The sequence below is a fragment of the Triticum aestivum genome, chromosome 3B (assembly GCF_018294505.1).
Source record: "Triticum aestivum cultivar Chinese Spring chromosome 3B, IWGSC CS RefSeq v2.1, whole genome shotgun sequence".
Lineage (NCBI taxonomy): Eukaryota > Viridiplantae > Streptophyta > Magnoliopsida > Poales > Poaceae > Triticum > Triticum aestivum.
Window position 1 is genome coordinate 186,645,752 of NC_057801.1, and position 72,089 is coordinate 186,717,840.

The 72,089-nt window shown below is 43.4% G+C and overlaps 1 long non-coding RNA gene across 7 annotated transcripts; it reads right to left on the bottom strand.

Annotated features, from left to right (window-relative positions):
- Positions 1–25,828: 25,828 nt before the first annotated feature.
- Positions 25,829–38,337, bottom strand: LOC123069286 (uncharacterized). 7 transcript variants are annotated; one of them, XR_006432427.1, is made up of 8 exons: positions 37,751–38,337; positions 37,335–37,481; positions 37,060–37,204; positions 36,730–36,886; positions 35,624–35,898; positions 29,905–30,133; positions 28,759–28,934; positions 25,829–28,656 (listed from the first exon to the last, which is right to left on the bottom strand). It is a non-coding gene; the product is annotated as an uncharacterized lncRNA (long non-coding RNA). The 7 variants fall into 7 exon arrangements; XR_006432424.1 differs by having other exon boundaries at positions 25,829–27,553; positions 27,715–28,656; positions 28,759–30,133; XR_006432423.1 differs by having other exon boundaries at positions 28,759–30,133; positions 37,335–37,471.
- Positions 38,338–72,089: the final 33,752 nt, after the last annotated feature.

Sequence of the window (72,089 nt, forward strand, 5' to 3'; positions counted from 1 at the left end):
TGGGTAAAACTCAACAAGATGAGCTTGAAATGCTTGAGAGAAATCTGAGGAAATCCAAAGGATTACTGGCCGAGACAGGAATGCTAGAAGCCTAAAAGGGCATCAAACCCTATGTGATGTTCTCAAGAAGTCATTACTGCACAAAAATCCTCGAAAGGAAGGATTGGGTTTCGAAAGTGAACTCAACATTGATGGAACTTACTGGACTCCTGAGCAATATCCTCGTACGAGTTGGGTTCTTGCTACTAGCTCGAACCTGCAATTCTGTCAGCATATGATTCTCCCATTCCCGCCATTTCTGATGAGGCTGATGCCTCTTAATTACAAACTATTCAAGCAACAGAATGGTAAGGTTTTTGCTCGATATGTTGGCACTAACTGCAGGTCAAGTTCACCCATAAGGCAAATCTAGGTGAAGAAGTGCATTATTGAAAATTTATCCGTCACTACTAACATAGCTGTGCAGGATAACTCTCGCTGAGGAAATGGATATCACTCGCAGTCTACATTAGAATCCTTCTTGAATGATTGTCATTCTAACATGCATCAGAAGGAGTACATGTGTACCTCTTTAAATCATTACATTCATATCTCTAGAAATAACTTCAATGCATATTCATATGACTATCATCAAAGGCACAAGTGTCCTGTAGGCCTCGCCGAAGGAATACTCCTATTCAGGAAAGCAAATGAGATCCTCTCTACCCACACAAGTGTGGGTTGTGAAGAACTAATGCTCTCTTGCAGGGAATTCTATGAGGGATATCTCAAGTTTATTAAAAATCCTGAGATCATTTATCGTTGGTGTTATGTTCACTGTGTTCTTGATCATCGTGTTTGTGTTTATCGTCTTCTGCTTGCTTTTGTTCATGTTCGTGTTTTGTTTTTCGTTCAGTTCTTTCTCGTTCTTTCCCTGTTTTCTGTCAAAAACATGCAACTTGATCTGAAGAAGATTTAAACCCGACGTCCTTGGTCGCGAATGGAATTAACTTCGAACATTTCATCTATTTTGGCGCTTGCGCTTCCTGAAAACCTTTTGCATTCTGTTCAGTTACCGAGATTTTCGCAGGAAATGGCTGACACGGGCCCACGATCTCGTGATCGTGATCTCGTCCATTGAATGTGAAACGTCCCATGCTTTTCAGCAATGGATACCGGAGGAAGCGGCTTCACCCTTGGTCTATATAAACCCCCCTCCAGGTGTCTTCCTCCTTTGTTCGTTCTCTATTCAACCGCAAACCCCTCCTCTCTCTCTCTCTAATCGAGCCTGAGCTAGAAGCAGCATCGACGTCGTGCCTCGCCGTGCAACTTCGGTGAAGCACTACCGCCGTTGGTCGCACCAGTGCGGTACATCTTGTCACCCGCACTGCCGTAGGTGATCTTTCCTACCAAGTTAGGGCACTGAGATATGGAGCTAGACCTATCGTTCCTCTGTTCTAGGGTTGTTCTTACCAACACAATTTCTTCTGTTTTATTTTCTTGCGGTAGATCTTTAGGGCTCTCTAAGTCATGGCTTGTACGGTTTGCAGCTTTTCCCTCATACCAGTCTTTGGAGATCTAGAGTTCATGTGTATCTGTAATGCCCCGGATTCGACGCGCCAGGTGTCTGCCAGTTATTCATCGTCATTGCCATGTCATTTGCTTGCGTGTTGGATTTTATCATGTCATCATGTGCATTGCATTGCCTACGTGTTCGATTCATGCATCCAAGCTTTTTCCCCGTTGTCCGTTTTGCAATCCGGCACTCCTATGTCCTCTGGCGTCCCCCTTTTTGTCTCTTGTTGTGAGTGTGTGTTAAACATTCTCGGAATGGACCGAGTCTTTCCAAGTGGCCTTGGTACACCACCGGTAGACCGCCTGTCAAGTTTCGTGTCATTTGGAGGTCGTCTGATACTCCAACGGTTCACCGCGTAGCCCGAAAACCCCCTTTTCTCTTGCAGCACAGCAACCCTCCAAATCAGCCCACTAACCCAGCAAACTCCCCTGCATGCTCTCGGTCGCTCGATCACGATCGTGTGGGCGAAAACCGCTCCTCAATTGGACTCTCCTAGCTCCCAGAATCTATAAATAGGCCTCCCCCGTCCAGATTCGCGGATGAACCCTAGCCCTCTTCCTCCTCCCACAGCCGGACATGTCTGTCTCGTCGCCGGACATGTCCACCGCCGCTCCATATCACCCGGACCAATCAGGTCGCGCCACCTCACCCAGCGGCCGCTCCCGGCCAACGGGAGAGTGCCATGTCAGCCCGCCTCTCTCACCTTTGCCGCCACGGCCCGCGGAGCCCAAGGAGGGCCCGCGCGAGCCCGCCGCCGCCCAACGCCTCCGCCTCCGGGCCCGAGCGCCCACCCGCACGCCGCCCCGACTCCTCCCGCCGATGACCGGAGCCTCCGCGCCCCGCCTCCGGTCGACGCCCCGCCGCCCGGTGCCCTACCGCCGTCCGCCTCCCTCCGCGCCGCCAGGGACCGGCGCCGCCTCGCCTCCCGTCGCGGCACCTCGCCGGCCGGTGCAGCTCTGGCCGAGCTCGCCGCCCCCGCGCCCTTCCCCGGCCTCCTTCGTGGCCCTCCGTGCCTCCCCGCGCCGCCTCTGGCTCGACTCCAGCGGAATCTGCGGCGATCCTCGAGCTCCGCTTCCGATCTGGATCTGAAGGTTGACCCCGAAATTTCCCTAAGTCCCGAATTATTTTGCATTTTGGTCCCCTGTTCATAGCATCATAACTCTTTGCATACTGCTTCGTTTTGTGCGTGCGATATATCAAAATGTTCATCAGGAGATGCTCTTAATTTCATTCCATTGTGTCATGCTTGTTTGAGATCATCTTGATGCCCGAATCATCGTTGCAAGAGTGCTATATGATGTTAATCTGCTGAAACTGTTATAACTTGGTGATTTGTCATTTTTGTTGCATTTGATGTGTGTATCCTATGAGCATGAGCTCTACATGTGTTTTGAATTATGTCATGCCATCTTTAAATGGGTGCAATCAATGTATTTTTGTGAGTCTTGTACTGAGTGCATCGAGCTTGTTAAGTAGGGTACTTGCTATTACTCTTTTGCTAGGCTGAATCTATTATTTCTGTTGCTATCTAAATCTGCTGCTACAAGTCATTATATGCATAATCTAGAGATGTTCACTAAGGATGATTTGATATAGATATCATTCTCTATCCATCCATGCCCCTGGTTGCATTTATAGCATGATGTAGCTTGTTGTAATCTTGCTCTCAAGTTGCTAGATAATGTTGATGTCAGCCTGTTAACATTAAGTTCAGTTTTGCCATGAGCTTTGCTAGTGATCCATGTACCCTATGAACTTGCTCTTGCCATGCTTAGCTTCATAAATTCGTCATCCTACTCTTGGTTTTCTTTTCATGCCATGGAATACTCTGTGGTGAGTGGTACAAGCTCACCAACATGCCTACTTATCGTTGTTCCTGTCATGCTTGAATCTGTCATATCATTTGCCATGTTTACATGGGTGCCATCATATATTCTGAACCTTTTTGGCTCATGGTCAGTAAAGGACGTTTTTTCTATGCATTTATTAGTTGCATGACATGCCTTAAGTCTCTATGATATGTTCCTGTAGAATGTTGTTTGATAGCTCTAAACATTGCAACCTGATGTTATTTCTGCAAAGTTTGAAACTGTTATTATTTGCAATCTTGCCATGTCTTTTTGAGCATGTTCTAGTGATTTATGGAGATAACTCAGTGTTCATATTTTGTTATGGTTTACCTGTAAATGATGTCCATGCCTTTTGTTCTCGTCTTAGGGTGTTGTAGCATGTTGTTTTGATGCTTGCAAGATGCCTAGTTGCTGTTTTGGACAGCTTGTCCTTTAAACGTGTAAGCGTGTATGTGTTGAACCGTTGCTCCGTTTTGAGTGTGCTCTATATGAAACTTGCTTGATTTTGCATGTAGCTTCATATTATCATGTTGCATCCATGTTTTGATAGTGTTTGCTTGATGTTTGTACGCATTTTGCTTCAATGCCATGTTTGACTTGTTTTGCTCATATCTTCTAGGCCGTAGCTCCGAATTAAATGAACTTTATATGTAACTTGACTAGAATCTCGTGTAGATCATCTTGGTGCATCTTAACTTGCTGTTTAACAACTTGAACACAAGGTTTATTCAGATCTGGAACAATTTCGAAATTTGCATATGAGGACTTACCGGAATTGTTATATGTTGTTTCTGGCCTCATTTAAACTTGCCTTGATGTGTTGCTCTTGTTTGCATCATCTCTTGCCATGAGTAACTTCATGTAGCCTTGTCATGCATCATACTTGGTTGAGCATCATGCCTTGTTCATGTGTTGTGTGTTTATCTTGTTGTTTGCTTCTTTCCGTTTGTGCTCCTTCTCGTTAGTTCCTGTTTCGTTGCGATCGTGAGGATTCGTTTGTCTACGCTTGGTTCGTCTTCGTGGCTTCATCTTCTTCATGGAATCGTTCTTCCTCCTTGCGGGATTTCAGGCAAGATGACCGTTACCCTGGATCTCACTACTATCATTGCTATGCTAGTTGCTTCGTTCTACCGCTATGATGCGCTACCTATCACTTGTTCTTCAAGCTTTCCAAATTGCCATGAACCTCTAACCTTTGTCACCATTCCTAGCAAATCGTTGCTTGGCTATATTACTGCTTTTGCTCAGCCCCTCTTATAGTGTTGTTAGTTGTAGGTGAAGTTGAAGATTGCTCTATGGTGGACAGGATTATGTTGGCAATGCATCTATATACTTGGTAAAGGGTGGAAGACTCGACCTTATGCCTGGTGTTTTGTTCCATTCTTGCCACCCTAGTTTCCGTCATATCGGTATTATGTTCCCAGATTTTGCGTCTCTAACGCGGTTGGGTGATTTATGGGACCCCCTTGACAGTTAGCTTTGAATAAAACTCCTCCAGCAAGGCCCAACCTTGGTTTTACCATTTGCCTCACCACCACCTACTTTTCCCTTGGGAGTCGCTCTCTCGAGGGTCATCTTGATTTTAGCCCCCCCGGGCCAGTGTGTCTCTAAGTGCTGGTCCGAACTGGGCAGACTGCGGGGCCACCTTGAGGCAACTCGAGGGCTGGTTTTACTCGTAGGCTGACCTATCCGGTGTTGCCCTGAGAATGAGATATGTGCAGCTCCTATCGGGATTGTCGGCACATCGGGCGGCTTTGCTCGTCTTGTTTTACCATTGTCGAAATGTCTTGTAAACCGGGATTCCGAGTCTGATCGGGTCTTCCTGGGAGAAGGAATATCCTTCGTTGATCGCGAGAGCTTATCATGGGCTAAGTTGGGACACCCCTGTAGGGTATAAACTTTCGAAAGCCATGCCCGCGGTTATGCGGTAGATGGGAATTTGTTAATGTCCGGTTATAGATAACTTGACACCAGATCTGAATTAAAACGCATCAACCGTGTGTGTAGCCATGATGGTCTCTTTTTGGCGGAGTCCGGGAAGTGAACACGGTTTTCGGTTATGTTGGACGTAAGTAGGACTTTAGGATCACTTCTTGATCATTGCTAGCTTCACGACCGTTCCATTTGCTCTCTTCTCATTCTTATTTGCGTATGTTAGCCACCATATATGCTTAGTTGCTGCTGCAACCTCACCACTTTACCCCTTCCTTACCCTTTAAGCTTTGCTAGTCTTGATACCCATGGTAATGGGATTGCTGAGCCCTCGTGGATCACACATTACTACAACAACAGTTGCGGGTACAGGTTATGCGATGATCTTGACGCGAGAGCAATGTTTGCTTGTTTTGGAGTTGTTCTTCTTCTTCGTCTTCGATCAGGGGATAGGTTCCAGGTCGGCGGCCTGGGCTAGCAGGGTGGATGTCGTTTGAGTTTTTGTTTGTGTTTCATCCGTAGTCGGATGGTGTTCTTATGTAAGATGATGTTGTATTCGTGTGGCATTGTATGCTTTTTGTATGTATCCCCATCTATTATGTATTGTTGATGTAATGATATCCACCTTGCAAAAGCGTTTCAATATGCGGTTCTATCCTTGGTGGGACCTTCGAGTCTCTTTAGGATAGTATCGCATATTGGGAGTGACAAGTTGGTATCAGAGCCTCGACCGACCCTAGGAGCCCCCTTGATTGATCGTGTAGTTTGGCGGTTGTTGAGTCTAGAAGAATTTTTTTTTCTGACTCTAGTTATATCGGAGAGTAGGAATTATTTTTACTCCTCAGTCCCTTCGTCGCTCTGATGAGGAATCTTGACGTAGGTGTTTTGAATTACTCCTCTTCCCCTTCAAATTTTTCTTTAGGATCACGCAGTTGGTTTTCCGATCGTTGGCTCTCAGATCTTTTCATCCGGTGCATTTCTCGTCAAGTTGACTCGAGCCACTTCATCTTTGAGTTCAATCCTCAGTTGTTTTCTTTTTCCCACCCGCCCACCCCTTTTTCTTCTCGGAGCCGGAGTCCGTAATCGAGTATCCATTCTACTCATGCGAAGCCTTTGCACTCTTTCAACCGGTGTTTTCTCTTCAACATATTCGTCTCTTCCCCCTTCCAAGTTGCCTTTGTCTTCCCGCCCTCCCACCCTCTTCTTCCCTGAGTATGAGTCTGTTTCGAGCATCAATTTCATTCGTACCGAGCCTCTTTAGTCTTCCCTCAATTATTTCAACCTGTGAATTCTCGTCTCGTTCGTCATTCTTCATCTTTTTTTCTTTTCCGGTGGACTCAATTCAAGTTTTTTTTCGGGTTGATCACATTCTTTTCCTTGGATCAAGTGTTTTCCCTGCTCGTTCGTCTCTCGGCAGTTTATCCTTCCGGAGTGCTCAGGACATCTCAGGAGATTCGTCAGTGTTCCAATTAATTCGAGGTTGTCACCTCATTCAAATATTTCAATTGTTCCGGTGCTTCATCTATCTGTTCATCATCCCTTTCCAACGGTGTTTTTCTCTCTAGTGGGCCCTAACCCAGATGTCTTTTTCCAGGATCTTACCTGACTCTTCTAATTCCCCTGGAGTTATTCTCAATTCTTTTCAAGTGTGACGTAAGAATGGATCCCATCACTCACATGCCTTCTCCAAGTTCGCTTTCTAATTCTTTTCATTGTTGGCTCAACCTTTTTGGTTTTCATTCTCCCGGAGTATCTCAGTAATTTTGGTGGTGTTTCCCGTTGTCATTTGAAGATCGAAGAAGAGTTTTTCCTCTAAATCTTGTCTGTTCCCTCGAAGTTTCGTGGTTCTAGCTTCATGTTATCCTCGCAAATTATTCCATTTGTCAGATATTCTTTTCATCCATCCGGAGTATTTCAGGAGTTGTTTTTTTTCGTCTCGATCATCCGGAGGCCATCATTCCAGTTATCATTCTCTATTTATCCCGGTGCTTTGTTCAAGTGTTCTTTAATCAGCTCATGATCTCTTTGTTCTTTTGCATCTAAATCCCCTCTAGCTTATCTGTTCTTCTAATTCTTCCTGGTGATTCTTTATCTTTCATTAGTCATTTTCGAATTCTTACGGTGGTTCGTTCAAGATTCGTTTTCCTTGATTATTATTTTAATTCATTCATTCTTTCCAATCCTTCTGGTGGTTCATGAAGACTTTCTCAAGTTTTGTGCCACATTCCCCTTAATTATTTTTCAACAAGAATAAGTAATATGCAAAATCCATTGCTTGCCATCAATTTAATTTGATGAAGGATAAGCATACAATAAATCTTATTCTTATTTAATACAAGTGATTAATCCCTTTCTTCGGAGTTTGTTCTTGATGAATAAATTCTAGTTCCAAGTGTTTTCATCTTTTCTTTTCCGGAGTTCAAATTTCCTCGGCCATTTCGTCGGAACCTCCATCTAAATCACCACAAGGATTTAATCTTATTCTTTTCATCTTTCATTCTATCTCATCATCCTTTTTGTCAAGGGAGTTCTTCATGGTGGTTCTTCATGATTTAATTCATTCTTCAAGAATTCATCAAGACTTTGTTGGAGGAGTTCAAGTTTCTTTATTCTCGCGTCTCGAAGTGTATTTAATTCTCCGTATTCTTTTGAAGTGGAGTTTTTCATTTCTTCGTTATTCCCAGATATTCAAGCATTTGCTTGTGGCATAATTTCACCTCAAGTTTTGAGTTGTTTTTGATAAGTCCACAACAAGCTTATTTTTTCATTGTTGATTTTCTCAACAGCTCCTTTCAACCCTTCCTTGTAAATTCTTTTCATTCCTTTCTTTCAATTCTTTCCGGAGGTTTTGTGTCATGTCTTCATCAAGTATCATTCCATCCTCTCAAGCTCGTGTTCTATTCCTCCATGTTTCAGCCAGAGTGCTGCCTAAATCCTTTCAGCCTTATTCGTTTCTTATCTCGTTCTAACCGGAGTGGTTTCATAGTCTATCTGATTCCGTGAGCTTTAGATTCTCGTCATTCTCGTCGTTCCTCTCTTCTTCTCGAGTGCTCTCGATTCTTTGCTTTTTCTCTTGAGTTCTTGTTTCACCTCATGCCTTTTCCCTTCCATCTCGGTCCTAAGATCTTGGGACGAGATCTCTTGTTAGTGGAGGAGTGTTGTAACGCCCCGGATTCGATGCGCCAGGTGTCTGCCAATTATTCGTCATCATTGCCATGTCATTTGCTTGCGTGTTGCATTTTATCATGTCATCATGTGCACTGCATTGTACGTGTTCTACTCATGCATCCGAGCTTTTTCCCCGTTGTCCGTTTTGCAATCCGACACTCCTATGTCCTCCGGCGTCCCCCTTTTTGTCTCTTGTTGTGAGTGGGTGTTAAACGATCTCGGAATGGACCGAGTCTTGCCAAGTGGCCTTGGTACACCACCGGTAGACCGCCTGTCAAGTTTCGTGTTATTTGGAGGTCGTTTGGTACTCCAACGGTTCACCGCGTAGCCCAAAAACCCCCTTTTCTCTTGCAGCCCAGCAACCCTCCAAATCGGCCCACTAACCCAGCAAACTCCCCTCCATGCTCTCGGTCGCTCGATCACGTTCGTGTGGGCGAAAACCGCTCCTCATTTGGACTCTCCTAGTTCCCAGAATCTATAAATAGGCCTCCCCGTCCAGATTCGCGCATGAACCCTAGCCCTCTTCCTCCTCCCGCAGCCGGACATGTCCGTCCCGTCGCCGGACATGTCCACCGCCGCTCCACATCACCCGGACCAATCAGGTCGCGCCACCTCACCCAGCGGCCGCTCTCGGCCAACGGGAGAGCGCCACGTCAGCCCGCCTCTCTCTTCTCTGCCGCTGCGGCCCGCGGAGCCCAGGGAGTGCCCGCGCGAGCCCGCCCAGCACCGCCGCCTCCGGGCCCGAGCACCCGCCCGCGCACCGCCCTAGCTCCTCCTGCTGGTGACCGGAGCCGCCGCGCCCCGCCTCTGGTCGCCGCCCCGCCGCCCGGCGCCCGCCGCCCGGCGCCCTGCCACCGTCCGCCTCCCTCCGCGCCGCCAGGGACCGGCGCCGCCTCGCCTCCCACCGCGACACCTCGCCGGCCGGTGCAGCTCCGGCCGAGCTCGCCGTCCCCGCGACCTTCCCCGGCATCCTCCGTGGCCCTCCGTGCCTCCCCGCGCCGCCTCTGCCTCGACTCCGGCGGAATCTCCGGTGATCCTCGAGCTCCGCGTCGGATCTGGATCTGAAGGTTGACCCCGAAATTTCCCTAAGTCCCGAATTATTTTGCATTTTGGTCCCCTGTTCATAGCATCATAACTCTTTGCATACTGCTCCGTTTTGTGCGTGCGATATATCAAAATGTTCATTAGGAGATGCTCTTAATTTTATTCCATTGTGTCATGCTTGTTTGAGATCATCTTGATGCCCGAATCATCGTTGCAAGAGTGCTATATGATGTTAATCTGCTGAAACTGTTATAACTTGGTGATTTGTCATTTTTGTTGCATTTGATGTGTGTATCCTATGAGCATGAGCTCTACATGTGTTTTGAATTATGTCATGCCATCTTTAAATGGGTGCAATCAATGTATTTTTGTGAGTCTTGTACTGAGTGCATCGAGCTTGTTAAGTAGGGTACTTGCTATTACTCTTTTGCTAGGCTGAATCTATTATTTCGTGATGCTATGTAAATCTGCTGCTACAAGTCATTATATGCATAATGTAGAGATGTTCACTAAGGATGATTTGATATAGATATCATTCTCTATCCATCCATGCCCCTGGTTGCATTTATAGCATGATGTAGCTTGTTGTAATCTTGCTCTCAAGTCGCTAAATAATGTTGCTGTCAGCCTGTTAACATTAAGTTCAGTTTTGCCATGAGCTTTGCTAGTGATCCATGTACCCTATGAACTTGCTCTTGACATTCTTAGCTTAATAAATATGTCATCTTACTGTTGGTTTCCTTTTCATGCCATTTAATACTCTGTGGTGAGTGGTACAAGCTCACCAACATGCCTACTTATCGTTGTTCCTGTCATGCTTGAATCTACAGTTAATTCGGTGTCAGATTTTCAGAAGCATACACTATACTAGTACTAGTATTATTGTTCGACTTCCCGAAGAGGCGAACAGCCAAGCGCAAAGTTTACTAGTACTAGTACTACTACTATAGAGGTATGTACTATACTATACTAGGAACCATATGGAGGAGCGTATGCACTCTTATTATATTTTTAAAACGTGATAAAGCAATCTTCAACACATTTAGTTCTCTTGGAGGGTTCTCGCATGTGATAATGGAAGTTGATTGCATGGAACACTTGTCACAATTCTCGCTTAATTCTGGCTCAGATCCTTTTACAAATAGAAGCGCTCGATAATATTTCCTCTTTTTTTGTTATTCAGCATGTAAACAGGTCAGCAAACCTTGCGGCGCATCTTTGTGCGAATCATGCTTACTGCACTTTGAATGTGGCCGAGAGCTGGCTTGATTGAACAGCTCGCTTCCTTCTTCTTTTTTTGTGGGGTACCTCGCTTCCTAGTGACCAGTCTCTTGGCTGATCGTCCTAAAAATGCTTATATATGAATAAAGTTCTCTCATTTACCCGCAAAAAAGATTAAGCCATATTAACCAGAAAGGAGGGAGTATGGACTAGCACTACTTTTTGGTGTGTCCCGTCAACTCGCAGAACGAGAAGCTTGCAAGACAAGGTGAAGCTCGCTTACGCCTTTTGACTAATGCGACCTACCCTCGCCCAGGCGGTAGACATGTAGCAGTTCATTCGATGTCAGATTGCCACATGCATACACTATAGTACCCAACATGAGGAGTGCCATCATTGTTCGACTTCACAAAGAGGTGAAGAGCCAAGCGCAAGGTTTATAGTTGTACGAGTAGTACTACTACTAGAACCGCATGGTGGAGCGTATGTACTCTTATTTTTATTTAATCTCTGATAAAGTACGGATTTATTCGGGAGAAGGGCAGAAAACGGCAGCCCAATGGTAGTGTTAAAGAACATCGAACATGTAATGATGATATCGATCAACCATGCTCGAATATATCTTGGTCTCCGTGTGAGCCCGCCTGTTTGTTCTCTCTCCTCGTCTCTCTCAAGGAATTTCGGGTTGGCCATTTTGCCGTCAATTGAGATCGGTTTGCTCAGGGCCGGTCCTGAGATTTTGGGGGCCCAGGGCGAAACTCAAGCCCGGGGCCCTTAACATAAACATTATAGCAGTAATATTTACAGGGCCGGTCCTGATATTTCAGGGGCTCGGAGCGAAACGACGACCTAAGGCCTCTAAATATGAACATCATAATAGAGAATAAAAAATCAAGTTCGAAAAGCTTGTCTAGGCATGCACACTCAAGTTTCAATTTTTTCCTTGTACAACATTATATTCATAATATGTCGTACGAATCACTAATGTTTTCTATATGAAAATTGTTTGGACACTATCCTCCATTGATCTTTAAATCCATTTTGTATTCGTCTACAATAATATCCACTTCTTTGTTACTTTAACTATGGTCCTAACTAATCCAATAAAATTGACCACTTACATTTGGATTTAATTATATAGCCTGTTGGGCTATGTTTTCACATCTCGTTGATGACTTCTCAAAAAATAAACTGAAAGTAATATCACATTGCATGAACACACAACCACCATCTATCGTTGGGCAATTTATAATTCGACCAAAACGTGGAAAGCAAAAATCTATGAAGCTTTGCTTGTCTTAAGGAGTTTATTATTTACCTGGATGCAGCACATGTAGTACCTGTCCCCCTACGACCATACTAAGCTCTGAAGCCATCCACAGATCCACGAGCTTTCTCGTCAGGCTCCGAGGCCTGATGGGGATGCACAAGGCGAGCAACGCTTTCACCATGTCAATCTGAGGTTCAAGCTATCATCATACCGAAGTCGTGCCCAGCCAGGGACATCTCCTTCTGGCTGAGGTACTTGATTAGTGCGACAAGATCCTGGAAGAACAACAATGCGATGTACTATTCCGGCCTGCCGGAGTAACTGACTACAGCCAGCACGCATCTGTCACCCGCCATGGGTTTATCACAACTCCGGGAACCCAGCAGCAGCCGATGGAAATTTTGGTAGATCGTGCAATCAGTCGCCGCTGTCACGGGCGGAAATCACGGTGTGATATAGGATATGCGTTGGGACATAATGGATCTCGTGGGATCGACAACCGTTCGTCCGTGATGTGCGCTTCTAAAAGAAGACAGGGCACATCGGGGGGCCCTCGGTGTCCTGGGGCCCGGGGCGGCCGCCCCGTTCGCCCCCTCCAGGGTCGGGCCTAGGTTTGCTCACACTCCGGTCCCACATGTCAGTGATATGCTAAGAGAAAGTGCATTGACCGACTGGCCATACGCGTACTTGGTTTTGCACGTTCAGGCCATGCTTGGAATGGTTGTATTTCAATACGGAGGTGTATAACTTACACCTGTAAGTTACTAGCCTCTGTGCAAATTCCAGCCGGAATTGAAACGACGGGCACAGGTGTGTATTTTTTACAAGTGTATTCAAAAGAGAAACGGTGATCCAAACAGGGCCTCATACTACTCCTCCCTCCGTCACAGTTTACAGGGCGCGCTTCATTCTGATGCATTTCTCTCCATGCATTTCCACCACTAGAGAGACTTTAGAGCGTATTGATGGTTGCTTCTTCCGAGCAACTTATAGTGGGAAAGGTGGGGCTTATGATTTGACTGCTCATTACTACTCACTATTAGTGCGGTGCAACAACCGGGCTGAGTCTCCCATGCGGCTGTGCACTACTCCCTCCGTTCTTAAATATACTATGGAGTATTTGTCTTTCTTGAGATTTCAACGAGTGACTACATACGAAACAAACTGAGTGAATCTACACTCTAAAATATGTCCATTTGAAATTTGTAAAAAGATAATTATTTAGGAACGGAGGAAGTATAATTTTGTGCATGGCACATGGACCCGGATGCTGAAGAGGCTTCTGGCAATGCTATATAGATTCCAACATTTGTTTACATAATTGACGTACTATACAAATAATTTTCCAGTGACATGAAATTGTACAATGCTCTGAGCTTTAATCTTTTGTTTTGTGTGTCTTGCCATCGATGCTCTTTTGGAAACAATAAAAAACTAACTTCCTTGCTAACGCATCTCAATGATTAGCATTGTTGAGGAAATTGTTAACTGATAGCTGCTCGGTTGGCTGGTGAGTAGGGGATTAATCGGCTAATCGGCAAGTTAATCGGACATTTAATCAATTAATCGGATGATTTATCGGTTTATAGGCTACTCGGTAACCCTAGAAGTAGGGATTAATCGGCAACTTAACTGGTTAATCGGATGAATTCTTGAACAGGGATGATTAGCAGATCAGAGCTAATATTTACATCACAACTGAAGACAAAGTTGTGAGAAGGTGTTAAATTAAAATTGATCCATGCTTTCATTGGCAGCAACTTCCCCCCAGCTCTGTCTAAATCAACAAGGCATGTTGGGAAAAAAAGTAGCTGCCTGGAGCATGCAACATTCCGATCATTTTGTGTAGTTTCACTAAAATAGAGCTGAGCGTCCCTGTTCCATAGATATTAAGTGTGATTATGATAACAGCTGATGAAACAATAAACACACAAATAGAAGCCGATCACCTTTGCAGTCTCTTTTAAGACTAACTAGTTGGAGAAGATTAAGCAAATAGTTGGAGAAGATTAGGCTCGGAGTTGGATGAGGAGGATAGAGCAAAACCAATCTACCTTTGTGCAGTCGCACTGAAATGTAGACGTTGCCCATGTGACATTTTAGTACAACTGCGCAAAACACTCTTAAGAAAAAAGTGATTTGTGCAGTTCACCAAAAGGTCGCAATAGCAACGAGGTGAAATGGATAGCCCTGTTTGCAAAAAAGAGGTAGAAAGGAAACAATTACTGGCCAATAACAGTTGATGACACATGCAACAAAAAAAAGAAGCATATTCCATGTCCTAAGGGAAGATAACAACTCGGTTGTGTGTGTCTAAAACGGTGTGAGGACAAGATTGCAATATGGATAGTACGCCAGACAAGCTATGTTTTTGGCAAAGAACTATGTTAGATCCACATGCAAGATTTTCCACATGCAGTGACGTGGGAAGACGGGCAGTGGAGCAATGCCGAAGTGGATACCTGGGGGTCATCAGGATGTAACTAGGTGAGCGGCGGCGGGCAGGATATGTCCATACTGCGGTAGCGAGCAGGTGGCGTAGGCCCTACCGCGCCGGAGCTTGGTCAGAGAAAACAGCGGGTGTCGCAGATCGAGACGTGCTGCCTCGGCGTCGTCGAACAGAGAAACAATGCACATCCTCCCTTTCCACTGGCGGACGGGATGCGGCCGGATCAGTGACCAATGGTGAGAGAGAGAGAGGCCACCGCCGCCTTGTGTGAGATACTCTGAAGAGAGACAAACCCAGCCAGGTAGGCTCCATTGTATATAGTGGAGCGGACTACCTTTTTCTCCATAAAAATTGTTTTCTATTATGTGTACGTGCCATTGAGCGATATAACTTTATTTAAAATAACGCGCCAACGCATCAAGTCGAACTTTGTTTCGTGCACGCGTGGTACACGACCTCCGTAGGTAAACAACCGCTACACACATTCAAATTAGCATGTGGGCTGCCATTTCGTACAGAAATGAGCTCCTTCGTGTACCCGCGCGGGTGTGGCTGGGCACGAAGCGTGAGTACGTGCACCTATTCTGTTCGTGTACGTACACCACCTATGTGGGGTTGTGTGAGAGAGATACAAACGTAGAGAGAGATATAGTGTGTGGGTTCGTGAGTGTTTTTTTGGGGGGTGTCAATCAAAAAATGTAACATATGCAATGTGTGTGAAAATAGAGTCCTGGATATATCATATATATAGAGGGGGTGATCACGAGAAGAGAGTGGAGGTATCATCGGCTTGAGGTATCCATAGAATCGAAGAGAGTGATGATGATGTGTGTGTGTGTGTGCGCGCGCGCGATCGATAAAGAGTGCCATCGAATTTGTGTGTGCCCATGTCAATGATATAGGGTGGATGGCCTACTGGAACGTGAGAGGGGACAGGTGCATTTTGTCTCTGTGGCATGGATACCTAGCTACAGCGCTCGACTATCGGGGTGTGGTGGGGGGAGGCCTTATTAACTATAGAGGTACAATGGCTGGTATATGTGTGGAGGAGGATATAGGCCTACCTTATGTATTAAGGGAGATCAATCGGCATCCATGCATATGTGTAGGAGAGGAATAAGGTTGGGAGAGAGACAGAGCTAGAGTGTTGGAGGGGGTGGTAGTGGAGCTGCTAACAAATGGTGAGAGAGGCTTGTTAGACAAACGGAGGGCACGCCTGCAATATCAATAAGAGAGGGGATGGCTGCCTGTCTGTGCGCGTGTGTGTGAGAGACGGGTCAGGAGGCATGCACGAATGATGAGGGGGGACGATATGGCTGTGGTAAGCAGATATAACTACATAGGAAGATCAATCGTCCTTTGTCATAGAAAGGAGAGACATAACATGTGAGGTACGTCGATCGATGGGTGGGGGGAATAGTTAAAGTCAACCTAGGTATATGTAGGGAGATCGATCGGTATACATGCATGTATGTGTTAGAAGCAAATAAGGCCAGGGGAGAAGGATAGAGAGAGAGGGATGCATCTAAGAGGTGGTGCGAGAGGCATACTATATCGAGGGGGAGGAGTGTGCGAGTACGAGATCGATGAAAAGAGTTGTGGGAGTGAGGCATGGACGGTGAGAAGAGAAGAGGGGAAGCTTGTGTTTGTGGTAGGCACACCTAGCTAGAGAGGCATATCGATCGATGTGTGTCGTAAAGAAGGAGCTGGGGGGCCTACACACACCATGGGTGAACAACCTAAAGTGACAAGACGAATTTGTGCGATGGAGCTAGAATGCTGAGGGAGGGTGAGAGGGATGCGGGCGTGTGCATGCACGAGAAATTAGCGCTAGCTACAAAGATAAGAGGATTGTGTGGGTGTAAAAGACGGTTAGAGATCATAATTCATTATAAAAAGCGAATTCGGATATTTGAAGAATTTATCATAGTGTTTTAAACCGACGCATGCGTGAATATATATAGCGGTGATACCCATGGTGTGGTTATGAACATGTTATACTACATATAATATATTTTATCTCTACTCTTATAAAAAACAGAGTTGTTCATGATGGTGTTCCTGCCATCCTGCAATATAGGTCGTCTGATTTATATCTGACGAATAGGAAGGAAACTATGGCAATTTTGAAAAAAAATACCCACACCCTTCTCCATATTTGCAAATACCCCTTGATCATGTTGATGTTCCCTGGAATGCATGGGCATCTTGCTAGTACTACATATAATATATAGAACATTGATTATAATTTGGGCTAATGTGTGGCTTTTGCAGCTCAGGGCTAAATACTTGTCATAGTGTAGGGGGCGGGGCACTATACTTTGTGTGATAAACACGGTGTACGTATGGAACATGGTTTAGATTACCAATATATAGTTAGTACATCAAATGTACTATTATTTGGAATCAACATTAAGTGTATTCAAAAGATTGAATTCGAGTTCATATAGTACACATAGTTCATATCTATCTCTATAGTAATCATGTGGTGTGTTGTTAAGGTAATACATGAATGATGGTTGAAGTTGGCAACAATCATGATTGTAGATTCTTACTGAAAACAAATTCAAATTCAGTTTGAATTGCAGCGGTAGTATAAACATTTGGAATGCACTAAAATGTTGGCATGAGTAGGTTACATGCATTATACAGCCAGCAAAAAAAATTAATTGGACATAACATGGATTCATACTCTCTCTTTGTGTAGCTTTGAATAACATTTGTATAGTAAAACGGGACAAGACTCTCTCTTTGTGTGGTGTGAATAGTTTTATTTTTTTCATTTTTTTCACTGAGGGAAGTGCGAATTGACTTGGTACGTACAAGTACAATATTACACATTAGGCTTGTCCCTAAAATTCAACCCGCACCTTGTTATATCCCGAAAATTCTGACAGCGTGCTCCGAAAACTAGCGCCTTCACAACCCGCGCCTTGCTATCCCAAAATTACAACGCGCGCGAAAACTCCCTCCAGCTGCCAAATCCCGACACGCGAAATACCCCTTCTAACCCTGAGCCGAAAGGCCGCTGGTTCAAATCGGTGGGGGTACTTTTGTAACACAACCTACATTTTGGACAAGCGCGTCCCTAAGTCATGGTTCCCCCTCCCACCGCCTCCTTTTCGCCATTCGAAATCCCAGGCCGCCATGACCTCTCCGCTCCAGCCGCGAAACCCCACCCTCCTCCGTCTGCCACCTCACCTCTGCCCAGCCAGAGCCTCTTCCCCGACGACGTCGTCCACCGCAATAGCTCGACGTCCCTCATCCACCTCCCCGGATGAGGGTCCGTCGTCCATCTCGTCGTCCTGCCGGTTCAGCCGCCCCGTCCTTGCTACCTCTTGAGCATGTGTTCGTTTTTCCTTGAAGAGGAAAGGGTGATGCAGCAAAGTAGCGTAAGTATTTCCCTTCAGTTTTTGAGAACCAAGGTATCAATCTAGTAGGAGACTACACGCAAATTGCCTAGTACCTGCACAATCAAGAACCTTGCAACCAACACGATAAAGGGGTTGTCAATCCCTTCACGGTCACTCGCATAATTGAGATCTGATAAAGATAATAAAGTAAATATTTTTGGTATTTTTGTTGTATAGATTGGAAAGTAAAGATTGCAAAATAGTAAACAAGATGTGATGTAAATAAAAAAGATGTAATATAATAGAAAAGATATCTGGGGGCCATAGGTTTCACTAGTGGCTTCTCTCAAGATAGCATAAATTACGCTGGGTGAACAAATTACTGCCGAACAATTGATAGAAAAGCGCATAATTATGAGAATACCTGGGCAATCATCATGAACATAGGCATCACGTTCGTGTCAAGTAGATCAAAACGATTCTGCATCTACTACTATTACTCCACACATCGACCGCTATCCAGCATGCATCTAGAGTATTAAGTTCATAAGAACAGAGTAACGCATTAAGCAAGATGACATGATGTAGAGGGATAAACTGAAGAAATACATATAAATCCCATATTTTTATCCTCGATGGCAACAATACAATATTTGCCTTGCTGCCCCTGCTGTCACCGGGAAAGGATACCGCAAGATTGAACCCAAAGCTAAGCACTTCTCCTATTGCAAGAAAGATCAATCTAGTAGGCCAAACTAAACCGATAATTCAAAGAGACTTGCAAAATTATCAAATCATGCATATAAGAATTTAGAGAAGAACCAATTATTATTCATAGATAAACTTGATCATAAATCCACAAGTCATCAGATCTCGGCAAACACACCGCAAAAAGTATTACATCGAATAGATCTCCAAAAACATCAAGGAGAACTTTGTATTGAGAATCAAAGAGAGAGAAGAAGCCATCTAGCTAATAACTATGGACCCGAAGGTCTGTGGTAAACTACTCACACATCATCGGACAGGCTATGGTGTTGATGTAGAAGCCCTCCGTGATCGATTCCCCCTCCGGCGGAGCGCCGGAAAAGGCCCCAAGATGGGATCTCACAGGTACAGAAGGTTGCGGCAGTGGAACATTGGTTTCGTGGCTCCCCTGGATGTTTTCAGGGTATAAGAGTATATATAGGCGAAAAAAGTAGGTCGGTGGAGCTACGAGGGGCCCACGAGGGTGGGGCCGCACCTACCCCCTGGGGGCGCCCTCCTACCTCGTGGCTGCCTTGCTGCGTCTCTAACTTCCACTCCAAGTCTCCTGGATTACATTTGTTCCAAGAAATATCCCCACGAAGGTTTCGTTCTGTTTGGATTCCGTTTGATATTCCTTTTCTGCGAAACACTGAAATAGGCAAAAAACCACTGGGCCTCCAGTTAATAGGTTAGTCCCAAAAATAATATAAAAGAACATATTAAAGCCCATTAAACATCCAAAACTGATAATATAATAGCATGGAACAATAAAAAAATTATAGATACGTTGGAGACGTATCAAGCATCCCCAAGCTTAATTCCTGCTCATCCTCGAGTAGGTAAATGATAAAAACATAATTTTTGATGTAATTTTCTTTATTGTGGCATGAATGTTCAGATTCGAAAGACCAAAGTTTAATATTGACATGGAAATAATGATACTTCAAGCATACTAACCAAGCAATTATGTCTTCTCAAAATAACATAACCAAAGAAAGCTCATCCCTACAAAATCATATAGTTTGGCTATGCTTCCATCTTCGTCACATAAAATGCTCCAATCATGTACAACCCCGGTTTCAGCCAAGCAATTGTTTCATACTTTAGTTTTTTCAAACTTTTTCAACTTTCATGCAGTATATGAGCGCGAGCCATAGACATAGCACTATCGGTGGAATCGAGTGGCGGTTGTGGAGAAGACAAAAAGGAGAAGATAGTCTCACATCAACTAGGCGTATCAGCGGGCTATGGAGATGCCCATCAATAGATATCAATGTGAATGAGTAGGGATTGCCATGCAACAGATGCACTAGAGCTATAAGTATATGAAAGCTCTACAAAAGAAACTAGTGGGTGTGCATCTAACTTGCTTGCTCACGAAGACCTAGGGCAATTTAGAGGAAGCCCATCATTGGAATATACAAGCCAAGTTCTATAACAAAAAATTCCCACTAGTATATGAAAGTGACAACATAAGAGACTCTCTATCATGAAGATCATGGTTCTACTTTGAAGCACAAGTGCGGGAAAAGGATAGTAACATTGTCCCTTCTCTCTTTTTGGTGGGCTTCTTTGGCCTCTTTTATTTTTTTATTTTTCGTCTGAAGTCTCATCCCGACTTGTGGGGGAATCATAGTCTCCATCATCCTTTTCTCACATGGGACAATGCTCTAATAATGAAGATCATCACACTTTTATTTACTTACAACTCAAGAATTACAACTCGATACTTAGAACAAAATATGACTCCATGTGAATGCCTCCGGCGGTGTACCGGGATGTGCAATGAATCAAGAGTGACATGTATGAAAAAATTATGAATGGTGGCTTTGCCACAAATACGATGTCAACTACATGATCATGCAAAGCAATATGACAATGATGAAGCATGTCATAATAAACGGAATGGTGGAAAGTTGCATGGAAATATATCTCGGAATGGCTATGGAAATTCCATAATAGGTAGGTATGGTGGCTATTTTGAGGAAGGTAAATGATGGGTTTATGGTACCGGCGAAAGTTGCGCGGCACAAGAGAGGCTAGCAATGGTGGAAGGGTGAGAGTGTGTATAATCCATGGACTCAACATTAGTCATAAAGAACTCGCATACTTATTGCAAAAATCTACAAGTCATCAAAACCAAGCACTACGCGCATGCTCCTAGGGGAAGGGTTGGTAGGAGTTAACCATCGCGCGGTCCCGACCTCCACACATAAGGAAGGCAATCAACGAAACACCTCATGCTTAAAATTTGTCACACAACATTTACCATACATGCATGCTACGAGACTTGCAAACCTCAACACAAGTATTTTTCAATTTCACAATTACTCAACTAGCACGACTCTAATATCACCATCTTCATATCTCAAAACAATCATGAAATATTCAATGCACTCTATATGAAAGTTTTTATTATACCCATCTTGGATGCACATCATATTAGGACTAATTTTATAACCAAAGCAAATTACCATGCTATTCTAAAAGACTCTCAAAATAATATAAGTGAAGCATGAGAGATCAATAATTTCTATAAAATAAAACCACCACCGTGCTCTAAAAATATATAAGTGAAGTACTAGAGCAAAATTATCTAGCTCAAAAGATATAAGTGAAGCACATAGAGTATTCTAATAAATTCCTATTCATGTGTGTCTCTCCAAAAGGTGTGTACAGAAAGAATGATTGTGGTAAACTAAAAGGCAAAGACTCAAATCAAACAAGACTCTCCAAGCAAAACACATATCATGTGGTGAATAAAAATATAGCCTCAAGTAAAGTTACCGATAGATGAAGACGGAAGAGGGGATGCCTTCCGTGGAATCCCCAAGCTTAGGCTTTTGGTTGTCCTTGAATTTACTTGGCACTCCTTATTCGAAAGTCCATCAAATCTTTACCCAAAACTTGAAAACTTCACAACACAGAACTTAAACAAAAAATCTTGTGAGCTCCGTTAGTATAAGAAAACAAACCACCACATTAAGGTACTGTAATGAACTCATTCTTTATTTATATTGGTGTTAAACCTACTGTATTACAACTTCTCTATGATTTATACCCCCCGATACTACTCATAAATTCATCAAAATAAGCAAACAACACACGAAAAACAGAATCTGTCAAAAATAGAACATTCTGTAGCAATCTGTAACTTGCGAATACTTATGTCCCTCCAAAAATCCTGAGAAATTAGGAAGTTTTAAGAAATTTGTTTATTAATCTTCTGAAAAAAGAATCAACTGAAAATCATGTTCCTATGATTTACGAAAACTAATCTCGTGCATGAAAAAGTTTCGTTTTTTCAGCAAGATCAAATTAACTATCACCGTAGGTTATCCTAAAGGCATTACTTGGCACAAACACTAACTAAAACACAAAACCACATCTAACCAGAGGCTAGATGAATTATTTATTACTAAACAGGAACAAAAAGTAAAGAACAAAAATAAAATTGGGTTGCCTCCCAACAAGCGCTATCGTTTAACGCCCCTAGCTAGGCATTGGGATTTCAATGATGCTCACATGAAAGACAAGAATTGAAGCACAAAGAGAGCATCATAAAACACGTGATAAAAACATCTAAGTCTAACATACTTCCTATGCATAGGAATTTTATAAGCAAACAAATTATCAAGGCAAGCAAAAAATTGCATATGCAAGGAAGAAGAAAGAGACGATAGCAATCTCAACATGAAGAGAGGTAATTTAGTAACATAAAAATTTCTACAACCGTATTTTCCTCTCTCATAATAATTACATGTAGGATAATAAGAAAAATCGGCAAAATAGCTATCACATAACATATTCTCAACATGATCCACATGCATGCAAAGTTGACACTCTTCCAAAATAGTGGGATTAACATTAACTAAAGTCATGACCTCTCCAAACCCACTTTTATCAAAAATACCATAAGATTGAACATTCTACAAATATGTGGGATCTAAAGTTGACACTCTTCCAAACCCACTTTCAATATTATTTCAAACACTTTTATCAATCTCATATTCATCATGGGGCTTAAATAAATTTTCAAGATCATAAGAAGAATCACCCCAATCATGATCATTGCAACAAGTAGTAGACATAGAAAAACTAGCATCCCCAAGCTTAGGGTTTTGCATATTATTAGCACAATTGACATCAAGAGAATTTATAGTAAAATCATTGCAATCCTGCTTTTCATCGAAGGAACTATCAAGTATGGGTGCAAATAGCAATGATATCATGTTTAACATAAGGAACTATAGCAAATTCATCTTCATAAAGGCCACAAGAATAGCAAGCATCATGTTCATCAAGGGATATTTCAATCAAATCATCGAATCATAATTATCTATAGATTCATGCATATCATTATTTTCTTCCAAAGCAACGGTCATTCTTTCAATAAATTCTTTGACATAGAAATTATGAGCATAATTTTCATAGCAATATTTAAATATGTCAAAATTTTCAGATTTGTAGAGAGTAATATCATACTTTTCAATCAAAGAAGCACCTTCATAAGCACCCTTAAAAGCAACAAATTCTTCAATTTGTTCGATGTCGTAGTAACTATAAACACCCTTTGCATAAGATGATTAGATTTCATCATCATTAAACTCACATAGGTAGGGGAGGTGTTTTTAGGGTTCTTAGAGCAACAAGTAAAATCATAAATTTCACAAAGATTCCAAGCATAACACAACAATTTGTTCATTTGATCCCTAGTCATCATCATCATTCTCTTTTCTGTTTCTATATATATGGGTCCGTGCAGCATCTCCATGATATCATTATGATCAATTAATGTTCCAATTTTTTGTTTGCGCCTCGATAATTTTGCTTTTTCAGACAAACGGTGATGCACAAAATGAGCATGCTCATCTTAAGATTTCCCATAGACTAGGCTAGTTGGGGTTTCAGCATGAGCGCATAAGGATCGAAGATGATCCAAGTAGAACACTCTAAGTGGATTCATATCAATAGATTTTTAGCAAGCAAAGATGCAAGCAAATAGAAGGCACATGGAAACACAAAGAAAGATACATACGGGAAGAAGGCGAAGAAAAGGCAAAGGCAAAGGTTTTCGAAAATCGTTTTAGAAGTGGGGGAGAGGAAAATGAGAGGTGAATGAAAAATAATGTAATGCGAGGGAGAAGAGTTTGTGATGGGCACTTAGTAAGTCTTGACTTGGCGTAGATATCCCCGGCAACGGCGCCAGAAATCCTTCTTGCTACCTCTTGAGCATGCGTTGGTTTTCCCTTGAAGAGGAAAGGGTGATGCAGCAAAGTAGAATAAGTATTTCCCTCAGTTTTTAAGAACCAAGGTATCAATCCAGTAGGAGACTACACGCAAATTGCCTAGTACCTGCACAAACAATCAAGAACCTTGCAACCAACGCGATAAAGGGGTTGTCAATCCCTTCACAGTCACTCGCAAAAGTGAGATCTGGTAAAGATAATGAAGTAAATATTTTTGGTATTTTTGTTGTATAGATTGGAAAGTAAAGATTGCAAAATAGTAAACGAGATGCGATGTAAATACAAGAGATGTAATATAATAGAAAAGAGACCCCGGGGCCATAGGTTTCACTAGTGGCTTCTCTTAAGATAGCATAAATTATGGTGGGTGAACAAATTACTGCCGAGCAATTGATAGAAAAGCGCATAATTATGAGAATATCTAGGCAATCATCATGAACATAGGCATCACGTCTGTGTCAAGTAGATCGAAATGATTCTGCATCTACTACTATTACTCCACACGGACCCAGCCCTAGGGGGCGCGCCGGGCACCCTCATGGCCGCCTCGCTTGTTTCTTGACTTCCACTCCAAGTCCTCTGGATCACGTTTGTTCCAAAAAGATCGCTCCCGAAGGTTTCATTTCGTTTGGACTCCGTGATATTCCTTTTCTTCGAAACACTGAAATAGGCAAAAAAACAGCAATTCGGGTTGGGCCTCTGGTTAGTAGGTTAGTCCCAAAAATGATATAAAAGTGTAAAGTAAAGCCCATAAACATCCGAAATGGGTAATATAATAGTATAGAACAATAAAAAATTGTAGATACGTTGGAGACGTATCAAGCATCCCCAAGCTTAATTCCTGCTTGTCCTCGAGTAGGTAAATGATAAAAACAGAATTTTTGATGTGGAATGCTACCTAGCACTAGTAGATTGCCCGTGCGTTGCCACGGGCATTTGACAGAATCCATCTCCATCTCTCTCATGTCCTACAAAATAAAAAATATATAGACATGTGCCTTTTGAGTATTATATCACGTGCATCATATAAACCAAGAAGAACCATTATTTGCATGCACCTCTTCTGGTTGTGTAAAGCTCGTTGAGTTTTCAGTCCGGTCCATCATCGCTAATCAATGTCTATGTCAGTCGACATTTTCGAAGCATCATCCAAATCCATCAGTTTTTACCTATGAAGGTGGAAAAATATAATAAATATTAGATTTTATTTAAAAATGATGGTATATAATATATATATATATTCACTGGTGAGCTGCTAGAAATGAGCTGTGTCTGTTTTTAACCAATGAGATGCAGGGTGCTTCATAGTAGAGCGAATGCCAGACCAATTTTAATAAATTGTAGGCTCACTTTAAATCACTTGTTGATGATTATTCTCGGGAATCTCTACTTTTTAGGTAAGTGGTATTTTTCATTATAAAAAAGTGTGTTCCGTTTCTCTAGGAGCAAACATCCGATTTTCCCTTTATATAAAAAGTACTCATTTATCCGCAATTTCTTGAATCCTTTTAAGTTATTTATATATACATAGAGAAATCGTCCGACACATTTCAACAACCACAAGCAGTCCAACATAAAAACCAAATCATTTTCATCGCAAGTTTAAGACACCTCATTTTTTTCCGTTTTAAGAAGATGATGTTGGAACGATTAAAGTATATTCAGTTTCTTCTCTTAAAAATGTGTTTATTCGTGTGATATTCTAAACTAAATTTATAAGTATGAAAAACCTTTAGTTGTATATTCCATGTATAAGATATACTGTACATTCTTGTGGTCTCCTAATTATTTACTTTAAAAAAATCATGTTTTTCTGAGCAAATGCAATGCAGCCTGCTTCTCCTCTTAAAAAGAAATTACCTAAATAAAAGAAGTCAAGACGGCTCTCACTCGCTCGCTGCACGGCACACTCACATCTCTCTCCGCGCACTCACTCACATTTCACTCTCCACCGCACATGTCGCCGCAGCCATCTCTCCCGGCCATGGCGCTGCGGCGATGCTGCAGCTATAGATCACCGCCATGGCTTGGATCTGCTATATCCCCTCCACGGTCCATACCACCTCCCGCCCCCTCCACTTCCCGCCGCACCCCATCCCCTCCATCGCGATATCTCCGGTGAGCAGCGGGACTGCATATCTGGCCCGATGAGCAGCCAGATCCGGCCGCCGACCGGGAGGTGCAGAAGGCCTCGCCGTTATTTTTTGCGCTGGCGATGTAGCTGGAGGGAGGGTCTTCTCCGATGAGCAGCCGGACCGCACATCTGCCGCGGTGAGCAGCAGGATTCGGCTGCTAGTCACGCCGGCCACGTAGCTGTTGGGACGGTCCAATAACGTCTCCAGGCAGTCCACCTTCGGCAAGAGCAGAGCCGGGCTGTTGAAGAAGGTGCAGTAGCTCGCCATGCTCTGCGAGGCGGACCTTGGCGTCCTCATATTCGACAGCGCCGGCAAGCAGATGGACTACTGCAGCCCCTCCACCATGTCCAATAGTTCTCTTTCGTCGATCTTCTCCACCCTATCTCATGGCATGTGCGTACATCTCGATTCATCCCGGTTGCAAACTTATTTTGGATATTCTGTAATCCCCTGTCTAGCTAGGTGCCCCTCTGTGGCTCTGACGTGTATACCTTTTGATTGTTCTGTTTTTAGTACAAGAGTACATGTGTGTGATGAACTGATAGATTCATTCCGGAAGATGAACTTATTAAAGTCACTTAAAATCCTTACAATCATCTAATGCCAAACGATCTGGGGCAGACACAATTGATTTGTGTGAAATAGAAGATGAGAACGAACTTTAATTAGCTAGAGTATGGGGATGCTCTGATTGTGTCTTGTCAGGTAATGCTCATAATTTAGCTCCATGAGGCCAAGGAGAAAAAGCTTGTGCCTCGCAAGGTATAACTTGTGTCTACATGCTCAACAAAATATCGCCTTCCAGACTTGCAGTATAATTCAGAAGGATGGTCAAAGGTTACTTTACGTTGTATGATTATTAGTCAGATGAGAAGTTCAGCTAAAAAATGTCTCGTGCAGTCAGGAACTGTAAATTTTTAATAAGCTTATATGCTTGTACTCATCTTCCACCACTATATGATGAGCCACAATAGCTAACCATCCTCAATCACCTCTTGCAATTCTCAGAACTTCCCGTCCTTGATGCACTAAACTGACTTTCAACACGACATGTTCTTTCCCTCATCACCCTACTCAGATGAAATGGGCATTGAAAAGAAAGAAATATAAGTACATCAAGCATTCAGATGAGGCTGTTGACAACCCATAAATCCTGAGTATACATGAACAACCAAATGCCATCTACAATTATACTGAAGGTGGGTAAATAGAAGGGTTACTGGTGGTACTAATTATTATGTTGTTATTAGCAAATCCTTTCGGAGACCGAGGGACAAGGGCGACAACCGCCTTCCCATAGAGTGCCTACTGATTCTGCCAGCGCTACTTCCATCGTGAGCCCACCAGTACTGCTCGTGTGTTGCCACGTACAGAGAAACTATGAATTGAGATTTTCATCCAAAGCATGAAAATATTAATGTTCCTCTATTCTCCCCTCCCTCGTATGATCATACCCAATTAATGGTTGCCTCGCTACAATCAACGTAGCTCTGATGTGCAATGTTTTCTCCTCCAACTCTAACAAATTTGTCGTAGCTCACAACTGGATGGGCCTTGTGGTTGAAGGAAAATATCCAAACCTACGCAGAAGCAACAAAATGAGGACACCTTATAAAAAACAAAAAAAACGAGTCATATATGCATGTACTGTAGCTCGATGAATATTTGTCCTCAATTCCCTCTCTCCTTCATTCCCCCCTCGCCGGTGATGTGCTGGCTATTTGAAAATATAAATACCCACCACTAAACATATATCAAGAGGCTTCGTCTTCGACTTCGCTCCGCCTTTGACAACAACAACAAGCATTAGATAGACCTGCATCTCAATTTCAATTGTGCACAAAAATAACAATATAGTTAGAAGAGAGGCGTCTGCAAGAAGGGGTTTAGTGAGACCATGAGGCCACTACACTATTGTACGGGTTTTCAGAAAGCTTCGGATACATGTTTTGTTGTTTGTTTTACCTGAATGCCAATGAAAGAACATATTTCATAAAAAAAATTAATTCGAGGAAATGCACTACAAGATGTTACAATTCCAAACCGAGCTAGGTACAGCCAAAGCTTCATGCCTAAGAGAAAAACAAAACAACAACGAAATGCTCGCGAACTAAGCTAGCTACAACCGAGGATTAATACATGTAAGAAAATAAAATAGTGTGAAATCAGGAATGAAAGATCAAGAAACTCACATGGGGGTAGTTCATCATTCTCAAAAAAAGAACAGTTTATGTACGACTCTATGAGAAAGTTGACGACTTATGTCTCCAGAATGAAATAGCTTTCTTGCACATCTTGCTAACAGAAAGTTCACCAAAACTGAAGGAAGAAACAGTAAGCATATTTTTTAATGCGAAACCTAGTGCATCTAAATATGTCACATAGTAACGGGAGTGGACATATTAAATTAAAAAATATTTGCATCTAAAAAAAGAGATCGATCTCTGATTTGTTGAGTAATTATCAAACCCAGTGTTGTTCTCTTTCGTCGACGGTCCGCACGCTCCCCACCCATGTTCTCCCTTGGGCCACGTCCGTCCGCTCCCAGTTTAAAACCCAGAACTTTGTTGCGTCGTGATCGCCCATGCGTGCACTGCCAGCTGGCTGGCCGCCCCAATTCCCTTGGATCCGTCCGCTCAATGCCAGGAGATTTGCACATGGATGCATCCGCCGTCAATACCAACTGCCCATCATAGAAGAATGGATTAGTACGTCGACCGGGATAATAAATATGAAACTCACACAAATGGAATTTACAGTTATCAACAAACACTAATCAGAATACCTTCTAAATCTCACATAGTGGACGGTTGCTCTGAACATCATTGTGTTAGAGAAACAATGTACCTTTCTCAGCCTACTACCAGGTGCAGAATCCATAGACCACCATGATCCTCAACACATCAAAGCTGTTGTACATCATTAGATTAGTCTGTCCTCCCTATGATAAATTGTGTAACACTGTGAAATATAACAAATATTGTTATCCCATTGTGAACAGAGAAAAGAAAGAACAAATTATCTTCATACTCTCATATTTATGAAAAATATTTAGTCAACAAGAACATGTACTTGCCAACTTCATTGTAAACCAACTCAAGTTTGCAGCAAGGTTATTTATTAATTTATGTGAAATGTTTTTGCCATTTAGAAAAGCTTAGAACCAAATGGAAAATTACGAAGAAGCCCAAATGTTTTTATTCCTTTTTGGTTTCCCTTACGTGCTGCGGGCAGAGTATGATGCTTGTCTAAAATACCTAAAGGCACAAGTAAGGCTACATCTTAATACTCAACTAATGTTGCTCACTCAGATTGTTCTCCTCAACGTCTACCAATTTTTCTGTTCGTGTTCGCTACACTATCCCCCACTCAAAAAAATTACACATCAGTGCAAAGGCATAACATAGGGAGGACATAAAAATGATCGGTACAACTCCCAGCAACATCTCTCTCGAATTCATCTCCATCCTGCCAAATACGAGTGCAAAACCTACTTCTCCCTAGACTTTGGACCATGACAGATGTAAAGAGAACAGTTGCATGTCGTCGCCTCCGCTTCCCCTATGCACCACAAAACATGCAGAGCACTTAGAAATACCACATGATTCAGAGAACAACATGTACAAGATTAAGACAGCTACACCTTGATTCAGATAAAAAATCACCATGTTCCTCGCCCACCGCCAGCACACACCAAGCATGATTCAGAAATGCTGGATTCGGATTTTGCAAATGGACTGGAAAAGTGCTAATGAAGGGATAGTGGTTCTCTGGCCAGCGGTGGCCGATGGGCAGGAAATGGTGATTATTCAGTAACACTGATTCAAAACATGAAAAATGCATGCATGGGCACAACAGTATTTTTTTCAAAAAGTTGGCAATACAATAAGATGGAGTCTCAAACAAGAAATGGTTAGCTGAAGAAAAATACCTATTAAATGAACTGAAAGCATATACTGTCATCCCTCCATTCGGTAAACAACATTAATCTTGTCAAGAGACTCAATCTGCTTCTGATGGTGAGAGATGACAAGGCCATGTTAAATGCTGGTGGCTATATCTGATTTATTTTTTCTGCTGACCAAGCCCAGTTTACAGCTTCGTCACAATTAAATACTCCAATCGAGCCATATGGAACAAGTCACACATCATGTTTATCCCTACAAATTGTTATGGGCATAAACTAAAAAAACAGGCGTGATTTGATTAAAATCAAACACCACACCCAAAGAAAATGCCTACAGAATAGATCACTTGATATATACACCACCTCCACTTAGAGTCGTAGTCGCTCCATACCATGATGACAGCATGTGCAACATTTCCATACTATGATGATGACTCCGAATCTCTTTCATTGAACACCTTCACCTGGTTATCGACATTGTCGATCACTACGCCGGTCTTCTTCAGGTAGTGAACCTTGGTGCCGTCCTCGAGGAGATGGTGCCTAACCCTACTCGTCATGTTCTTCTACTTTGAGTAGAGCATCATGTTCAAGCTAAGAATGGGGCCTTCAATCTGACCAAAGGAAAATCTGAAATACCGTCATGTAACGCCCCGGATCCGATGCGCCAGGTGTCTGCCAGTTATTCGCCGTCGTTGCCATGTCATTTGCTTGCGTGTTGCACTTTGCCATGTCATCATCTGCATTTCATATCATGTCATCATGTGCATTTCATTTTGCATACGTGTTCGTCTCATGCATCCGAGCATTTTCCCCGTTGTCCGTTTTGCAATCCGGCACTCCTATGTTCCCCGGCGTCCCCTTTTTGTCTCTCATTGTGAGTGGGTGTTAAACTTTCTCGGAATGGCCCGAGGTTTGCCAAGCGGCCTTGGTATAGCACCGGTAGACCGCCTGTCAAGTTTCGTGTCATTTGGAGGTCGTTTGATACTCCAACGGTTAACCGGGTAACCGTAAAGCCCTCTTTGAGTTGCAGCCCAACACCCCTTCCGAAGTGGCCCAAAACCCACCTAAGTCTCTTCCAAGCTCTCGGTCGTTCGATCACGATCGCGTGGCCGAAAACCGCACCTCATTTGGACTCTCCTAGCTCCTTCTACCTATAAATAGGTCCTCCCCCTCCATTTTCGCGGATATTTTTCCCCCCGAAACCCTAAATCTCTCCCTCTCCGCGCCGGACGCGTCCGCCCCTGGCCGGACACGTCCGCGCCGCCGCGCTCGGCGAATCCCGACGCGCCACGTCGCCCGCCACCGTCTCCACCGCGCCAGGCCCGCCGGGCCTGGATCGGGCCCGCGAGGCCCATCCGCCGTCGCCGCCCGCCGCGGGAGCCCGCGCCCGTCGCCGGCGAGCTCCCCGCGCCGGCCGCCGCCCCCTCGCCGGACTGCCCCGCTCCGCCCCGCGCAGGCCCCCGCCAGGCCCGGCCGCGCCTCCCCGCGCCACGCCCCGTCGGCCCCTGCCCGGTCGCCGCCGGCGCCGCTCTCCCGCGCCCCGTGGCCGCCCGGAGCCGGCCGGCCGCCACCGCTCCTCCGGCCGCGCTCGCGCGCCAGCGCCGCCGCCCCGTGCCCGAGGGCGCCGCCCCGCGACCTCCTCCCCCCCCCCCCCCCGCGTCGGGATCCGGCCGGATCCGGCGAGATCCGGCCCGGATCCGCCGCCCCCGGCCTCCTCCGGCGAACTCTCCGGCGAGCTCGCGCCGCCGCCTCGTAAACCGTGCAATCCCGCAGGTTGCCCCCGTTTCACTAAGTCCCAGTTTTCTTGCATAAAGATGTCATGTTCATCGCATCACATCTCTGCATCCGTAGCTCCGTTTCGTGCGTATAATATGTCAAATTGTTCGTCTCAACGAGTACTTCATTTCATTCCATTGCGTTATTTTTATTTGAGCTCATCTTGATGCCCTAAATGCTGTTGGAAGAGTGCATGTTGATGTTAATCTGCTGAAACTGTTATAACTTGCTCATTTATCATTTTTGCCATGATTGATGTGTGCATCATATGAGGTTGATGTCTACATGTATGTTGATCTATGCCATGCCATCTTTCCAGGGGTGCCAACCATATATTTTTGTGAGTTGTGTGCTGAGTGTATCAAGCTTGCTAAGTAGGGTAGTTGTTGTTGCTGTTTTCTTGACAGATTCTGTTATATTTTGTTGCTATGTTAACATGCTTCTACAAGTCATTGTGTGCATAATCTGGAGATGCTCTATAAACATGTTTTGATCTACATGTCTTTCTCTATCCATTCATGCCCTTGGTTGCAATTATAGCCTGCTGTATCATGCTGGAATCTTGCTCTAAAGTTGCTTGAAAATGTTGCTGTCAGCCTGTTAACATTAAGTTCACTTGTTCCCATGTGTTTTGCTAGTGATCCATGTATCCTATGACCTTGCTCTTGCCATGCTTAGTTTCATAAACATGCCTTCTTACTGTTGGTTGCCTTGTCATGCCATGTATTGCTCTGTGGTGAGTGGTTCAAGCTCACGAACATGCCTACTTATTGTTGTTCCTGCCATGTATGAATCTGTAATATAACTTGCTATGTTTACATGGGTGCCATCATATTTTCTGATCCTTTTTGGCTCATGGTCAGTAAGGGACTTTTGATCTATGCTTTTAGTAGATTCATGCCATGCCTTTGTTTGCCATGATAAGTTCCTGTAACATGTTGTTTGATAGCTCTAAACATTGCAACCTGATGTTATTTCTGCTAAAGTCTGAAACTGTTATTATTTGCAATATCTCCATGTCTTTTTGAGCATGTTCTAGTTGCTTCTGGAGATAGCTCAGTGTTCATGTTTTGTTATGCTTTACCAGTACTTCATGCCCATGCCTTTTGTTATTATGTTGGGGTGCTGTAGCATATTGTTTTGATGCTTGTAAGATGCCTAGTTGCTGTTATGGATAGATTGTTGCTATAACTTGTATAGTGTGCATGTGTTGAACCGTTGCTCCGTTTTGAGTGTGCTCTATATGAAACTTGCTTGATTTTGCATGTATCTTCATATTATCATGTTTCATCCTTGTTTTGAGGTGTTTGCTTGATGTTTGGGTGCATTTTGCATCAATGTCATGTTTAACTTGTTTTGCTCATATCTTCTAGCCCGTAGCTCCAAATCTAATGAACTTTATATGTAACTTGACTAGAATTTCGTGTAGATCACCTTGGTGCATTTTAACCTGCTGTTTAACAACTTGAACATAAGGTTTATTCAGTTCTGGACCAATTTCGAAATTTGCATATGAGGACTTACCGGAATTGTTATATGTTGTTCCCGGCCTCATTTAAACTTGCCTTGATGTGTTGTTCTTGTTTGCATCATCTCTTGCCATGAGTAGCTTCATGTAGCTTGGTCATGCATCATGCTTGTTGTGCATCATGCCTTGTTCATGTGTGGTGTGTTTACCTATGTTGTGTGCTTCTTCTTGTTAGTTCCTGTTTTCGTTGCGATCGTGAGGATTCTTTCGTCTACGGTTGGTTCGGCTTCATCCGTTCGTCTTCTTTATGGACTCGTTCTTCTTCCTTGCGGGATTTCAGGCAAGATGACCGCTACCTTGGATCTCACTACTATCATTGCTATGCTAGTTGCTTCGTTCTATCGCTTTGCTGCGTTACCTATCATTTGCTCTTCAAGCCTCCCCAAATTGCCATGAACCTCTAACCTTTGACACCATTCCTAGCAAACCATTGCTTGGCCATGTCACCGCTTTTGCTCAGCCCCTCTTATAGCGTTGCTAGTTGCAGGTGAAGTTGAAGATTTCTCTATGGTGGACAGGGTTATGTTGGGATATCACAATATCTCTTATATTATTAATGCATCTATATATTTGGTAAAGGGTGGAAGGCTCGGCCTTATGCCTGGTGTTTTGTTCCACTCTTGCCGCTCTAGTTTCCGTCATACCGGTGTTATGTTCCCAGATTTTGCGTTTCTAACGCGGTCGGGTGATTTATGGGACCCCCCTGACAGTTCGCTTTGAATAAAACTTGCCCAGCAAGGCCCAACCTTGGTTTTACCATTTGCCTCACCACCACCTACCCCTTTCCCTTGGGTCGGCCAACCCAAGGGTCATCTTTATTTTAGCCCCCCCCCCGGGCCAGTGCTTGTCTAAGTGTTGGTCCAAACCGAGCCGCCTGCGGGGCCACCTCGGGGAAACTCGAAGTCTGGTTTTACTCGTAGCCTGTCTCATCTGGTGTTGCCCTGAGAACGAGATATGTGCAGCTCCTATCGGGATTGTCGGCGCATCGGGCGGTCTTGCTGGTCTTGTTTTACCATTGTTGAAATGTCTTATAAACCGGGATTCCGAGACTGATCGGGTCTTCTTGGGAGAAGGTCTATTCCTTCGTTGATCGCGAGAGCTTGTCATGGGCTAAGTTGGGACACCCCTGCAGGGTATAAACTTTCGAGAGCCGTGCCCACGGTTATGTGGCAGATGGGAATTTGTTAATGTCCGGTTGTAGATAACTTGACACCAGATCCGAATTAAAACGCATCAACCGCGTGTGTAGCCGTGATGGTCTCTTCTCGGCGGAGTCCGGGAAGTGAACACGGTCTTTGGGTTATGTTTGACGTCAGTAGGAGTTCAGGATCACCTCTTGATCATTGCTAGCTTCACGACCGTTCCGCTTGCTCTCTTCTCGCTCTTATTTGCGTATGTTAGCCACCATATCATGCTTAGTCGCTGCTGCAACCTCACCACTTTACCCCCTTCCTTTCCCTTTAAGCTTTGCTAGTCTTGATACCCATGGTAATGGGATTGCTGAGTCCTCGTGGCTCACAGATTACTACAACAACAGTTGCAGGTACAGGTTATGCGATGATCATGACGTGAGAGCGATGCTTGTTTGCGTTGAGTTCTTCTTCTGCTTCTTCTTCGATCAGGGGATAGGTTCCAGGTCGGCAGTCTGGGCTAGCAGGGTGGATATTGTTTGAGTTTTTGTTTATGTATCATCCGTAGTCGGATGTTGATCTCTTGTATGATGTATTGTTGTATTCGTGTGGCATTGTATGCCTTATGTATGTATCCCTATCTATTATGTAATGTTGATGTAATGATATCCACCTTGCAAAAGCGTTTCAATATGCGGGTCTATCCTTAATGGGACCTTCGAGTTCCTTTTGTATAGGGTCGCATATTGGGCGTGACACGTCAGAAGATAATACTTGTGGCACTGAAACTATGTTGTTGCCAGGAACATATGCGCGCATGCATGGCAAGAGGCATGGTCGCATGGAGAGAAGTTTTGATAAAAATAGTACTAACCATGACAATTTCCCCCGATTCATCCTCTGAGCATTTATTGTGCTTTGACTTCAAGTTCGGGTCCTTCACTATCATAGTGTTCTTGTGCTTGTAAAGCGGCACAACTTCCCCAACTTTACTATTCTCATGGCCTGCGATGACTTGAATTGTGTCACCGACACTGACATGCATCTTGTAAGGCATAGGATGATTATTTGGTTTACAGTGCTTTCGTTCCCACTGCTTAAGCTGGAGTGGGAAAATAATCCTTACATTTAATAGTGGTTAGCTAACAAAGTGTGGGGTGTTAAACCCAGATTGGTACTCACCCTCATTTCAATTAGGCTAGTCTTGACCATGAATCTTACCCACATATCAAATTTATGTATAGCTTGTGTTCACACATTCATGTTTGCCCTTTGCATCAGAAACAACTAAAGTTAGCTCACACACCTTAGTAGAGATGCACCATGACCGATGCCTTCCCATGGAAACAACACTTGTTGACGATTCTTGCAACATATCTCGGCGCTAATTTGTCATAATCACCAAAGCCTGAAGCACCCACGGTGGACCACTGGAAGCTGGGCATGAGGGGTAAAGTGTTCTACTGCCGTCAATGCCCGTAGTGGCTCATCCAGTACCAAACAGTACAGTCGGGCCCCTTGTCGATCCCTCCACGATCGATAGTGCCATGTGCACAAACCATTTTCTGTCTTTATCATCACCTGCAATCACAAAATGATCAAAACCAAGAAAATAATAACAAAACCAAAGAACACCAAAGGACAGTGTATCCAATAAATCAACACCAACGATGCAACAATAATTAGACATACAACAACAACACTAAAGGAGTTCACAGCACCTACTTGTTTTTTGTGGGTATATATAAGCTCTCACATTTTGCATTACAAGTAAGAGACCAAAAAATGATACATACTTGCCCGTGCATTGCAATGGGGCGAAAATATTCTAGTTGTGTTCCACACCAGTTTGTGTTAAATATGTAGTACCTGACCAAGTAGTACCCGACAACCTTGTTATTCATTTGGCTGCCTTTGGCAACCTTTGTTAACCTGACCAAGTAGCAGCATTGATGTTTCGAAAAAAAGTAGCAGCACTGAGGACAATGAAGATCATACCCTCCCATCAATCTATGTTCATGCTAAAAAAGGCATTATTTTGTTGGATATAATTAGTATTCTGGAGCATGTGAAATGGGGAGCACACTACCTTTAGGGTTAGAATCTCATGAAGTTGCGATTCTAATGGTGTCAACGCTCTACAGCTAAACACAATTGAGATATCCGTATTTAGGATATGAACACTATTCATAGAAACAAAAATGTATCATAAAAATATAAGAACCAAAAGGAGACAGGGATGCCTTAGAAGATACCACTAAAAGGCAGATCAGGAAAATCATCACTTATTGATGCCACATTTGTCGTTATCTCACTGCCCGATTAGATAATTTGGGAAAAGGAAATGATAACTCAACCTGCCTTTTCTGAATTTGGAAGAAACATAGGAGTGTGGAAGCTCGGTGTCATCACCTGACTTGATTCCAGCGAGCTTGTCCATGGTGATGATTGCCTACAATACCACAGACGTGACTCGCCCCACGCTAGCTACTGCTTCGCCGCTGCCTCACTTTTCACAGGGGTTCCTTGTCAAGGCTTGATGCATGTGTACTACATTCAGAGTTTTGGTCTGCATGTAAACAAAAGATAGAGGCGAGCCCTCAAAATTAAGACAAATTTATCCTACAGCATCGGACATTTCCAATCAATCAATGGAGCATTCCATGTCATGCATATATTTCATTCCATCTTAGACTGTAAAGAAAAAAGAGCTATGAATGTAGGGGGTAACTTGCGTCCAACCTTGCCGTAGTTGACATGCTTGCTAGCTTGAGACTATGGTACGGGAGCAATATAGCAACTGGGCTTCTGACGGGGACCGTATACAACCTGAAGCTCAAGGGCGGGGTGGAGGATTGGGTCCAATTCACCTGGCAGGTATATACCCCTACATGTAATCGCCAAATCTGTCATTGTTCAGATATAATAGATATGCAGCTATACATGTTCAGATATAATGGTCAAATAAATAATAGTTACACGACGGGCAAATATTATTTTGAGCTTCTCAATGTTACCGAGCAAAGTGGAAGATCCTTTTTGCTTGGACTTTTTGGAGTAGCACTTGAGGAACTTCTTCTGTTGCATATCTGTTATATGTGAACAATGGTTGATAATCTCCATGTATATACGGCATCCCCTGTAAATAATATCCCTGTACAGTCCTATGAGGAACAAATTCGGCAGAATATAAGTGAAAGCAGTTTGATGCAGGCGGGCTCTCTGATCAATACTGAGGTCATACATCTCTAGCTAACAGATTACTACATGGATCAACCCAGACGACTACATGGATCTCTTACATATTGCTACATGGATCAACCCAGCCAGATTACTACATGGATCAACCCATCTTTAGTAGGCAAAGATTAAGTGCCTGGATCAAGCTTCCTGCAAAAAAAAGTACCTGGATCAAGCAAAAATAATACAGTACCTTGACATCGTCAGACCAACGCGGCATGCTGCCTACCACATGATCTGCCATGGCTGCCGGTCATGCATGCACATCACCACACGTTGCAGGCAGCAGAGGTCGTTGAGTGGAAGCCGCCCATGTGCCATGGTCGATGAGCCCATCACCACCGCTGGAGTCGACCACGGAATAGAGGGAGATGGATTGGGCGGCCACACTAATCAAGATCAGGCGCGAGCACCTGATCTGGATGTGTCCGTCCTCGTCCCGGCTTCCACACGTGCCCCTGCGACACTACCGCGGCCATGCGCCCAAGTGGCCGATGCACACCGTGGTTGGGCTGCATTGGGCGACCTCGATGAAGGCGAGCGAGGCGTGGCATCGGCGTCGGGCAGGGCTGGGCGGCGCGAGGCGTGTGGCCGAGGCATCAGCATGGGCAGGGAACCCTAGACAGAAATCGAGGGAGTCTCAGCCCTCCTCACCTCAGCCCCGATCTCCATCCCAGCGTGGCGCCATCGTGGGCTGGGGAAGCAGCATGATGAGGCGGGGAGGTAGCGCGAGAGGGGCGGCGGCGAACACAGAGACGGATGGATGGGATTTAGGTTAGGTCTGCGTGGAGTCGTGAAAAGTACTCCGATTTTCTTTGGTGCGGGGAGGGACGAAAAAATCTACGAAAAAAACCAAGGTGGGAAGGAGGACGGAAAAAAACGGTGGTGGTGGGACGAAAATTGACCGGCGAAGACTACCAACTGCTCCATTAGAAGTAGAGATAATTCTCAATGTAGTTTTCTTTATTGTGGCATGAATGTTCAGATCCAAATAATTCAAAATAAAAGTTCATATTAACATAAGAAATAGTAATACTTCAAGCATACTAATCAAACAATCATGTCTTCTCAAAATAACATGGCTAAAGAAAGTTATCCCTACAAAATCGTATAGTCTGGCTGTTGCTCTATCTTCATCACACAAAGTATTTAATCATGCACAACCCCGATGACAAGCCAAGCAATTGTTTCATACTTTAGTAATCTCAAACTTTTTCAATTTTCACGCAATACATGAGTGTGAGCCATGGACATAGCACTATATGTGGAATAGAATGGTGGTTGTGGAGAAGACAAAAAGAAGAAGATAGTCTCACATCAACTAGGCGTATCAACGGGTTATGGAGATTCCCATTAATAGATATCAATGTGAGTGAGTAGGGATTGCCATGCAACGGATGCACTAGAGCTATAAATGTATGAAAGCTCAAGAAAAAAAACTAAGTGGGTAAGCATTCAACTCGATTGCTCATGAAGACCTAGGGCATTTGAGGAAGCCCATCATTGAAATATACAAGCCAAGTTCTATAATGAAGAATTCCCACTAGTATATGAAAGTGACAACATAGGAGACTCTATCATGAAGATCATGGTGCTACTTTGAAGCACAAGTGTGGTAAAAGGATAGTAGCATTGCCCCTTCTCTCGCATTGCCCCTTCTCTCTTTTTCTCTTATTTCATTTTTTTCTTTTTTTTCCTTTTTTGGGCCCTTCTTTTTTTTGGCCTTTCTTCTTTTTTTTTCTTTTTTTCTTTTGTGGGATCTTTGGCCTCTTTTCTTTTGTAAAGTCCAAAGTCTCGTCCCGACTTGTGGGGGAATCATAGTCTCCATCATCCTTTCCTCACTGCGACAATGCTCTAATAATGAAGATCATCACACTTTTATTTACTTACAACTCAAGATTACAACTCAATACTTCAAACAAGATATGACTCTATATGAATGCCTCCGGCGGTGTACCGGGATATGCAATGAATCAAGAGTGACATGTATGAAAATTATGAAGGTGGCCTTGCCACAAATACGATGTCAACTACATGATCATGCAAAAGCAATATGACAATGATGATGTGTGTCATAATAAACGGAACGGTGGAAAGTTGCATGGCAATATATCTCGGAATGGCTATGGAAATGCCATAATAGGTAGGTATGGTGGCTGTTTTGGGGAAGGTATATGGTGGGTGTATGGTACCGTCGAAAGTTGCGCGGCACGAGAGAGGCTAGCAATGGTGGAAGGGTGAGAGTGTGTATAATCCATGGACTCAACATTAATCATGAAGAACTCATATACTTATTGCAAAAATCTACAATTAATCAAAAACAAAGTAGTACGCGCATGATCCTAGGGGGATAGATTGGTAGGAAAATACCATTGCTCGTCCCCGACCGCCACTCATAAGGAAGACAATCAGTAAATAAAATTGTGCTCCAACTTCATCACAAAGCGGTTCACCATACGTGCATGCTACGGGAATCACAAACTTCAACACAAGTATTCTTTAAATTCATAATCACCCAACTAGCATGACTCTAATATTACCACCTTTATATCTCAAAACAATTATCAAGTATCAAATTGATCATAACATCCAATTCACTTCCTAGGATAGTTTTTATTATACCCAACTTGGATGTCCATCATTCTAGGACCAATTTTATAACCATAGCAAATACCATGCTGTTATAAAAGACTCCCAAAATAATATAAGTGAAGCATGAGAGATTAACAATTTCTACAAAATAAAGCCACCGCCGTGCTCTAAAAGATATAAGTGAAGCACCAGAGCAAAAACTATCAAGCTCAAAAGATATAAGTGAAGCACATAGCGTATTCTAATAAATTCTAAATCAAGTGGGATTATCCCAAAAGGTGTGTACAGCAAGGATGAATGTGGTAAACTAAAAGGCAAAGACTAATATCATACAAGACTCTCCAAGCAAAACACATATCATGTGGCGAATAAAAATATAGCTCTAAGTAAAGTTACCAATAGACGAAGACGAAAGACGGGATGCCTTCTGGGGCATCCCCAAGCTTAGGCTTTTGGCTATTCTTGAAGATCTTGGGGTGCCTTGGCCATCTCCAAGCTTATGCTCTTGCCACTCCTTATTCCATAGTCCATCAAATCTTTACCCAAAACTTGAAAACTTCACAACACAAAACTCAATAGGAAATCTCATAAGCTTCGTTAGTGCAAAAAAGAAAAACCACCACATAAGTTACTGCAATGAACTCGTTATTCATTTATATTGGTGTTAAACCTACTGTATTCCAACTTCTCTATGGTTCATACCCCTACATACTAGCCATAGATGCATCCAAATAAGCAAACAACACACGAAAAACAGAACCTTTCAAAAACAGAACAGTCTGTAGCAATCTGTAACTCTCGAATACTTCTGGAACTCTAAAAATCCTACCAAAATAGTAAGTCCTGGGAAATTTATCTATTGATCTACAGCAGAAAAAATCAACGCAAAATCACGTTTCTGTGAATTACCAAAATTATTTTCGTGCGCGCAAAGTTTCTGTTTTCAGCAGAATCAAACTAACTATCACCGTAGATTATCCTATAGGTTCTACTTGGCACAAGCACTAATTAAAACATAAAAACACATCTAAACGGAAGGTAGATGCAAAATTTATTACTACACGGAAGCAAAAACAAAAAAACTAAAATAAAATTGGGTTGCCAACCAACTAGCGCTATTGTTTAACGCCCCAAGCTAGGCATAAAAGCGAGGATAGATCTAAGTAGTGCCATCTTTGGCACTCAATTCATAAGTACCTCGCATGATAGATTCATAAGGTAATTTAACTTTCTTTCTTGGAAAGTGCTCCATGCCTTTCCTTAATGGAAATTGAAATCTAATATTCCCTTCCTTCATATCAATAATTGCACCAATCGTTCTAAGGAAAGGTCTACCAAGAATAATAGGACATGAAAGATTGCAATCTATATCAAGAACGATAAAATCTACGGGCACATAGTTCCTATTTGCAACAATAAGAACATCATTGATCCTTCCCATAGGCTTTTTAATGGTGGAATCCGCAAGGTGCAAATTTAAAGAGAAATCATCAAGATCATGGAAACCTAGAATATCACATAAAGTTTTCGGAATCGTGGAAACCCTAGCACCCAATTCACATAAAGAATAACACTCATGAACTTTAATTTTAATCTTTATAGTAGGTTCCCACTCATCATTAAGTTTTCTAGGTATAGAAACTTCCAAATTAAGTTTTTCATCATAAGATTGCATCAAGGCATCAACAATATGTTTGGTAAAAGCTTTATTTTGACTATAAGCATGAGGATAATTCAACACGGATTGCAACAAGGAAATACAACCTTCTAAAGAACAATTATCATAATTAAATTCCTTGAAATCCAAGATAATGGGTTCAATGCTATTTAAAGTCTTGACCTCTCCAATGCCACTTTTACCAAATTTAGCATCAAGATCTAAAAACTCCGAATCATTGGGACGCCTTTTAACTAAAGTTGACTCATCTCCAGTCCCATCATTATTAAGATTCATATTGCAAAACAAAGATTTAATAGGGGACACACCAATAACTTTTAGATCTTCATCATTATTTTCATGGAAACTAGAAGAACACGCTTTTACAAAGCAATCTTTCTTAGCACGCAATCTAGCGGTTCTTTCTTGCACTCATCAATGGAAATTCTCATAGCTTTGAGAGAATCATTGATATCATGCTTAGGAGAAGTAGATCTAAGTTTCAAAGAATCAACATCAACCGAAAGTCTACCAACGTTCCTCGCCAAATCATCAACTTTAAGCAATTATTCTTCAAGCAAGGCATTAAAATTCTTTTGATAGATCATAAATTCTTTAACGCTATTCTCAAAATCAGAGGGCATCTTATTAAAATTACCATAAGCATTATTGTAGGAATTTCCATAATTATTAGAGGAATTGCTAGGGAACGGTCTAGGATTAAAGTTTACTCTATAAGCATTGTTACCAAAATTATTCCTACCAACAAATTCGCATCCATAGATTCATTATTATTCTCAATCAAAGTAGACAAAGGCATATCATTGGGATCAATAGAAGCACTCTTAGTAGCAAACAATTTCATAAGTTCATCCATCTTTCCACTCAAAACATTAATTTTTCTATAGCATGTACTTTTTTACTAATAGATCTTTCGGTGTGCCATTGAGAATAATTAGCCATAATGTTATCGAGGAGTTTAGTAGCTTCCCCTAAGGTGATTTCCATAAACGTGCCTCCCGCGGCCGAATCTAAAATATTTCTGGAAGCAAAATTCAAACCGGCATAAATTTTTTGTATGATCATCCATAAATTCAAACCATGAGTAGGCAATTGTGAATCATCAATTTCATTCTTTCCCAAGATAGGGCGACATGCTCATGATCAAGTTGTTTAAAATTTATAATATCGTTCCTAAGAGAGATGATCTTAGCGGGAGGAAAATACTTAGAGATAAAAGCATCTTTGCACTTATTCCATGAATCAATACTATTCTAAGGCAAAGACGAAAACCAAACTTTAGCACGATCTCTAAGTGAAAACGGGAATAACTTCAATTTAAAATATCATTATCCGTATCTTTCTTCTTTTGCATCTCACACAAATCAACAAAGTTGTTTAGATGGGTAGCGACATCTTCACTAGGAAGGCCGGAGAATTGATCTTTCATAACAAGATTCGGCAAAGCAGCATTGATTTCACAAGACTCAACATCATTAAGAGGAACAATCGGAGTACTAAGGAAATCATTATTATTGGTATTGGAAAAGTCACACAATTTGGTATTATCTTGCACCATCGCAACAAGTAATCCAACACACAAGCAAACAGAAAGGCAAGCGAAAGAGAGAGGAGATTGGGAAAGAGAGGGCAAATAAAACGGCAAGGGTGAAGTGGGGGAGAGGAAAATGAGAGGCAAATGGCAAATAATGTAAGTGCGAGGGAGATGAGTTTGTGATGGGTACTTTGTATGTCTTGACTTGAGCGAAGACCTCCTCAACAAAGGTGCCAGAAATCCTTCTTGCTACGTCTTGAGCTTGCGTTGGTTTTCCTTGAACAGGAAAGGGTGATGCAGCAATAGTATCATAAGTATTTCCCTCAGTTTTTGAGAACCAAGGTATCAATCCAGTAGGAGGCTCCTCAAAAGTCCCACGCATCTACACAGACAAACAAGAACTCGCAACCGATGCAATAAAGGGGTTGTCAATCCCTTCAAGGCCACTTGCGAAAGTGAGATCTGATAGAGATAATATGATAAGATAAATATATTTTTGGTATTTTATGATATAGATTGGAAAAGTAAAGATGCAAATAAAAGTAGATTGAAAGCTTATATGATAAGAGATAGACCCGGGAGCCATAGGTTTCACTAGTGGCTTATCTCAAGATAGCATAAGTATTACGGTGGGTGAACAAATTACTGTCGAGCAATTGATAGAAAAGCGAATAATTATAAGATTATCTAGGCATGATCATGTATATAGGCATCACGTCCGTGACAAGTAGACCGAAACGATTCTGCATCTACTACTACTACTCCACACATCGGCCGCTATCCAACATGCATCTAGAGTATTAAGTTCATAAAGAACAGAGTAACGCATTAAGAAAGATGACATGATGTAGAGGGATAAACTCATGCAATATGATATAAACCCCATCTTTTTATCCTTGATGGCAACAATACAATACGTGCCTTGGTGCCCCTGCTGTCACTGGGAAAGGACACCGCAAGATTGAACCCAATGCTAAGCACTTCTCCCATTGCAAGAAAGATCAATCTAGTAGGCCAAACCAAACTGATAATTCGAAGAGACTTGCAAAGATAACTTAATCACACATAAAAGAATTCAGAGGAGATTCAAATATTTCTCATAGATAAACTTGATCATAAACCCACAATTCATCGGATCTCGACAAACACACCACAAAAAGAGTAACATCGAATAGATCTCCAAGAAGATCGAGGAGAACTTGGTATTGAGATTCAAAGAGAGAGAAGAAGCCATCTAGCTAATAACTATGGACCCGAAGGTCTGTGGTAAACTACTCACAACTCATCGGAGAGGCCTTGGAGATGATGTAGAGGCCCTCCGGTGATCAACTCCCCCTCCCGGTGGAGCACCGGCGAAGGCTCCAAGATAGGATCTCGCGGATATAGAAGGTTACGGCGGTGGAAATAGTTTTTCGTGGTCGCTTCTGATGTTTTCGGGGTACATGGGTATATATAGGAGGAAGAAGTAGGTCGGTGGACGCACGGGGGGCCCACGAGGGTGGGGGCGCGCCCAGCCCTAGGGGGCGCGCCGAGCACCCTCGTGGCCGCCTCGCTTGTTTCTTGACTTCCACTCCAAGTCCTCTGGATCACGTTTGTTCCAAAAAGATCGCTCCCGAAGGTTTCATTCCGTTTGGACTCCGTTTGATATTCCTTTTCTTCAAAACACTAAAATAGGCAAAAAAAAACAGCAATTCGGGCTGGGCCTCCGGTAGTAGGTTAGTCCCAAAAATGATATAAAAGTGTAAAGTAAAGCACATAAACATCCAAAACGGGTAATATAATAGCATGGAACAATCAAAAATTATAGATACGTTGGAGACGTATCACACCCCCATGGAGCGGCTACCTCGAAGCCGGCGCCGCGGGCGACATCTCCATGGCGGCTCTCCCCCTAGTGTGAGGCCCCTTCGGCAGCAGCGTCCATACCAGCCGTATCTGCTGCTGCTCCGGCTCTCGCTTGCTCGCGCTGCTGCTGCTGCTCCGGCTCTCGCTCGCTCGCTTGCTTGCCCAGCTGCTGCTACTCCGGCTCTCGTCCGCTCGCTTGCCCAGCTTCTCTGGCTCTCGCTCGCTCGCGCTGCTGCTGCTGCTGCTCTCCCCCTCGCTCGTGCTGCTGCTCTGCTCCGATTTAGCTACACTTCAGTTGACTGAATCGACTTCTAGGTCAGTCGATTTTCAGGGAGTGGGGGGGGGCTCGCTGGAGTTAAGGAAGAACCACCCCAGCGGGGAGGGGGATCGTTAGAGAGGTACCCCACTATCTATCTTAGGGTTCTGGATGGGGGCGGTGCTCGCCGGCGGTGCGGGCGCGGGGGGTGGTGTGGCGGTGGCGTGGGGGAGGGGGCTAGAGGACTGGCCGGTGCGACGGCGGACCAGGGCTGGGGAGTTGTTTCGGGGTGGCGAGGCGGCGGCGGACTGGGGGTGGGGAGTTGTTTCGGGGCGGTGAGGTGGCGCGGGGTTCGGCCGGTGGTGGCTGGCGGCTCAGGGGGGTGCAAGTTGAAGATGAACTGCAGGCCCTCCCTAAACTATCCCATGTGAAGTGCCTCTCTTCTACCATTGCGTTCAGTTTCGATAGTAACATTCAGATTCCACAGTAAATTTCAGCTTCGACAGTTAATTCCAGAGTCGACGGTGTTTACCTCATTTGTTGTAGCCAGGTGGTTTTTGGTGATGTAAATTTTACATCTATCACTTTTTGGTAATGCATTTTACATCATCTGTTGGAGATGCTATTAGAATCCCACTTGAGATTAACGATGGCAAACCCTCCCCCCTCTCCAGATTTTAATCCAGAGGAAGATATCTGTTCTGAGGCGGACTCAGACGCAACTGACTACTCCTATTTACCCCCCAAGGTGTTTGCTCTAACTTGGCATGATGATGTTAGTCATATCATGCATATGTTGCCTTGCAGTGCCTACTTTCGACATCATATATGTCATCTGCTTAGTTTAGACATGTTATGTAATGCCACCTATTTAGTTTCAATATCATATATGGGAATTATGCAGCCTCATGTCTTTTAGCCAGCCATAATATATGTGAAATGTGCAATGCCATCCTGTTTAACCAAGCATCATATATTTGAATGATATCTAGCCCATCCTTTTCTTCATTAAATTTCCCTTTGTCGACAATGTTTGTACATTAAACTACTCTTCCTGTGAATCAGCCATTTCAGTGGGTGATGGACAAATCTGGAGTGAAAACAAGGCCTTCAGAGCAGACAGTGCTACCTGTCGAAGCAGATCTCCTGCTGGGCCTCGATAGCTCCTCAGAGATGGATTCAGAGACAGATGACCAGTCCTATTCCCCCACCGAGGTGTATGCTCTAACTTGGCACGGCTCTACTGCTCATATCATGCATATGGTGCCTTGCATTGCATAGTTTAGACATCATATACACAATATTCAACACCATGTTCTTAGTTCAGACATCATATATGTGAATGCCCTCTGCTTAGCATATTAATCACATATGTGAATTAAATCATGCGATCCTGGTTACTTAGATAACATGTATGTGAATTATGTCATGGGATCCTGTTTAGTTAGTCATCATACCTTTGAATTATGTAATGCTATGCTATCCAGTTTAGATAGACATCATATATGTGAAATTATATCATGCTATCCTTTTTAGTTAAACAATATACATGTCAACTATCTAATGCCCTCTTTTTTCGACACTATCTATTGCATCTGTCTCTCATACAATGTCTGTACATTCAACTATGTTTCCTGTTTATCAGCCATTTGAATTGGAGCGGTTGATGGCAGTATCTAGCAGAGTAAAAACACGGTCTTCAAATAAAACAGTGCTACCTCTTGGTGGAGATAGCACCCTGGTCGTACATGCACGAGAACCAGCCTACCACACATAACCCAGACTCTCACAGAGTTTATCCCTACTGCGATGGACAGAGAACCAGCTTCACCCAATCTAACCCCAACCCTAGCAGATAGTAACCCAGCTCCTGTTGACACAGCACCATCTCCACCATAGAGCTCCCAAACAAGAGCAGTTAGTAAGGCAGCTCCAGTGCCCAAAGCGCCAGTACTACCACGGCGAACCCCAACTCCACCAGTTAGTACACCTATTCCTGTGGAGGAAGCACAACAGCCATTCATAGTTTAGCATCTATCGCATTTGATGTTGTTAAATCCTATGTGCGTATCTTCCCATCATGGAAACAATATACTGAAGATGAAGGAAAATGCCAGTTGCGGGTGTTTGTCCAGGAGTTATGTGTAAGTAATGTTATTCATGGCAATTACTTTGCTTTGTCCCATACATTCCACCTCCATGATGGTTATAATACAGCAAATTTTCCCATTTATCTCTATAGAGAAGGACCGGTTTGGAAACTCAGGATGAGGTAACCTATGCTAATACCTCTGCTATCATCAAGAATGCTTGGTGGAAGTATCGGAATTACCTGAAGAAAACGTACTTCACTGGCAAAGAATCTCATCAAATTCCCTTACGTTCTCCTAAGACACATTTACTGGATGATGACTGGGAACTGTGGCACCCCGGCTCAGAGAAACCGGAACGCCCCGTATTCCAGCCCATAGATCGAGGAGAAGTCTCTGGAATACGGCACTGCTTGACATAGAACAAATCAGCTCTTATTACAAGAATAATAATACAAGGGTCTGATGTTACAAAGAAGCACATCAGCACGGCGACACTACGCCTGCGATACTACACTTCTCTATGCTAGCAGCGGAACAACTCGTAGCAGCGGAATACTTCTAGCAGTGGAACAACGATGAAGGTGGTGAACTCCACTCCGCAGGGACTCTAGCTGGGACACGATCTAGCTTGCACGAACGGAAACCACGACAAGCAATCAAGCATTCACGGCATCACCTGCAATCTGCCATGACACGCCAGGTCAGTACATTGAATGTACTTGCAAGCTCACAACAACAAAAAACATCAAGGCAAGATAACAACATAGCATTAAGCAGTTTAATTAAATTAACAGTTACCATGATGAAGCAACTAATAATCACGATATGAACTACTAGAATACTGGTAAGTCATCATCTCAGATCTCAAGTACCACATGAACCATCTCACACTTGGCTAACCGGCCAAGCAATATACCATCTCGATCACCTCGTGATCAAAACAAACGGTGATCACTCATGGATCACAAACGAAACCACACTGGGTTCAACGGGTTATCTCGTAACCGCACGGTGATCATACACAGATCACAACTGAAACATCCACATGATCACCTCGTGACCACATCACGAACTTAATGATCCTTCTCAAGATCATCCCAACATCATCATCATCATCATCATCATCATCCTGCCACACTATTACAGCTCACAATATCAACATATACATCACCTATAAGTCATTTCGTCATGTGAGTGTTGATCGAACGGTGTGACCTAGTACGAACTTATGCCCATGACCGAGGGCGTGGCTATTGATAGATTAAACACACACACTCTACAGAGGAAGCGCACTGTACCCACACCACGGAACCCATGGCCTCACACTCCCATTCGGGTGGACCAACGTCATTCCGACAAAACCGATCTACTACCATGACACTCTCCCAGCCACTCCGACCAACACCCCCTTTTGGGTTCAGTCCTGGGTGGCCCCGTGCCAACCAAAGGCACCAACGGCCACCGTCGTGACAAAACGAAAACGGTCCCAAACGGGGACAAAAAGGCGCCTACAATTACGGGCACACAAGGTTATGTCCTCCTACCTGATCAGGGTAGCGTGCACCCATAACCTTTCCTCGTTGGAGCACCGGCGAGAGGCATGACAATATCATCACATTAGGGCCTTCCCATAAAAGGCAAATGTGGTTGCACTGGAAAAGCCCGGTTCGGTGGCACCTTACCAACTTAATGATGGAATTTAACCCAAAATATAATTGTGATAACTAATACTCCAATATCAACTATGAAACTATAGTCCAAGTCATAGCAATATCCAACAAATAATCCAAGCATAATATCATCATACCAAAACACTCCGAGGATAACATAACACTACTATCATGATGAATCCGAAAATAATAATCCTACTACTCCAATAACAAGAATAAAGCTATCCAGCTAAGATCCACATGTAAACACCATCTCCAAAAATAATACTCCAAGCAACAGAACATCAACTAGCATCATGAAAATAATCATACTAACCACTAATAATCCAAAGGTAGCATGACATCCAAAGTAATACTCCAAAATATACAAATATCATCATGAAACAACCATAATATCAACCACTAATACTCCAATGGCAACATGATTACTCATCAACTGCAAACATAACTCCTAGTAATCCAAACAATAGCATGGCAACAACAATATCAAAATAATACTCTGAGAAAATGCCATGCACATAGTCATGTAGCTAAAGCAATATTTTAAACAAGTTCAAAATAGATTAAACCATGTCGCTGCATTACAGTGATGCAAATGGAGGGTGTGGCTTGCCTGGGGTGGAAGAAAACACCAGGAGAAAGTGCGAGAAACTCGCGGAACAAATCGTCGGAAAACATTCTCTCTCGGAGGGGACTGAATAAGGGCAGGGGCAAAATGGTCATTTTCAGAATGTCAAAACATGGTGAAAATGGTTCCATCAGAATGGGCTCGACGAAATGAAGAAGTGGGCTTTGGAATCACCTGAATTGGAGCTACGGCTGCAGAGTTGTGAGGTGTAGAAGATCATGGACTTTTCTGCAAAAATATAATTACAAACAAGTCCCTGGGTGGATAAGGCAGAAACAGATTTTCAGAAATACGCTTTTCGGGAGGTGAAAACATACTTGCCCAAAATACGTCTCCACTTGCCACGTCATCAAAGGCGGGGCCGAGGCTTGGGGTCGTTGACGTGCGGGTCCATGGGCTGTGGGGCCCATCACTTATCCACGTGGGCGGGCCGGGTCAGCGGCTGAGGGGCTGACGTGCGGGGCCTGCAGCCAGCTGGCAGGGAGGGGCGCCGTCTCTTTCCTCTCCTCGCCCGCGCCCGCACCCGGCCGGGGCAGAGCCGGCCCGACGAGGATTGCCGGCGACTCCAGCCACCGTAGGCGGCGCCCGACCTACCCACGTGCTCAGGGTGACGAGGCCAATCCATCCCAGGGTAGCGCAGTCTCCAGAGAGCTCGAGAACGGCAGCGGCGAGGGCCGCGGCGGGTGGCGGCTCGGCCGGAGTTGGGGTCGAGGCCATGGTCGCCCGGCCGTCGAGCTGAGAGAAGGGAGAGGTGTGCTGGGGTCTGGGTGGAGCCCTGGAAGCGGAGAAGAGGAGGGGGAAGCACGGGTTCATCGGAATCAAGGCGAGACTCACCGGCGACCGTGGTGGCAAAGGAGCTTGGGGAGGCACTCCGGCAAGGTTCTGAGAGGCCGGGGAGGCTTAGAGAGGAGAGGTGAGGCTGCGGGTGAGCTCGGAGGGCTCGGGGGAGGCCTTATATAGGCGCGGGGCGATGGGGACACGCGGAGAGGAGACCACGGGGTAGAGGGAGCCCATGGAGCACGGGGAGGAAGAAGAGGGTGAAGAACAGAGCCAAATGGCCACTGTTCGCCCATGGTCACGCGGCGGCGAGTGTCGGTGAGGAAGCGGACGGAGGGGGAGAGGGGTCCAGGGGAACGGCAACGACGAGAGCTAGCTGCTGGACACGCTCACGAGCGTGAAGATGACGAGAGGGGGAGGGGCCCGAGCAAGAAGTCATCCAGCTCGCGTCCATGGCATGCCAGAGAGGCGGTCACCGTGGGCACTGGTGCACACAGTGCCACAAGCGAGGTCAAACGATCTCTGGGGGTTAGTCCTTCCTGCGTAGGTCTCAACTAAGGTGGTAGCTCGGTGAAAACTTCTCTGGTTAAATGGCAAATGAGCTCTGAAGTTTACTGCAGTAAACTTGATCAACTAAGTGTGATCAACATAGAGATGATATGTGTCAAGTGTTATGTCTGGGGTGTTTAGGCTAGGAAGGACTACAGTCCTGGGGAGTTTGAGGAGAAATGGACCAAGTTTTACTGCAGTTGCTTCACAACTGACCAAAATGGTCCAGAAACTTTAGCATGATGATGCACTCACATGGACTGTCAAATTGAGCTCAAATTGGGCAAGACAGAGTCATTTGGTCATATGTAGATGCTCAAAAAATCTCATACCAATTGGCCAAGCCAAAATGGCACTTGCTTCACAAACATCCCTGTTGACCAGAAACTTGAAATAATTTTGGTGATCAAATGGCTCAATGAAATGATGCAAAATTGGGTGGAGATATGTTTTATGGGTATAAGAATGATCTTGTAATTTATCAGGATTTGTGAAGCAATATAAAATGCACTTGCTTCACAACCTGAAAATATTGCCAGAATCAAAGATTTGCTCCTGTGTTCACATAGATGACTGGATGGGGCTTCAAATGCGTGGAGGGAGTTAATATGAGCACATTAAGGAGTGTGCAAAAGTTAAACTCATTTGGATACTCCTAGATAGTACTTCCTTCACAAAGCCTTCTGTGTGACAGAAACTTTGAAAATTCCTTGAGGAAGATTGGCTAGGCAAATAAAGTTGAACTTGTGCATGAGGCAATTATTTGGACATATAAGCATGCCCAAAAAGGTTGGGAGCCACTAGGAAAAATATAAATGACACTTCCTTCACAAAGTGCCATTCAGGGCAGAAAGGAAGAATAATTATTGGGGAGTTATTTTTGAATTGGCCAAGGAAATGTTTGGGAATATTTGAGCTCTATATGACCCAAAGTAGTTATGAGAATTATGTGGGGATTTTTGGATGGACAGAAATATAGGTTGCTTCACAACCTTGGGCAGATAGGGTTATTCCTTTAATGAAAAAGGAATTTTTCCTAGAAAAGAATTTTAGGGTTTGGTCAAGGAGTGAAGTGACATGATCTTGGCAAGTTTTTGAGAAAGATGAGCCACTTGGGAGGGGAAATGAGGAGGATTTCTCAGGTGGCAAGGTCACAGAACCACTCCAAAAAGAAAAACAGAGCAAAAACCAAATAAATCAAAAGAAAAAGAAAAGGGCCAAAATCCAGGCTGTTACAATCCTTACCCCCTTAAAGAAATCTCGTACTCGAGATTTAGTTGCCCTGGGAACAAATATGACTTGAGGACGCCGTTTCCAACTCGGGTATCCTTTTTGCTTTATTTGTTGTTCCCCCAAGAATTTCAGATGATCAACTTTCCTTGCTCTGGGGTGGTCTTGCTTCACCTTCCCCCAAATTCTGGCGGGTTTTTGCTCACATACCAAATCCTTTTACTGGCACAGATTTTCTCATATATGCGGTGATATCCAATGGAACTGAGCATAAATTTTTCATTTGGTCATGAAAACCTTTTAACTTCTGACATGGGGTTGCTTCAAATAAATGCATGTCTTTTGTGTCCAATAAATGCTGAGAATCATGGCCATTTTCTGACGGGATCTGACTGCTCGTAGGTGGTACTAATTTATCTTGATTTATTCCTTTGGCTCGAGCATGAGATAGGTACCAAAGATTTGGCTGCCTTCTATCGTGAGCAATATAATGGTGTACGGAGATATAGCTGTCCATACTTCAAATATTTACATCTTGAGACTGGCCTGACAAGGGTTGATGGACAAATGCTTTTCCTGGCAGACTGATTGTGTACTTGATTTCATTGGTGAGTATACCGGGTCTGAGCTGATTGTTCGTATTTTGATTTTTTTCATGTGGTCGATATACCCATCTGTGGTAATAGGTTGTGATATGCTTTAATACTGCCGCTGAGGTCAGACTGCTGAGGTTGCAACGGACTCTTGGATCTGACAGAACAGACTTGGATATTCCACACTAACCGTGTCAGCGGGTCAGCGGGATATGAAAATCCTTGTAAGAGGGAGTAAGACGCGAAGAGTATGCCTTTGTGGATCCATATGGAATTATGGCTTTCAACTGACTTGGGTATCCGGACCCAGATGGTCGTGCAAAAATCATCATACCCTTGCCGTCAGTCTCATCCTTTTTACGGTCATGATTTTCTTTGTCAGGATACCTTACTGAAATAACTTGGCCACACCTGTCCTTGATTCTTCGTATGACCATGGACGTGATTAGTGCAATATTTTTGACATTAGTCCTTGTGCTTGTTTTCTGACTTGGGTCCGCACACATATGACATATACCCGGGGTTTGTAGCGGTACGGAGCTCATTGCTGAGGCCAATCATACAAGAAGGTGACAAGGTTTTATAATATCTCCTTGTTAGTTGCGGGAATAATGACCTTGATGACCATTGTCAAGACTGTGGATTATGTGATGTCATCTCCAAATATTGTCAATCCTTGTAATTCATGATATGTATTTCTGCTCATCTTTATTTTCCTTTGCCTGACTCGCGAGGTTGTGGGATCCTTACTTTCCTTAGGTATATCTATTGGATCTTTGCTGCATCTCGTATGAGTTACTGATATGACTGGGGATGCATGCTCACCGTATATAAGAAGGATATGCCACCGAATACTCGATCCTTGCGGTAGGCATATGTTTTGAATGAATTGTACCTCTGACAAAATTATTGCAAGTCTGGTTCTTGAGCGGTACTGTCATATATTGGCAACTCTTCATAAAACCTCTGAGGATGGTGCGATATTGTGGTACCAACGCAGACTGAATGGCTTACGAGAGAAGCCATCCGAGTAGCTTGCTGAGGAAGACTTGTTAACTTCTGCTCAAATATTTTGTCTGGGTATCGTGCAGAAGAAGGCTCTATAGCTTACACACGAAGCTTGCTCTGATTTACGTGCTGGAGAAGCCTGAGTTCCGTACGTGAGAAGCTTCTCCTCAGGTTTGCTTGTTGAGAAAATTTTATTTCCGTCTGTCAGAAGCCTTTACTGAGGTGTCTTGTTGAGAAAGACCGGGTATCATGGACCGGAAATTGTTCACATATCATGTTGAGGAAAAATTTAGGAGCCTTGCATCATAAATTTCTTCCGATAGCGTGGAAGAATACTGGGTTTCTTGTATCCAAAAACTTCATACTGATATGCAAACTGAAATCCATACACACGCCCATAATATTCTGAGGCTGATTATTTGCATGAGAAAAATGGTTCGACTATCTTCCTTGGGCATATCACATTCTGACTTTTTTTGGATGATAACATATTTCAAGCATCATGCATTGATGAGCCAAAACTTTGTATATGATCCATACCTCTGTCTGAAAATATACCGTTGATCTTGTAACTGACTTGTCTTTCCGCTAGCTGGATCATAGCTGCTGTGAGGATTTTGTACTGAGGGGGACTTGATGCTGATAGTCAATCCAATACATCATTGGTATTCTGAACAGATATTAATGCTATAATGCAGTTGACTGTGTAGACAATAATGTTTAGCTGAGCTTGTTCCAAATTTTTGAAATCCTTATTACTTCTTTGAGTCCGGTGTTGGTGGATGAGCAACTCTTTATAGGGGAAAAATAATGTAACACCGGGGCCCAAAAAGAAAGAAGCAAAAGAATACTCAACTAAACAAAAGCACACAACAACAATCAATTCACACAATCAATCTCACATATTACTGCTAGTCACACAATATGCATGCCTACTTAAGAACACAAATCTCGCGGGATCTCCAGTTGTACGATCTAGCATGTTGTGACGATGTGCACGCGGACGAATAAATGTGTGGAAGAATTGGTGTAAACAGCGCTACACCAAGTGCTAGCTTAGCTAGGTGGCAACCTGAACTAGCTCGGAGGTGAGGACGTACTCGGTAATCATGCAGTGGGACACGAAGGTCGCAACCACATTATTATCAAGCAGACGGAAAAATATTCGTACTCGTCCAAGAAATAGGATAGCGGGGAAAAACTGGGGTTGCTGACATTGCCCTTTCTTGATAACTAAGATCATTAAGGGTTGCCAACATGACAAATAAAAGAATGATCCGGGATACAAGCATGTCCATCACCAAAACGATAGACGGGACTGAAAGAAAGACATCGGCGCGATGCCTGAGCACCACTTTGCAATCAGTGTCGGGGTCACTTGGCATCACTCTGCTGGGACAGAAATGACACCAAACACCGAAAGAAAAAGTAACTGGAGAAATGCAAAGGTTGAGCTTTAGTGGATCCGAACCGATGCCAGCTACACTCACCAGATAAACTGTTATCACAAATACTAAGGCTATATGCATGCTATGCAACAAACAAATGCAGTAACCAAATGAAATCACCAAGCCAGACTCTATACTACCGATTTCTACCGGTTTCTACCGCTCGCGCTGACTAGGGCGTCCTACAGCCAGACCTGCTCTGATACCAAGCCTGTGCACCCCGGCTCAGAGAAACCAGAACGCCCCGTATTCGAGCCTAGAGATCGCGGAGAAGTCTCTGGAATAAGGCACTACTTGACATAGAACAAATCAGCTCTTATTACAAGAATAATAATACAAGGGTCTGATGTTACAAAGAAGCACATCAGCACGACGACACTACGCCTGAGATACTACACTTGCTCTATGATAGCAGCGGAACAACTCATAGCAGCGGAATACTTCTAGCAGCGGAACAACGACGAAGGTGGTGAACTCCACTCCGCAGGGACTCTGGCTGGGACACGATCTAGCTCGCACAAACAGAAACCACGACAAGCAATCAAGCATTCACGGCATCACCTGCAATCTGGCATGACACGCCAGGTCAGTACATTGAATGTACTTGCAAGCTCATAACAACCAAAAACATCAAGGCAAGGCAACAACATAGCATTAAGCAGTTTAATTAAATTAACAGTTACCATGATGAAGCAACTAATAATCATGGTATGAAATACTAGAATACTGGTAAGTCATCATCTCAGATCTCAAGTACCACATGAACCATCTCACACTTGGCTAATCGGCCAAGCAATATACCATCTCGATCACCTCGTGGTCAAAACAAATGGTGATCACTCACGGATCACAAACAGAACCACACCGGGATCAATGGGTTACCTCGTAATCGAACGGTGATCATACACAGATCACAACCGAAACATCCACATGATCACCTCGTGACCACATCACAAACTGAATGATCCTTCTCAAGATCATCCCAACATCATCATCATCATCTTGCCACACTGTTACAGCTCACAATATCAACATATACATCACCTATAAGTCATTCTGTCATGTGAGTGTTTATCGAACGGTGTGACCTAGTACAAACTTATGCTCATGACCGAGGACGCGACTATCGATAGATTAAACACACACACTCTATAGAGGTAGCGCACTGTACCCACACCATGGAACCCATGGCCTCGCACTCCCATTCGGGTGGACCAATGACATTCCGACAAAACCGATCTACTGCCATGACACTCTCCCAGCCACTCCGACCAACACCCCTTTTGGGTTAAGTCCTGGGGGGACCCGTGCCTACCAAAGGCGCCAGCGGCCACCGTCGTGGCAAAACGAAAACGGTCCCAAACGGGGACAAAAAGGCGCCCAACAACAACTACGGGCACACAAGGTTATGTTCGCCTACCTGATCAGGGTAACGCGCGCCCATAACGTTCCCTCGTTGGAGGCACTGGCGAGAGGCATGACAATAGCATCGCATTAGGGCCTTCCCATAAAAGGCAAATGTGGTTACACTGGAAAAGCCCGGTTCGGTGGCACCTTACCAACTTAATGACGGAATTTAACCCAAAATATAACTGTGATAACTGATACTCCGATATCAACTATCAAACTATAGTCCAAGTCATAGCAATATCCAACAAATAATCCAAGCATAATATCATCATACCAAAATACTCCGAGGATAACATAACACTACTATCATGATGAATCCGAAAACAATAATCCTATTACTCCAATAACAAGAATAAAGCTATCCAGCTAAGATCCACATGTAAACACCATCTCCGAAAATAATACTCCAAGCAACAGAACATCAAGTAGCATCATGAAAATAATCATACTAACCACTAATAATCCAAAGGTAGCATGACATCCAAAGTAATACTCCAAAATATACTAACAAATATCATCATGAAACAACCATAATATCAACCACTAATACTCCAATGGCAACATGATTACTCATCAACTGCAAACGTAACTCCTAGTAATCCAAACAATAGCATGGCAACAACAATATCAAAATAATACTCCGAGAAAATGCCATGCACATAGTCATGTAGCTAAAGCAATATTTTAAACAAGTTCAAAATAGATTAAACCATGTCATTGCATTACAGTGATGCAAATGGAGGGTGTGGCTTGCCTGGGGTGGAAGAAATCACCGGGAGGAAGTACCAGAAACTCGCGGAATGAGTCGCCGGAAAACGTTCTCTCTCGGAGGGGACTGAATAAGGGCAGGGCCAAAATGGTCATTTTTAGAATGTCAAAACATGGTGAAAATGGTTCCATCAGAACGGTCTCAATGAAACGAAGAAGTGGGCTTTGGAATCACGTGAATTGGAGCTACAGTTGCGGAGTTATGAGGTGTAGAAGATTAGGGACTTTTCTGCAAAAATATCATTACAAACAAGTCCCTGAGTGGATAAGGCAGAAACAGATTTTCAGAAATATGCTTTTCGGGAGATGAAAACATAATTGCCCAAAATACGTCTCCACTCGCCACGTCATCAGAGGCGGGGCCGGGGCTTGGGGTCGCTGACGTGCGGGTCCCATGGGCTGTGGGGCCCGTCACTTATCCACGTGGGCTGGCCGGGTCAGCGGCTGAGGGGCTGACGTGCGGGGCCTGCGGCCATCTGGCAGGGAGGGGCGCCGTCTCTTTCCTCTCCTCGCCCGCACCCGCACCCGGCGGGGCAGAGCCGGCCCGATGAGGATTGCCAGCGACGCCAGCCACCGTAGGTGGCGCCCAACCTACCCACGTGCTCGGGGTGACGAGGGGTAGCACGGTCTACGGAGAGCTCAGGAACGGCAGCTGCGAGGGCTGCGGCGAGTGGCGGCTCGGCCGGAGTTGGGGTCAAGGCCATGGTCGACCCGCCGTCGAGCTGAGAGAAGGGAGAGGTGCGTTGGGGTCTGGGTGGAGCTCTGGAAGCGGAGAGGAGGAGGGGGAAGCACGGGTTCACTGGAATCAAGGCGAGACTCGCCGGTGAATGTGGTGGCAGATGAGCTTGGGGAGGCACTCCGGCGAGGTTCTGAGAGGCTGGGAGGCTTAGAGAGGAGGGGTGAGGCTGCGGGTGAGCTCGGAGGGCTCGAGGGAGGCCTTATATAGGCACAGGGTGAGGAGGTCGAGCTGGCACCACCGCAGATGCGTGTCTGGCGCTGTGGACACGTGCTCGCGCGCTCGAGCTCGGGGGAAGACGATGGGGAGACGCAGAGAGGAGCCCACGGGGCAGAGGGAGCCCACAAAGCACGGGGAGGAAGAAGACGGTGATGAACAGAGCCAAATGGCCACTGTTCGCCCGTGGTCACGCGGCAGCGAGCGGCGATGAGGAAGCGGACGGAGGGGGAGAGGGGTCCAGGGGAACGGCGACGACGAGAGCTAGCTGCTGGACACGCTCACGAGCGCGAAGATGACGAGAGGGGGGCGAGCAAGAAGTCATCTAGCACGCGTCCATGGCATGCCAGAGAGGCGGTCACCGCGCGCACTGGTGCACACCATGCCACAAGCGAGGCCAAACGATGTCTGGGGGTTAGTCCTTCCTGCGTAGGTCTCAACTGAGGTGGTAGCTCGGTGAAAACTTCTCTGGTTAAATGGTAAATGAGCTCTGAAGTTTACTGCAATAAACTTGATCAACTAAGTGTGATCAACATAGAGATGTTATGTGTCAAGTGTTATGTCTGGGGTGTTCAGGCTAGGAAGGACTATAGTCCTGGGGAGTTTGAGGAGAAATGGACCAAGTTTTACTGTAGTTGCTTCACAACTGACCAAAATGGTCCAGAAACTTGAGCATGATGATGCACTCACATGGAGTATCAACTTGAGCTCAAATTGGGCAAGGCGGGGTCATTTGGTCATATGAAGATGCTCAAAAAGTCTCATACCAATTGGCCAAGCAAAATGGCACTTGCTTCACGAACATCCCTGTTGACCAGAAACTTGAAATAATTTTGGTGATCAAATGGCTCAATGAAATGATGCGAAATTGGGTGGAGAGATGTTTTATGGGTATAAGAATGATGTGGTAATTTGTCAGGATTTTTGAAGCAATATAAAATGCACTAGTTTCGCAACCTGAAAATATTGCCAGAATCAAAGATTTGCTCCTGTGTTCACATAGATGATTGGATGGGGCTGCAGATGGGTGGAGGGGGTTAATGTGAGCACATTAAGGAGTGTGTAAAATTTCAACTCATTTGGATACTCCTAGATAGTACTTCCTTCACAAAGCCTTCTGTTTGACAGAAACTTTGAAAATTCCCTGAGGAGGATTTGCTAGGCAAATAAAGTTGAGCTTGTGCATGAGGCAATTATTTGGACATATAAGCATGCCCAAAACGGTAGGGAGCCACTAGGAAAAATATAAATGATGCTTCCTTCACAAAGTGCCATTCAGGGCAGAAAGGAAGAATAATTATTGGGGAGTTATTTTTGAACTGGCCAAGGAAATGTTTGGGCATATTTGAGCTATATATGACCCAAAGTAATTATGAGAATTATTTGGGGATATTTGGATGGACAGAAATATAGGTTGCTTCACAACCTAGGGCAGATAGGGTTATCCCTTTAATGAAAAAGGAATTTTTCCTAGAAAAGAATTTTAGGGTTTGGTCAAGGAGTGAAGTGACATGATCTTGGCAAGGTTTTGAGAAAGATGAGCCACTTGGGAGGGGAAATGAGGATGATTTCTCAGGTGACAAGGTCACAGAACCACTCCAAAAAGAAAAACATAGCAAAAACCAAATAAATCAAAAGAAAAAGAAAAGGGCCGAAATCCAGGCTGTTACAGGAATGCCTTGTTCTTTACTGGTCCCGAACCAAGAATGTGGTAAATTCTATGAGCTCATTTTATTTTAAGTACTATATGCTTGCGTCTTACTATACTCTATTCATGTAGAAGTGCTTAAACCTGAAGAACAACTGTTCTCATTTAAGATTCCATTGTTATCGTGCATACTGCTTTGCTCTTGTATCACTGTATTTACTCATACAAACTTATTTTTAAATTGAATGATCCAATGGAAACTCCAATGGCACAACAGGTATGTTTATGCATGTTTCTTTAACAGGTTTCCTCTTATAAATAGCTCTGTTGATTTCAATTTCAATTGTGTATACAGTTGACTTCTCATATCATGCACATTACTAGCATCATAAGAGGGCCAATAGTGTTGTTGTACATGTAGACCCGTGGTACCCATCTGAAATCTTGTTGTGCCGTGTAGTTTCCCACGCTTTGTATTCTTTCATGTTGGTTTCTCTTAAACTGATATGATTTGAACCGTGTCATTATTTTGATTTGGCAAGACAATGCAGTGACCATAGGACATAGATATATGTTCATTTGATGCTTTTATAATGTACTATTTGGCAATAGAAGACTTGGTAGTTTAATCTTGTCCACCTTACTAATGAACTGGTTCACCGAAATGAGTTTCATATACTAGTACATGATAAACCTGTTATGTGTCTGCTTGTTTCTTCTTTTAGAATGCTGACAGAATATTGGGGAAGAGTGCCTTATTAAGCAATGATAAAGGAAGTAATGTAGATAAGGTTTAGGATCATGAGACATCCTTGTTGGTATCCAACAAAGCTGATAAAACAACTAAGGAAAACTATCTTGAAGACAGTGAGGCAACCCCAAAGTCCTGTCTTGGTTTAGTGTTTAAGTTACTGGCCACTACCGCTTGCACAAGCTATTCAAACTCACTGTCTGAATCAGTTTGGTTTCTTGAGTCTCAACTACAAGCTGAAAGACATCGATCAGTTGTGTTGCGACAAGAAGCGGAAGGACTGCGGAAGTCCCTGGAGCATTCAGACCTGGTGCAGCAGCAAGCGTTGGAGGTATTTAGTGCCAAACAGGACAAAGCTAATAAGCTTGCTAAGCTTATTATGAGCATGGTGGATACCCAGGATAACGTTTCTTGACCTCTTATGAAGTTGTTTCAGTTATCGACTTGTTTTACTACCACGTTTATTTGCACTGGTGGCCAATTTTGACGGCCAGTGTATGTAATATGCTGCTTTGTTCCCTATATTTGCACTGGTGGCAAACTTTGATGCCCAGTGGATGTAATATGTGTAATAGCTGTAATAGGCTAGCGTAAGTTGCTTGCTTATTTATTTCCTTATTGTCTTGTTTATTTGCTTGCTTGTAGTCAGTGCAGTTCTTTTTCCGCGGTTTGCTAGTGGCCGCGATAACCTATTTTCTAAAACTAGGCCACAATAACCATGGGCTACATATTTACTGTATTCACCGTGGGCCTCCTACGGGCCATAGAAACAATGGGCATTCTAAGGGCCGTAGAAACAATGGGCCTTCTACGGGGCGTAGAAACAATGGGCCTTCTATGGGCCGTATCATCAATGGGCCTTCTACGGGCCGTATGATTGATTGGCCAAACATGGGCCAATAACAGACCGCATTATGGTCGTAAACGGGCTAGAGTTGGAATCGTTCGTTCATGGGCCGACCATAGCAGGCCCTCCTTAATCGGCCGTATTTGATGATGCTATGAAAACAGCCCAACGTATTAACGAGCCACAAACGGGCCGACTGTAACCACGGGCTGAATTTGGCCCACAAGCAGAAAATGACAGTAACGGTCCGTAAGTAAACGAATGCTAGAAATGAGCCCAAGAATAAATGGGCCCTAAGAAGGCTGAAAGATAACTTGGGCTAGAAACGGCCCAATGGAATAATGGGTCGTTAATGGGTATAAAGTGGTACACTGTTCATTACGGGCCAGTTTCACCACGGGCCGTTAATGGGCCAAGAGTTACAAAGGGCCTCATATGGGCCGAAGGACTTCATGGGCTATACATGGGTTGGAAGTTAAAATGGGCTGGAATCATATTGGATGGCCCAGATGATGCTACTGGGCCTAATTCGGATAGGTCGTAATGGGCCCTGGGTTAGTGCTACCTCTTGAGCACTGTGTTGGTTTTCCCTTGAAGAGGAAAGGGTGATGCAGCAAAGTAGCGTAAGTATTTCCCTCGGTTTTTTAGAACCAAGGTATCAATCTAGTAGGAGGCTACACGCAAGTCCCTCGTACCTACACAAACAAATAAGAACCTCACAACCAACGCGATAAAGGGGTTATCAATCCCTTCACGGCCACTTGCAAAAGTGAGATCTGATAGAGATAATAATAAGATAAATATTTTTGATATTTTTATGATGAAGATTGGAAAGTAAAGATTGCAAAATAAAGTAGATCGGAAACTTATATGATGGAAAGTAGACCCGGGGGCCATAGGTTTCACAAGTCCCTTCTCTCAAGATAGCATAAGTATTACGGTGGGTGAACAAATTACTGTCGAGCAATTGATAGAAAAGTGCATAGTTATGAGAATATCTAGGCATGATCATGTATATAGGCATCACGTCCGCGACAAGTATATCGAAACGATTCTGCATCTACTACTATTACTCCATACATCGACCGCTATCCAGCATGCATCTAGAGTATTAAGTTCATAAGAACATAGTAACGCATTAGGCAAGATGATATTGTGGAGGCATAAACTCAAGCAATATGATATAAACCCCATCTTTTTATCCTCGATGGCAACAATACAATACATGCCTTGCTGCCCCTGCTATCACTGGGAAAGGACACTGCAAGATTGAACCCAAAGCTAAGCACTTCTCCCATTGCAAGAAAGATCAATCTAGTAGGCCAAATCAAACTGATAATTTGAAGAGAGTTGCAAAGATAACCAATCATACATAAAATAATTCAGAGGAGATTCAAATATTTCTCATAGATAAACTTGATCATAAACCCACATTTCATCGGATCTCGACAAACACACCGCAAAAAGAGTTACATCGAATAGATCTCCAAGAAGATCGAGGAGAACTTTGTATTGAGATTCAAAGAGAGAGAAGAAGCCATCTAGATAATAACTATGGACCCGGTAAACTACTCACAACTCATCGAAGAGGATATGGTGTTGATGTAGAAGCCCTCCGTGGTTGATTCCCCCTCCGGCGGAGCACCGGAAAAGGCCCCAAGATGGGATCTCATGGGTACAGAAGGTTGCGGCGGTGGAAATAGGGTTTCGTGGTGGTCCTGGATGTGTTCAGGGTACATGAATATATATAGGCGAAGGAAGTCGAACAGGGGAGCCACGAGGGGCCCACAAGGGTGAGGGCGCGCCTCCCTGTCTCGTGGCTTCCTCGTTTGCTTCTTGACATCCACTCCAAGTCTCCTGGATTGTGTTTGTTCCAAAAATAACTCTCCCGAAGGTTTCATTCCATTTGGACTCCGTTTGATCTTCCTTTTCTGCGAAACACTAAAATAGGCAAAAAAACAGCAATTTGGGTTGGGCCTCCGGTTAATAGGTTAGTCCCGAAAATAATATAAAAGTGTATAGTAAAGCCCATAAACATCCAAAACAGTAATATAATAGCATGAAACAATCAAAAATTATAGATATGTTGTAGACGTATCAAGCATCCCCGAGCTTAATTCCTGCTCGTCCTCGAGTAGGTAAATGATAAAACAAAATTTTTGATGTGGAATGCTACCTAGCATATTTCTCAATGTAATTTTCTTTATTGTGGTATGAATGTTCAGATCCAAATGATTCAAGATAAACGTTCATATTAGCATAAAAATAGTAATACTTCAAGCATACTAACAAGTAATCATGTCTTATCAAAATAACATAGCCAAAGAAAGCTTATCCCTACAAAATCGTATAGTTAGGCTATGCTTCATTTTCGTCACACAAAATACTCCCATCATGCACAACCCCGGTTTCAGCCAAGCAATTGGTTCATACTTTTTAACGCGCTTCAGCTTTTTCAACTCTCACGCAATACATGAGCGTAAGCCATGGATATAGCATTGTGGGTGGAATAGACTATGATGATGGAGATTGTGTGGAGAAGACAAAAATGGAGAAAGTCTCACATTGACTAGGCGTATCAACGGGCTATGGAGATGCCCATTAATCGATATCAATGTGAGTGAGTAGGGATTGCCATGCAACGGATGCACTAAAGCTATAAATGTATGGAAGTGCAACAAAAGAAACTAAGTGGGTGTGCATCCAACTCGCTTGCTCACGAAGACCTAGGGCATTTTGAGGAAGCCCATCATTGGAATATACAAGCCAAGTTCTATAACAAAAAATTCCCACTAGTATATGAAAGTAACAACATAGGAGACTCTCTATCATGAAGATCATGGTGCTACTTTGAAGCACAAGTGTGGAAAAAAGGATAGTAACATTGTCCCTTCTCTCTTTTTCTCTCATTTTTTTTCTTTTTTTCCTTTTTTTATTTTGGTGGGCTTCTTTGGCCTCTTTTTTATTTGGGCTTCTTTGGCCTCTTTTATTTTTTTTGTAAAGTCCGAAGTCTCATCCCGACTTGTGGGGGAATCATAGTCTCCATCATCCTTTCCTAACTTGGGACAATGCTCTAATAATGAAGATCATCACACTTTTATTTATTTACAACTCAAGAATTACAACTCAATACTTAGAACAAAATATGACTCTATGTGAATGCCTCCGGCAGTGTACCGAGATATGCAATGAATCAAGAGTGACATGTATGAAAGAATTATAACGGTGGCTATGCCACAAATACGATGTCAACTACATGATCATGCAAAATCAATATGACAATGATGGAGCATGTCAAAATAAACGGAACGGTGGGAAGTTGCATGGCAATATATCTCGGAATGGCTATGGAAATGCCATAATAGGTAGGTATGGTGGCTGTTTTGAGGAAGATATAAGGAGGTTTATGTGTGATAGAGCGTATTGTATCACTGGGTTTGGATGCACCGGCGAAGTTTGCACCAACTCTCGAGGTGAGAAAGGGCAATGCATGGTACCGTAGAGGGTAGCAATGATGGAAGGGTAAGAGTGCGTATAATCTATGGACTCACATTAGTCATAAAGAACTCATATACTTATTGCAAAAGTTTATTAGCCCTCGAAGCAAAGTACTACTACGCATGCTCCTAGGGGAAGGGTTGGTAGGAGTTAACCATCGTGCCATCCCGACCTCCACACATAAGGAAGGCAATCAAAAGAACACCCCATGCAACAAATTTGTCACACAATGTTTACCATACGTGCATGCTACGGGACTTGCCAACTTTAACACAAGTATTTCTCAATTTCATAATTACCCAACTAGCATAACTCTAACATTACCACCTTTATATCTCAAAACAATTATCAAGTATCAAATTGATCATAGTGTTTATTGCACTCTATGTTATAGTTTTTATTATACCCAACTTGGATGCCCATCATATTAGGACTAATTTTATAAACAAAGCAAATACCATGCTGTTCTAAAATACTCTCAAAATAATATAAGTGAAGCATGAGAGATCAATAACTTCTACAAAATAAAACTACCGCCGTGCTCTAAAAAGATATAAGTGAAGCACTAGAGCAAAATTATCTTGCTCAAAAGATATAAGTGAAGCACATAGAGTATTCTAATAAATTCTGTATCATGTGTGTCTCACCCAAAAGGTGTGTACAACAATGATGATTGTGGTAAACTAAAAAGCAAAGACTCATATCATACAAGACGCTCCAAACAAAACACATATCATGTGGTGAATATAAATATAGCTCCAAGTAAAGTTACCGATGGAGGAAGACAAAAGAGGGGATGCTTTCCGGGGCATCCCCAAGCTTAGGCTTTTGGTTGTCCTTGAATTTACCTTGGGTTGCCTTGTGCATCCCCAAGCTTACGCTCTTGCCACTCCTTATTCCATAATCCATCAAATCTTTACCCAAAACTTGAAAACTTCACAACACAAAACTCAGCAGAAAACTCGTAAGCTCCGTTAGTGCAAGAAAGCAAACCACCACTTTAAGGTACTGTAATGAACTCATTCTTTATTTATATTGGTTTTAAACCTATTGTATTCCAACTTCTATATGGTTCATACCCCCCGATACTAGCCATGGATTCATCAAAATAAGCAAACAACACACGAAAAACAGAATCTATCAAAAACAGAACAGTCTGTAGTAATCTGTAACTTTCGAATACTTATGGAACCTTAAAAATTCTACCAAAATAGGAAGTCCTAGGCAATTTGTCCATTAATCTTCTTCAAAAAGTATCAACTAAAAATCACGTTTCTGTGATTTATTAAAATTATTCTTGTGCGTGCAAAAGTTTCTGTTTTTCGGCAAGATCACATTAACTATCACCCAAGATGATCCTATAGGTTCTACCTGGCACAAATACTAATTAAAACATAAAACCACATATAACCAGAGGCTAGATAAATTATTTAATACTAAACAGGAGCAAAAAGTAAAGATCAAACATAAAATTGGGTTGCCTCCAACAAGCGCCATTGTTTAATGCCCCTAGCTAGGCATAAAAGCGAGAATAGATCTAAATATTGCCATCTTTGGTATTCAATTCATAAGTGGCTCTCATAATAGATTCATAAGGTAATTTGATTTTCTTCCTAGGAAAGTGTTCCATGCCTTTCCTTAATGGAAATTGAAATCTAATATTTACTTCCTTCATATCAATAATTGCACCAATCGTTCTTAAGGAAAGGTCTACCAAGAATAATAGTACATGAAAGATTGCAATCTATATCAAGAACAATAAAATCTACGGGCACATAATTCCTATTTGCAACAATAAGAACATCATTAATCCGTCCCATAGGTTTCTTAATAGTGGAATCCGCAAGGTGCAAGTTTAAAGAACAATCATCAAATTCACGGAAACCTAACACATCACACAAAGTTTTTGGAATCATGGAAACACTAGCACCCAAATCACACAAAGCATAGCATTCATGATCTTTAATTTTAATTTTAATAGTAGGTTCCGACTCATCATAAAGTTTTCTAGGGATAGAAACTTCTAATTCAAGTTTTTCTTCATAAGATTGCATTAAAGCACCAACGATATGTTTGGTAAAAGCTTTATTTTGACTATAAGCATGAGGAGATTAACACGGATTGCAACAAGGAAATACAATTTATTAAAGAACAATTATCATAATTAAATTCCTTGAAATCCAAAATAGTGGGTTCATTGCTATGTAAAGTTTTGACCTCTCCAATCCCACTTTTACCAATTTTTGCATCAAGATCTAAAAACTCCGAATCATTGGGATGCCTTTTAACTAAAGTTGACTCATCTCCAGTCCCATCATTGTCAAGATTCATATTGCAAAACAAAGATTTAATAGGCGACACATCAATCACTTTTAGATCTTCATCACTATTATCATGAAAACTAGAAGAATACGCTTTTACAAAGCAATCTTTCTTAGCACGCATTCTAGCGGTTCTTTATTTGCACTCATCAATGGAAATTCTCATGGCTTTGAGAGACTCATTGATATCATGCTTAGGTGGCATAGATCTAAGTTTCAAAGAATCAACATCAAGAGAAATTCTATCCGCGTTCCTAGCCAACTCATCAATCTTAGGCAATCTTTGTTCAAGCAAACCATTGGAATTCTTTTGAGAAATCATAAATTCTTTAACACTAATCTCAAAATCAGAGGGCATCTTATTAAAATTTCCATAAGAGTTGTTGTAGGAATTACCATAATTATTAGAGGAATTACTAGGGAATGGCCTAGGATTAAAGTTTCCTCTATAAGCGTTGTTACCAAAATTGTTCCTACCAACAAAATTCACATCCATAGATTCATTGTTATTCTCAATCAAAGTAGACAGAGGCATATCATTAGGATCAATAGGAGCACTCTTATTAGCAAACAATTTCATAAGTTCATCCATCTTTCCGCTTAAAACATTAATCTCTTCTATCGCATGAACTTTTTTACTAGTAGATCTTTCAGTGTGCCATTGAGAATAATTAACAATAATATTATCTAGGAGTTTAGTAGCTTCTCCTAAAGTGATTTCCATAAAAGTGCCTCCCGCGGCCGAATCTAAAAGATTTCTAGAAGCAAAATTCAATCCGGCATAAATTTTTTGTATGATCATCCATAAATTTAATCCATGTGTAGGGCAATTGTGAATCATTAACTTCATCATCTCCCAAGATTGTGCAACATGTCAAGATCTAGTTGCTTAAAATTCATAATATCGTTTCTAAGAGAGATGATCTTAGCGGGAGGAAAATACTTAGAGATAAAAGCTTCTTTGCACTTATTCCATGAATCAATACTATTTTTAGGCAAAGATGAAAACCAAATTTTAGCACGATCTCTAAGTGAAAACGGAAGTAGCTTCAATTTGACAATATCATCATCCATGTCTTTCTTATTTTGCATATCACACAAATCGACAAAGTTATTTAGATGAGTAGCGGCATCTTCACTAGGAAGGCCAAAGAATTGATCTTTCATGACAAGATTCAACAAAGCAGCATTGATTTCACAAGATTCAGCATCGGTAAGAGGAGCAATCAGAGTGCTAAGGAAATCATTATTATTGGTATTGGAAAAGTCACACAATTTAGTATTATCTTGAGCCATCGTGACAAGCAATCCAACACATAGGCACACAAGAGGCAAGCGAAAAAGAGGCGAACGGGAAAGAGAGGGCGAATAAAACGGCAAGGGTGAAGTGGGGGAGAGGAAAACGAGAGCCAAATGGCAAATAATGTAATGCGAGGGAGAAGAGTTTGTGATGGGTACTTGGTATGTATTGACTTGTGCGAAGACCTCCCCGGCAACGGCGCCAGAAATCTTTCTTGCTACCTCTTGAGCACTGTGTTGGTTTTCCCTTGAAGAGGAAAGAGTGATGCAGCAAAGTAGCGTAAGTATTTCCCTCAGTTTTTGAGAACCAAGGTATCAATCCAGTACGAGGCTACACGCAAGTCCCTCGTACCTACACGAACAAATAAGAACCTCGCAACCAATGAGATAAAGGGGTCGTGATGCGGAGCATCCTTCGGTCATCCCCATGGACCTTCCATCGCCTCACGAAGAACCAAGAGACCCATGACTAGAGCACGAACTAGAGCTCTCGAGACCGAGGTGACTTCTCTCCTTAGTGATATATCACATGATCCTCTCGAGACATGGCTACTACCTCAATCTAGAATGTTGTGCATGATTAGGTACCAAGAGGACCCTCCCGAGGATGCACATGAAGATGGTCAAGACCCCAAGTCCACGGAAGAATAGAACCAACGAAAGAAGGCAAGAACAACCTCCAGGCACCGGAGATCCGGCAAGGACCCTGGACATCCAGCCCCTGGCGATCTACTCGGCCAGGACTCTGCAGAAGAAGCTACAAGGACCGGACATCCAGCATCCATCCTGGACATCCGGCCCCCCTCACCGGAAAACCAGCCAAAATCTCGGACATCTGGCACCAGCATCCAGGGAGCACAGAAGGTTGCCCCGTCAGCCCGGACATCCGGCCAGCACCCCGGACATCCGGCGCCTCCCGAAGCAACGGACATCCGGCCCCTCTGAGCGTACATCCGGTGCCGCCCATCCAGAGGACAGAACGGCCATCTTCACCAGCCCGGACATCCGGCCCTGCCGACCGGACATCCGGCCCCTCGCGAGACACCGGACATCCGGCTCGATGCCCGGACATCCGGCCTTCCCTGTCTGCGCACAGTGTAGGGTCGAGGCCCATGTATCCCTCTTCGCCCCTAGACTATATATACTCCATCCCCACCTATGTTTTAGGGTTAGCATTGTGATAGCTCATTAGAGATAGAGCTCTGCTCATCCGTACCGGATCTACTCCACATGAGGGACCGTGCCTCTTCGAAGAAGATCCATTCGGATTCAAGGCCTCCATTCGGAGAAGACAATTAATACCTCCTCACGAAGAAGAACGGTTACTCTTGTATCTTCCTTTGTTGATTTTGGATCTTGTGCTACCTTATGCTTTCGGTGATCTAGCCCTTGTGTGATCAATTACTTGTCGATTGAGTGTTTCTCTCGTTTCTCCCCGTGATTTCCCTTGTGTTCTTCCGCGCGTTCTTCGTGTTTCCCTGTAGGATCCACTCCAAACGTGAGAGATCGACCCCATAGGGTTCCGCCCTACCTCATCTTGGTATCATGAGCCACGTTGATCACGTTTTTGGAGCCCCTACCCCGTGTTTTCTAGCTTGATTTTGTTGTTTTCGTCCTAAATCCAAAAATTCCGCACCAAAAATAGCCCCAATTTTTTTTTGTGATTTGTTGGTGTGATGAAGTTTTGTTGGATTTGATCCACGGATCTGCTTTGCATCGAGTTGATCTAGCTTTTCCCCATCTCTCCTGCGATTTCCATCCACCAATTCGTCCGAATTTTGCCTCGGAGTTGCAATTTTTCCCGTGGAGTTCATCGTGTTCGTTTCCGATCCAGGAGCTCGGACATCCGCCCCGTGTCCACCGGACATCCGGCGCCCCGGACATCCGGCAGCTGGCCCGGACATCCGGCCCCTGGCAGCAGCAAGTCCAACCCCCGCGCCCATTTCCGCATACTTCCACCCAATTTTGCCCTGGTGCCCGCGCTTACTTCCGCATACCCCCAACGTTTTCAACAAGCACCACCACTGCCACTGCTACCTCCTATGTCGATTTTGACACGTTTTGGTCTTTGAGATTTTGGGTTGTGGTTCCCGTGTCCTATTGTGTTTCGGCTATATAGGTACGGTTCAACATCACCATCACCATCGCTCATCTCCATCGACTACTCATCATCGCCAAGGACGGTAACTTCGACGACATCTTTTTCATACCTTGCAATTGCATTGATACCCACATGGCCTTACTTTTGCGTAGCTTACCCGTTGAGACTAGCCATTGAGTATTGCCGGCAACGTGACTTGTGCACATTAGTGATTATACTCCTTAGCATACATACCATACCATAGTGGTGCATATCTTGGCATCAACTTGTGTGTCACAAAGTTGTCATAGCATACACAATTGCTATCTTGGTTCGTGAAGTTTTGCATGAGAAAAGAGCTCAAAAGTGAAAGAGCCACCCAAGCTTTTAAGCAAAGAGGAAAGATAAGCAAAGAGCTTATGAGCAAGAGCCATAGCATCATACTACACTAAATTGTCATATTGGATCATAACACCGAAATACCATACATATAGCATACTTGGGATCGAGGTCGTTGCATTTTTGCCTAGTAGGTTGTGCACAAATTCCGTATCCGCCTATTGTGCAATCGTGCTAGCGTCTCTCGTGTATTGTGCAACAAGAGCATTTTCGTGGATTCCACATTTTGGCTCACTTTTGGTTTGCACAATCCCATTTATCTATTTGCGTGTATGTTTTCGTATACCCCTACTTGCTTGGTCTACTTGTTGCATTTGCAAATTTGTGCATCTTTTCCAACATTATTGAATCTCACTTTCAATTGCATCAAATTTTGTGCCACCATCCTAACCAAGCTCCACCATAAGCTTTTACTTGTGTAGGTGTGAGAACCGACAAGAATTGGTACCAATAGTGCTATTTCATTGTCCGCACTTGAGTGAACTTGATTCATTGTCAACATCGGTCAAGGTACATTGGTATAAGTTCTTCTCCTTCTACCACTCACATTTTTGCTTGGAATGATGGATAGGTCGAGTACTTCTACCAACCCACTCTTCATCGATCAAGATGACGACATGTCATCATACGTCACCAAGAGCCACCTCTTTGGTTCACA